Source organism: Vidua macroura, chromosome 15, assembly GCF_024509145.1.
Source record: "Vidua macroura isolate BioBank_ID:100142 chromosome 15, ASM2450914v1, whole genome shotgun sequence".
Classification (NCBI taxonomy): domain Eukaryota; kingdom Metazoa; phylum Chordata; class Aves; order Passeriformes; family Viduidae; genus Vidua; species Vidua macroura.
In genome coordinates this window covers 17,482,366-17,551,133 of record NC_071585.1, presented here as the reverse complement: position 1 = coordinate 17,551,133, position 68,768 = coordinate 17,482,366, and the positions used below count along the sequence as shown (strand labels likewise).

At 51.0% G+C, this 68,768-nt stretch overlaps 2 protein-coding genes and 1 long non-coding RNA gene across 8 annotated transcripts; 2 read left to right on the top strand and 1 right to left on the bottom strand.

Annotated features, from left to right (window-relative positions):
• Positions 1–8,236: 8,236 nt before the first annotated feature.
• Positions 8,237–9,098, top strand: LOC128815043 (uncharacterized). Of its 2 annotated transcripts, XR_008439540.1 has the most exons (5): positions 8,237–8,434; positions 8,504–8,551; positions 8,652–8,715; positions 8,887–8,942; positions 9,020–9,098. It is a non-coding gene; the product is annotated as an uncharacterized LOC128815043 (long non-coding RNA). The 2 variants fall into 2 exon arrangements; XR_008439539.1 differs by lacking the exon at positions 8,504–8,551 and having other exon boundaries at positions 8,605–8,715.
• Positions 8,511–19,070, bottom strand: ARHGEF37 (Rho guanine nucleotide exchange factor 37). Of its 2 annotated transcripts, none has more exons than XM_053991434.1 (13): positions 18,917–19,069; positions 16,722–16,925; positions 16,258–16,381; positions 15,764–15,911; positions 14,838–15,037; positions 14,209–14,339; positions 13,609–13,713; positions 12,867–12,977; positions 11,925–12,254; positions 11,153–11,281; positions 10,623–10,818; positions 10,044–10,216; positions 8,511–9,752 (listed from the first exon to the last, which is right to left on the bottom strand). In XM_053991434.1, the coding sequence occupies exons 2-13, from the start codon at positions 16,911–16,913 to the stop codon at positions 9,543–9,545; spliced, it is 2,049 nt and encodes a 682-aa protein (XP_053847409.1). In that variant the 5' UTR covers positions 16,914–16,925; positions 18,917–19,069; the 3' UTR covers positions 8,511–9,542. The 2 variants fall into 2 exon arrangements, with proteins under 2 accessions (XP_053847409.1, XP_053847410.1); XM_053991435.1 differs by having other exon boundaries at positions 9,667–9,752; positions 10,643–10,818; positions 18,917–19,070.
• Positions 19,071–33,554: 14,484 nt separating this feature from the next.
• On the top strand, positions 33,555–65,879 carry CSNK1A1 (casein kinase 1 alpha 1). Of its 4 annotated transcripts, none has more exons than XM_053990788.1 (11): positions 33,555–34,055; positions 34,842–34,948; positions 45,480–45,606; positions 47,409–47,507; positions 49,893–49,976; positions 52,689–52,828; positions 55,834–55,912; positions 56,898–56,972; positions 58,308–58,414; positions 59,277–59,425; positions 64,357–65,879. In XM_053990788.1, exons 1-11 carry the CDS (start codon positions 33,933–33,935, stop codon positions 64,362–64,364), a joined length of 1,098 nt encoding a protein of 365 aa, XP_053846763.1. In that variant the 5' UTR covers positions 33,555–33,932; the 3' UTR covers positions 64,365–65,879. The 4 variants fall into 4 exon arrangements, with proteins under 4 accessions (XP_053846763.1, XP_053846764.1, XP_053846765.1 ...); XM_053990790.1 differs by having other exon boundaries at positions 33,556–34,055; positions 59,277–59,389; XM_053990789.1 differs by lacking the exon at positions 64,357–65,879 and having other exon boundaries at positions 59,277–59,430.
• Positions 65,880–68,768: the final 2,889 nt, after the last annotated feature.

Here is a 68,768-nt window from a genome sequence, read left to right as displayed (position 1 = left end):
CGGCAGACGGGAGCAAAGCTTGACTGGGGGCCCTGGGAAGAGCCCACCCCAGCTCCTGCACATCCCTGCTGCTGAGGCTCTGCCTGCTGTGGCCAAGCTCGCAGGTTTCTCTGCAGAGCAGGGTCAGGGAGCTGCTCCAGGGCTGCTCCTCAAGCTCAGGTTTCTCCCTGGCTCTTCCCAAGGAGCTCCATTGCGCAGAGCCCCGTGAGCAGCAGGGCTTGAATGCTGTCTGGCCGAGGCAGAGCACGGCCGTGGCTGGGACAAAACAAAACCAGCATTCACGGGCGGTCATTGAAATTCCCAGCAGCTGTTCCCTCCCAGCACACTCAGGTCTGCCCTCCTTTGCTGTCCTCAGGCACTTCCAGGGACATTTTCCTGGGTTGCAGAGGAACGAGTTCACCCATGACCAGCATCCCTCCTCCTCCTGCTCCTGCCTGAGAAAAACAAGCCCTGGTGGGGTGGCACTGCCTGGTTCGGTGGGTCATCCAGGACCAGCTGGGTGCTGCTCGCTGGCAGGACACCCCTCGCTCACCGGCACCCCCAGCCCCTGCCCCGCGTGTCCCACAGCCCTGGCTCCAGCTCATCCCCATTTCCTCGAGGTGCTGCCTGAGCCGCTGAGGCCGAGCCAGGCTGTGGGGGCGGCTGCCCAGCCTGTCTCCAGCACCTCCCCACAGGGCTGCGGCCAGAGAACCCCCGGGACACCGGGAGAGCCCTCGGGGATGGGGCTGCGGGCCGGGCGCAGCCACGGCGGCCCCACGTGAGGAAGAAATTGCTCGGGCACATGTTTTGGTCAGGTTGGGTTTAACCCCAGCCCTGCCTGGCCCTGGGGCAGGCAGGGGCACGCCGGGCACGGCAGCAGGAGCCAGCACACTGCGGTGCCTGCCAGAGCCTGGCAGCCGCTCGGGGAGCCGGGGCTGAAACGCCGCCTGCAGCCCCGGCACGGCTGCGAGCACAAAGGAGTTTAGTGGCCTCAATTTAATTCCCATTTGGACACGGAGGGAAAAAGATATAAAAGAGGGAGAAGGAGAGCAGAATCCCGGATCGGCGATGGGATGGGATGGGATGGGATGGGATGGTGAGCTGCAGACACATGGGAGGCACGAGGTGCCAGGGGTGAGGGATGGCAGAGGGGGTGTCATCCCCCTCTGGATGTGCCCAGTTCCTGTAGCTGGAGCCACCAGAGTGAGGGTGCACCAAGCACGGAGCTTCCCCATGCCAGGAAATCCATGGGCTGCCAGGAGAGTGCCCCTCTCCCCCGCCTCTCCTCACCCAGGGTGTCCCTGGGGCTGGAGCACACCCAGCCAAAGGAAGGCTGGCAGAGGGAAGGTGCCACTACAAGCCCTCAGGAGCCAGGGCTCCGATTTCAAAAAATAAAGTGAGGTTTTCATCTGTATTTGCTTAGCAAGGTAATGACTTTATTGCTGATTTGATGCTCCTGTCCCTGATGACTCAGGCACGAAAGGGGAGAGCTGATAAGAGTGAAGAGGCCCGGCCAGAGGGAGCTGGTGGCTGCTCTGTGCCTGGCATTCCCTGCCTGGATCCCTTCCAGGAGATTCCAGAGATGCTGTCAGCTCTGGGAGCTGGACTGTGGGCACGGGGAGGGCAGCAGCTCGAGGAGGTGAAAGCAGCAGCAGCAGCCAGCCCTGATAAGAGCTGGGCTCTGCCCCGTTATGGCTGTGGGGAAGGCACCAAGAGGAGCACAAGGTATTCCATACTTGGTGTTACCTGCCCAGGGCATGCTGTACCTCTGGCCTCATCCTCTTTGGGAGGAACAAAGCTCTCTGGTGGGGAGGAGAGGAGATATCCCCCCTCCCTGGCACCCCTCTGTGCCTACCCCCTGCCCCTGGGTGACTGCTGAGGCCTGGCAGGCAGCAGGAATGCCCCTCCTTGGAGGATTTAATCACTCCCAGAGCAACCCAGCTCCATTTCTCCATGGCAAGGAACAAGCTGATGTGTTTTGCCTGAGGTAACTGCTTTAGACTGGGAGGGCAATCCCAGCCCCACTGCTCCTTTTTCCCCCCAGCCTGAACAAGAAGCTGGGCAAAAGACACATTTTCTTTGCTGAGGAGGAGGTTTCTCCTCTCCTCCACCACTTGTTCCAAGTTTGCCAGTCCCACAGAGACATGAGCAGAGCTCTGTGCAGCTGGAGGGTTAACATCTCAGCTCTTCCAAATAAATAGAAAATGACCCAGTTTCTTTATTTTCCTCTTTTCCCAAAGTCCAAACACCCAAAGAATGAGATGGTAAGTGGAAGCCACAAATAGATTTCATGTATCCTGGCAGAGCTGAGAGATGAAAGCAGGGAAAACAGCTCCTGCCTCCCCTGCTCAGACCTGGGAATGGTGCAGCACATCTTGCCAGGGGTTGGTTTCCCTGGATCAGCAAAGCAGGAGAGGTTTGGGGTCTGATCCCAGCTCAAATCCTCATCCCTGGGGGACCAGGCTCTTCCCGAGCTCTCCCCAGCGCTGCTCCCATCTGCCTTGTTCCAAGCATTAAGGTGAGTGGCAGAACGTGCCCAGCCTTCAACTATTCCTATCACGTCCCATCTGGAGACAGAAATCTGCCTGCTGGCTTCACAATTAAAATTGAAATGATTTGATTATGGGGCTTCATTAGTAAAAACAAACACCAGGCAGCCTCCCTCGCTCTCCCCCCACATCCCCGCCCAGCCGTTCCTCCCTGGGGCTGTTTTAGGTAAATCCCAGCCGGGATGCGGTCGGGCTCACAAAAGGCTTCGTGTCTGCAGCTTGTAGCTCCTGTCGGGAGCAGCCGAAAAGAGGCAGATTTTAGACCCACAAATCTCCTCCTTTGGGCGGAGATGAAGGAACAGCCCCGGTGGCTCCTGGGGCTGCGTGGAGTGCCCGGCACAGCGGGGAGGGGAGCAGGATGCTTCCCAGCCCCTCTGGGTGCTTGTAGACCTTTCCAAGGGGTTCCCAGAGCTCTTGGGGCTCCTGCCTGGCTCCATCCCCTTCACTCCGTGAGTCTTTGCAATGGGGGCGTTGGCACCTCCACACCAACCCGGCCTTGTTGCTCGCTCCCTTTTCCTTCCCTGCAGCTGGAGCATCCCACGGGAAGGGCTGAGCAGGCTTGGAGCAGGCTCGGAGCAGGCATGGAGTAGGCATGGAGTAGGCTCGGAGCAGGCATGGAGCAGGCATGGAGCAGGCATGGAGCAGACTTGGAGCAGGCTCAGAGCAGTCTCAGAGCAGGCTCAGAGCAGTTATGGAGTAGGCATGGAGTAGGCATGGAGCAGGCTTGGAGCAGGCACAGAGCAGTCTCAGAGCAGGCTCGGAGCAGTTATGGAGTAGGCATGGAGCAGGCTCAGAGCAGGTTTGGAGCAGACATGGAGCAGGCACGGAGTAGGCACAGAGCAGGCACAGAATAGGCAGAGAGCAGGCTTGGAGCAGGCTTGGAGCAGGCACAGAGTAGGCACGGAGCAGGCTCGGAGCAGGCTGCCCGTGGTGTGTGCAGATGCTCCAGTCCCTAAAGCATCGGCAGGTCTGGGGGAAGCAATTCAATTAACACTCGGGGCATTGGGAACAGGCTGTGCAGGCTGGGAGAGGAGGAATGCCAATGAAGGAGGGCTCGGGAATGCTGCTGGGTTAGGGTGCACTCCCAGGGACTGGTTTTCTCCAGTAGTGGCAGGACAAGGGGAATGGTTTCCAACTGACAGAGAATAGGCTTGGGTTAGATGTTAGGAAAAAACGGAAGTGTCACCAAGCCAGTGGCACTAACAGCATTACTGTCCTACCCTGGCTTGCCTTATGGGCTAAATCTTTAACCAGATCAAGGGTTTAACTTTATCAGTAGCTGGAAAAACGTGGCACCACTTCCCTGGGGCAAAGTATCTTGAGCCCTGCAGAAATGCCTTTTCCTGGGCCTCACTCCTTTGGCATGGGGACCCATGGGATCCTCTGGAGCAGGGAGCACCCAGTGCCCCATGCCAGACCTGGGCTCCCAGCTGCTTTTCCCTCCAAAATCACAATTTTCACAGCCCCGAGGAGCTGGCACTTCCCCAGTCATGGACTGCCCTCCTGGTGGGCAGTGCAGGAGGGAAGCCACCTCCGAGCAGAGGCTTCTGTGTCCCCTCAGGGGAGCCCCCTAAAATCCCCCTGCCAGCCCCACCAGCTCCCCAGCCTGGAAAACCTTGCACATCCCCTGCCCAGAGCAGGATGATTGATTATTGTTATTAGAGGTGGAGAACAGTTTCTGTGCACAGCCAGGTGGTTCAGGAACAATTCGTCACCCACCGGCGAGGGGGGCTGGGCTGTCCCTCTGTCCCTGCCAAGGTGGGAGCTCTCTGCAGCCTCGGCAGGGTCCGAGGTGGCTCCGGGCACGGCCGGATGGAGCCCAGTCTGATGGGCACGGGCAGTGGCACAGCCGCAGGGCAGGGCTCCCACCTGAGCTGATCCTGCACCCCGGGGCATCCCGCGGGGTAAGGAGGTGGGACGGCAGCCCCCAGCCCCACAGCACCCCCAGCCCCACGGCAGGGATCCAGCCCCATGGCAGGGATCCATCCCAGCCTCATGGCAGGGATCCGCCCCAGTCCCACGGCAGGGATCCAGCCCCAGCCTCATGGCAGGGATCCCTCCCCATGGCACGAATCCAGCCCCATGGCAGGGATCTATCCCCACGGCAGGGATCCACCCCAGCCCCATGGTAGGGATCCATCCCCATGGCACGAATCCAGCCCCATGGCAGGGATCTATACTCATGGCAGGGATCCATCCCCATGGCACGAATCCAGCCCCATGGCAGGGATCTATTCTCATGGCAGGGATCCATCCCAGCCCCACAGCAGAGATCCAGTCCCACAGCAGGGATCCATCCCATCCCCCCGGCAGTGACCCATCCCATCCCCATGGCAGAGATCCCGTCCCATGGCAGGGATCCATCCCATCCCCACGGCAGAGATCCATCCCATCCCCATGGCAGGGATTCATCCCATCCCCACGGCAGTGACCCATCCCATCCCCACAGCAGGGATCCATCCCAGCCCCATGGCAGAGATCCCATCCCCACGGCAGAGATCCCATCCCATCCCCACAGCAGTGACCCATCCCACCCCCACCGGAGAGATCCCATCCCACGGCAGGGATTCATCCCATCCCCATGGCAGGGATCCAGCCCCATGGCAGAGATCCCATCCCCACGGCAGGGATTCATCCCATCCCCATGGCAGGGATCCAGCCCCATGGCAGAGATCCCATCCCCACGGCAGAGATCCCATCCCATCCCCACAGCAGTGACCCATCCCACCCCCACGGCAGAGATCCCATCCCCACGGCAGTGACCCATCCCATCCCCACGGCCGGGGTGATCCCCACCCCCTGCCCCCGTGGCGGTGGTGCCCTGCCCAGCGGAGGGGCAGGGAGGGGATGCCGGGAGCACGGGCAGCCCCCGGCGCAGGGGGGCTGGGGGCAGTGCCAGGCACGGCTGTGCCAGCCCGGCCCGGGGCTCAGCCGGCAGCGCCGCCACAGCGGGACACGGCACAGCCGGCGCGGGCGGCGAGGGGGGGCCGTAATGACGGTCCAGCTCAGCAAAGGTAGCAGAGCATGAAAGCAATTTCACACTTTATTAGACAATTCAGGTGCCAGCTGCACCGGCCTGGAGCGAGCGCTGCTGTTCACGGCTCCCCTCCTGCTCCGCAGCCCAGGGCTCGCTCTCCGTGGGGCTCAGCCCTTCCTCGGGCCACGCTGGTCCCAGTGGGCACACGAGGGGCCAGCCAGGGTGGCCAGGGGCTCGGGCTGCTCCTCGTGGGCCACCATGGGCAGGTGGCAGGGAACATTGCGGCACAGGCTGGCTCTGCTGGGAGCCAGCTCAGCCTGGCAGCGTGGGCAACTCGAGCTCCGTGCCTAAAGCCACTCGGGCTGGCTGTGCCCTTCAGCCCACGTGGCCACCCTGCTCCTCCTGGCTCCCCTCTCCGAGCCTTTTTGCCCTCTTTCTGCACCCCGTGGTGAGGGGATGGCTCTGGGATTGGGGGCCTGGGCTTGGGGCTTGTGGCAGCTGCCTTTTCTCACATCTCCCTCCCCCGGGGTGCCCCAGCAGAGCCAACGGGCACATGGCCACCTGGGCACTCAGCCATCCTCCTGGCATCCCGGGCTCTCACCTGGGATGTGTTTTGTGGCCCCGCCGCGTCCCCAGGGAGCAGCAGGCACACAGAGCAGAGCCGGAGCTGCCCCGTCCTGCTCCCGGCACGTGGCCGGGCTGGCACCCGCGCCCTGGGGACACAGCCGTGCGCTGTCACACCCCGCAGGTGGACAATATCCAAATGCCTGCACGTCCAGGATATGAATCAGCCCGGACAGGAGTGCAGCAGCCGCTCAGGACAACCGGAGCTGCCCCGGAGGCTGCTCTGGCAGCCAGGCAGCGCCGCTGCCAAATTCCGTGCGGGCTGGCCCCGCTGCCACCTCCAGATCAGCCCTGGCCACGGCCAACCCCTGGCCTGGCATTCATTTCCCTGTTTGCACGGCTCTGTTTTCCCGGTGCCAAGCCATGGCACGGTGGCACCGGGCCAGGGCCGTGCCTAACCTTGACCTGGCCTCCTGGCGAGCAGCCGGCCCTGCCCAGCTGTCCCCCCGTGCCCCCAGCCACAGGCATGTTCCACCGGGCCAGCCAGAGCATTCCTCCCGGGAGAGCCTGTCCTTGACAGGCTATTTAAAGGCACACTTGTGCCCTTTATCCCCCCTCATGTTTGTGCTGGAAGAGCCCCGTGCCCTCCCGTGACTCCAAGAGGGCACTTCCAGGCCCAGGGCAGCAGCGGTGCTGGGTGAATTCACGGGAGAAGGGAGGGATGCAGGCACCCACGTCCTGCAGCCAAGGACCAGGCCCTGTCCTGGGGACAGACCCCGGGGTAAGGTCCCCTGGCCATCGAGGCTGGCAGCAGGACTGGGGGAACAGCAGAGCCCAGCTCACCCCTTGGCACCCACAGGCTGGAGGAGCCACATGAACTCATTTCCCTCTTCCTGCGGGATGTCCAGCCAAGCCCTGACCACCCCAGCCCTGACCACCCCAGCCCTCCTTCCATGGGAAGATCGGGGCCCAGGCAGCAGCGGGCTCAGCACTCCGTGTGCCACTGTCACCTTTCAGCCTCTGAGGGGTCTCCACACCCCGAGGGCTGTGGAGCAGGACCTGCCTGACTGCTGCCATGGCCTGGCACGGGGCTGATTGCTGGTGCACCCCGCCGAGCTGGCAGGAAGGTGACTCTGGAGGGAAACCTGACCTGATGGGATTTGATCAGGGATGGAAAAACCCAGAGGAGCCACCTGCAGGGAGCTGGAGGGGTGAGCCCTGTGGCTGCAGGGCTTGGGCTGGGTGGACAAGCACAGACACACGGCCCTTGCCCAATGACCCCCGTCCCCCAGCCTACTCATTTTCCCTTGCTGAGGAACCCATCAGCCTTTCCCCAGGCTGGGAGCATCGCCAGGACACGTCCCCAGCTCTGGCACTGCTGTCCCCTCCCAGGTTTTGTGTAGGTGAGCATTTCCTCGGGCCTTTCAATGGCACCTGGGCAGAGGTGGCTGCCCCCCAGCCACCCCACAGGTACAGGTAAAAGGAGGGTGAGCCCCACTCTGCCTCAAACCAACCCCAGCCCCACACAGGGGACACAGGGCAGTGCCTGCGGCTGTCCCCACCCGCCTGGCACCTGCTCAGGGTTGGGTGAGGACGTGCCAGCCCTGCCCTGCTGCCCAGCCCGCAGCCACGGCTGCACTGGGGAGCCCGCGGGGAGCCCGTGGGTGGCCGGGCGTGCTGCTGCCCCCGGGCAGGGCAGGGCAGGGCGCAGGGCCCGGCGTGCCAGCGCTCGCCAGCCGGCGCGGGCACCTTTGATGCGTGCAGCGCCAGGAGCCCAGGGCAGCCGGGGCGACGCCAGCCGGGTGCTCCACTGGCCTCGGTGAGGGATGGGCGGCGTGAAGTGCCAGTCCCGGGGCGCTCCTGAAGTCCCCTCTGGCACCATGGCAGGGCTGCCCACCTCAGCCCCATCAGCATCTCCTAGCAGAGCAGCCACGGGGAAACTGAGGCATGGATACCTCGGGAATGGCGGGAGGGGGGCTCTCTCCGCTCTCAAACCGAGCCTTAGGTCAGGACCAACACGGATCGATTCTCCCAAAAAAAACTCTTCCGTGGCACCTGTGTCACCCCGCCGGGGATCTGTGAGGGTGGCAGGGGGGACTCGGGAGTCCCGGGAGTGGCGGTCTGGGTCCCCCTGGGTCCCCCCGGGCGGAGCCCCCGCAGTCCCGCACCAGCGCTCCCGGGGCGAGCCAGCGGCGCTGGGCGCTGCTGCGGGGCTCCCTCTGGCGGCCGCAGCCCAGCGCTGCCACAGGCGCGCAGAGCCCAAGGCTCAGCGCTCGGGTGCCCCGGCAGCCAAATTCTCAGGTACCCAAATGCCCAGTTTCTCAGGTACTCAGATGCCCAGGAAGCCAAATTTTCAGGTACTCAGGTGCCCAATGCCCATCTGCCCAGTGCCCGAGAATCAGGCACTCAGGTGCCCCGGCAGCCAAATTCTCAGATGCCCAGTTTCTCAGGTACTCAGGTGCCCCGGCAGCCAAATTCTCAGGTGCCCAGTGCCCAAGGCTCAGCACTCAGGTGCCCCGGCAGCCAAATTCTCAGGTGCCCAGTTTCTCAGGTACTCAGGTGCCCAGTAGCCAAATTCTCAGGTGCCCAAATGCCCAGTTTCTCAGGTACTCAGATGCCCAGGAAGCCAAATTCTCAGGTACTCAGGTGCCCAATGCCCATCTGCCCAGTGCCCGAGAATCAGGCACTCAGGTGCCCCAGTAGCCAAATTCTCAGGTATTCAGGTGCCCAGTTTCTCAGGTATTCAGGTGCCCAGGTGCCCATCTGCCCAGTGCCCAAGACTCAGGCACTCAGGTGCCTAGGTAGCCAAATTCTCAGGTGCCCAGTTTCTCAGGTACTCAGGTGCCCCAGTAGCCAAATTCTCAGGTGCCCAGGTAGCCAAATTCTCATGCACTCAGGTGCCCAGTGCCCATCTGCCCAGTGCCCAAGGCTCAGGTACTCAGGTGCCCAGGTAGCCAAATCCTCAGGTGCCCAGTTTCTCAGGTACTCGGGTGCCCAGGTAGCCAAATTCTCATGCACTCAGGCGCCCAGTGCCCATGTGCCCAGTGCCCAAGTGCTCAGGTACTCAGGTGCCCAAGTGCCCCAGTGCCCAGGTGCTCAGTGCCCAGGTGTCCGAGTGCCCCCTGCCTGGCTGAGGACCCCTCTGCAGTGCTGCACCTTTGCTGCTCAATCCTGCTCTAACCAGGGACGACGCTGCCTCATCACCCCAGGACACATTTGTCACTTGCAGAGATTTCAGCAAATCCCTGGATAACTGCAGCCACCTGCCCTCACTCCCTGGTGCTGCTTTGCTTTGTGCCAACACACACACGGGACCTGGCACCCTCACACCTCCCGTCAAAAGGTGCCTCCCAAGTGCCATCCTCGTGCCCACGTCCCTGGGCCGTGTCCCCCACGTGCCTCCCACCACCTTCCCAACCGGGGGCTGCCTCCCTCCAGCATCTCCTGTGAGGTGTCCTGGGGTGCTCGGGTGCTCACACGGGCAAGCTCCAGCCCGCGGGGTCCTGCACGGGGACGGTCACCAGGTAGCTGGAGGGCACGTAGCCCCTCTGGCCGTTCACCTCCACCAGGCTCCACTCCGTGCTGCCCTTCTTGTCGTGGGGCTCCAGCAGCACCACGGGCTGCCCTGCCTGCAGGCTCACCTCCTGCGGGCTCCGGGCTGCGAAGGAGAAGCCGGCGACCACCTGTGGGAGGCAGGGAAGGAAGGAGGGAGGGAGGGAGGGAGGGAGGGAGGAAGCCCTTGCTGGAGCTGGGAGTCAAGGGGGGAAGGATGTGGCAGCTCCGAGAGGGCAGCACAGCAGTGCCACGCATGGAGGGGCTGGGCACCCACCAAGGACCGTTCTCCTGCCCTGTCCACCCTGGTCCCAGCAAGGGGGACAGCTGGAAAAGCAGGTTCACCTTCCCACCCACACCAGGGCTAGCAGGGAGCTGGTGGGGTTGCTAGAAATGGCCCCGGGGATGTCCCCCACTCTCACCTGGAATGTTGGGGTGAACGTGGCCACCTGTGGCCTGGGAGCTTCAGGGGATGCGTAGGAATGTCTCCTCCTCTCTGTGCCACTGTCCAGGGCCAGCAGCTGCATCACAGGCTGCTGCACTTGTACAGGGCTGTAGGGCCGGAGTTTTGCAGCAGGGACAAACCCTCGGGGACCTGCAGGACATGGACACACACAGGTCATGGGGCCCTGCTGCCTGGCACACGCAGGACTGGCTGGGGGAGACAGGAATGACAATTTGGCTGTTGCCTGGCATGGCACAGCAGCCCTGTCCATCACTAGGGGATATCCAGGAGAAATCCCTGCCAAAAAAGGAATTCCATATGTTTCTGTGTGCATGGATTCTCCTTCCCCAGCCATGACGCTTCCCCTGGGGAATCAGTCAGGGCTCCTGAACCTTAGAGCTGATGGCAAAGCTCAGGTGGCCTTGGGCTGAGCACAGCCTGGAAGGGAGCACCAGGAGACCACGGCCTGTTGCTTCATCCAGGATAAGGAAATGGTTCAGGTGAATCTGGCCCTGGTGCCAAGGTGAGGAGAGGCTGCCCACAGTGCCCACAGTACCTCCAGCATCCACCAGCCACCTGCTCGTGTTCCCCTTGGTGTCTGCATTCTGCAGCAGAGCCACGATCTGTCCCCTCAGCAAGGTCAGGTCCAAGTCTCTGCTGCCGCTGATGTTGCTGGTCACTTGGTAAAGCTTGTCTGGGCCGTGCTTGCTCACAAGGGAAAGGACCTTCCTCTCCTCAGCGGGGGTCAGAGCCTGGTGGGGAGCACAGGGAGACACAGGAGCATTCCATGAGACCCTCCAGGTACACCTGCTCTCCCTTCTGCAGGATCACATCCCAGGGACAGGTTAAGAGCAGAAACTCCTTCACACCCCCTGCTCCACCCCCAGTTTCAGAGGTGAGTGTCCAGAACCAGCAGAGCTCAGCTGTTTCATCCCTGGTTATCCCCAGCTCTCAGGGGCTGTGGCAACCCCCTGGGCCCCGTTCTGAGCCAGCCTCCCCACCAAGGGGATTTTCTGCACTGGGAAGCCACAGTCCAATCTCTCTCTTTATCCAGCTGGCCTAAGCCGTGCCCTGCCCAGCCCCTACCTGTGTGCCAGGGCTGGGTGTCACAGTCTCAAAGGCCTGGCAGAAGGCATGGAGCTGAGCACCCGACTGCTGCAGGCTGTCCTCCACCACCTTCCAGAAGCTGGGCAGGGGCATGTGGCCATGGGGCAGCTGTGGAGACAGACTGGGATCAGGGAGAGCCCTGAGAGAGGAAGAGCTCTGGGCAGGAAGAGCAGCAGAAGGGAAGCAGGAGGGAGAAAAGGGCTGAGAAAGCAAGAGAGCAGACCTGACCACTAAATTCACCTTGCACAGGGGATCAAAGGTGCTCCTCTCTGGCTTTGAGCTGCACCTTGTTCTCCTCCTGGTCCTGGCTCAGGGCTTCTGGCAGCCCTCACTCCCCGTGTTTACAAACATCAGGCTCAGAATCCTGAGCAGTGAGGAGTTCTGGGGCATCCCCTGGGGATGGGGCTGGGGGAGGCTTTCCCTAGCCCAGGAGCTGCCTTTCTCCTCCCTGCCTTCCTGGCACAGGGCTCTCAGGAGCTCACACTGATCTCTCAGACTGCAGCACATCAATAAATTACCAGTAGTGTCCACAAACAGAAAGCAGGACAGTTTCTGACAGTGCAGAAGAGAAAATTTGGCTTTTCCTGGGCAGGAGTGAAGGGAGATCCTTACAAATGCTCCACAGGGAGCTGTGTGTCTGCAAGGGCAGGTGGGCCACAGCAAACCTTCAGTGCCCTGATGTCTGAGAGATCTCCCAAACCTGGAGAAGGCAGTTCTAGCTCAGCTCATGTGCCTGAGGGATCCCACTCACCTGCTCCAGCTCCTTTTCTGCGTGGTGCAGCACCTGGGCAGCCAAGTCCAGCTGCAGGGCGCTGAAGGAGCGCAGGATCTGCCCCAGGAGCTGCACGGCCACCTGGTTGAACTGGGGGAGCTCGGCCACCAGCAGGTCATTGATGGCCAGGTAGGTGTTCATGGCTGCCTCCTCATCGTAGCTCACGCTGCCCATCTCGCTCTTCCTCTCCTGGATCTCCTCGTAGTCCAGCAGCTTGTCCAGGCGCTTCTTGACCAGCTGCTGGGGCCCCTCCAGCATGTCTGAGAGGCTGCAGAGGGGCTGCCACACCAGCCTGTCCACACGCCGCTTCTGGGAGGTGAGAGAACCCCAATTTCCACGTGAGCCCCCCAGACAGGAGCAGCTGCCAGCACAGGGGCAGGGGGAAAGAGGCTTGGGGCTCTGTGGAGGGGCTTGTGTGGAGTGAGGAGCACCTGGGACATCTTTCCCTGAGGGCACACAGGATGCCAACCAGCACAAACCCTTGGGAGGGAGCCCGACACAATTCCAAACGCGTGCTCCATGGAAACAGCTGGGCAGGACCCTTGAATGGCTCAGAGCAGCCTCAGCTGAGTCTCCCCTGCCCAGAGCCCATTTAAGAGCCCTCTGCCCCTGCCTTGGGGTGTTCTGGTGTCCTCCCCACCTCCCTGGAGGCACATCAGACACACACCCAGCCCTGGATGGGCCAGGGGCTGTGCTCTTGTTCTGTCCCTGCCCTCCCTTCTTCCCTGGAGCTTCTCCCTCTCTCCACGTGCCAAGGACTGCAGATGGATCCTGTTACTTGCTGCTGGCTCTGCCTGCTAAGCTGGGCTCTGGGGGACTGTGAGGACACTGGGATGCCCTCAGCTCCTGGCTGCCAGCCCCCACTGTGCCCTGGCAGAAGGTGGGAGAGCTGAAGGAGATGCGCAGGGCAGGAGCACTCACAAACTCGGGGAAAACGGTGCTCTGGAGGAGCTCGGAGAGGCGGCGATGCTGCTGGGCAGGTCCCTGCTCCATCTGCAGGTCACACTGGTGCGGGCTGGGCAGCAGGAACGCCTGCAAAGGAGGCAGCACCACACTCCTTTACCTCCTTCCCAACAATCCTGCGTGGGCAGCCCTTGTCAGTCTTTTCTGCAAGGTCTTTCCAGCCCAGGAATTGCTGCTGAACCCTCGGCCACTTCCCGAGGCTTTCCTGTAATGCTGTCTGGGGATTGCGTGTTTCGCCAGCACTCAGGCTTCCATTTTCCTCAGGTGCCCCAAGGGATTTCCATGAGAAAATCATAGCAGCTGCTGACCCAGGTGATTTCAGAAGGGCAATTTGTTGTCAGGACTGATCTGGGGACATTTCTGCCTGATACACATTATTAAAGAAGGAATTCCCAGGCTGAACAACACCCGGCCTTTTCAGTCATTTAAGGCCTTGAAATAATGATAAGTTTAAGGGTGGATTATTCTCAAATGACACCAGTTCAGACAGTGTTGTCAAAGCCGCAGCTTTGGTTTAAACTCCCCTGGACCTGAGCAATCCTTGGATGTTGTGCAACTCCCTGACACAACAGCTCAGCTGCAAATCCCTGAACATCCCCAACAGCTCCAGCTTTCCACAGGGCTTGAAAGTATTCCACAATCCCAAGGAACAGCTCCTGAGGGGATGGGGCCAACCCCTGGCCAGTGGTCAAGGTGTTACCTCTAAGTGGCCCAGGTAGGATGCCACGTTCTCCTTCAGCGTGGCCACACTGGATGCCACACACTGGAACTTCTCTTCCAGGTCGTCATATTCCTTGTCCTCGGTCTGTACGGAGAGAGGCAGCTTGTCACCAGCATGGGCAGGGCTGAGGCCCATCCCTGGGGGCTGAAACAGCAGCCAGGCACCTGCCTGGAGCTCACAGGGCAGGGCAGACCCTGAGGGGCTCCATGAATCTGGGAAAGGGCCAAAACATTGGTGCAGGCAGCAACAAGGCTCATGGTGTGGTCGTGGTGCTGGGGAACACTGGGCTGTCTTTCCTACTGCTGGGGGGCCCAAGGGTCCTGCAGGTCCCTGGGGAGCCAAAGTGCTGCCCTGCAATGCTCTGGGGTGGGGAATGAGGCGTGGCCCTGCATCCCTGCATCCCTGCTATCCCACTGCTCCTTGGCACGATGGAGGACCAGGAGGCAGCACCAGCACCCAACCCATGCCGACCCTGTGCTCCTCATCCTGCTATTGAGGCACTTCAGGAGCGGAAAAATGCCCCAGAAAAGACCCGAGGAGGGGCAGCAGGTGCCCGGGGTGCAGGTGAGGGCTGCCCACCTTGGCCACGATGCCAGCCTCGTGCATGAGGAGGCGGCTGAGGCGCGTGGTTTTCTTGGCGATGGAGTGGGTGTTGAGGCGCGCCAGGCGGTCCCGCAGCGTCAGGTGCTCGGCCTTGTTGTATTTGGTTGCTGCCTCAGGTGGGAGGACACAAAATAAGGGGGAAAAAAAGATCAGAAGAGGAGACTTCATGGCTGAGCAGGCAAGGAAGGTGAGCAGCACAGAGGCTGATCAGCAGGATAAGCACAAGCCACATCAAAGAAGGAAAGGACTAGGAAAACCAAAAAGAAAGGCGAGCTCCATCTCTGGAGAGCCTGATTTCTCCTATCCCCAGGGCAGGACTGTTATTCCCAGTTCCCCAGGCCCAGGAATGTGGACAGACTGGTTTTGTCATCAGCCCCTCCATGCCACCCTGCTCCTGCAGCCTTTGGGTCTTGCCCAGAGTGGCATTTACAGGACCAGAGCAGTTCCAGGAGCTGCCTGCACAGAGTCTGCAGCTCCACCAGGCAGGATTAAGTGGAGGGCAGGAGAGTTTTGAACTGATTTAAGTGGGAATTAGTGCCCAGGAGACCACTGGGGTTGGGCTGGGTGCTGTGCCCCCCTCCTGCACCAAGCCCCTGGCCACTCACCCACTTCCCTGCGCCGTTTGTACTCGTTGATGTTGGCATTGACCTGGGCCATGGCACGAGCCGCTGCCTGCAGGGCTGAGTGGGCACTGGCACTGCTCGGGGTGTTCTCCAGGATCTTCCCCAGCAGCAGAGGGTATTTGGTGACCCTCTGCACGGGCATCACCAGGAAGAAGCTGAGGTCTGATGCGCCCGTGTGAGGCCTGATGGAGAGGGGAATTGCTCAGGGCTGGTGTGCGGGGCTGCCTTCCTGCCCTGCTGCCCTCCACAGCTTCTCTGGGAGTGTTTCTGGGAGAGAGCAGCCCAGATGTTGTGGGGCATTCCTGGCTGTTACCCTCCAGCTGCAGGGGGACTGTCCCTGCCAGCCCTGAGGGCAGTGCCAGCCCTGGGTGGGTGTCCTGCCTCCCTGAGCAGCGCTGTGCTTGTCCAGCCCTGGACACAGATCCGTGGGCAGCAGGGAGGGAGGGTGTTGGCAGTGTCTCCCTTCCCACCCACAGGAAGGCATCCATCTCTCTTTTGGGAATCACATCACTTGTGCCCTAAGCAGCAAATCCCAGGAGCTCCTCCACTGCCACTCCTGCTTCTCCTGCCTCTGACAGTTTTTGTGACCCCTCTGTTAGTTCAGGTGTCCTGGGACCAGCCTGTGTCTCTCTGGTCAATGTGGGGAGGATGTGCCCTCCCTGGGGAAGGCAGCAGCTGTGGATGTCACCCATCCCTTCTTTTGGGATCCATCATAAAAGATTCTGAACCAAGGGTCCAGGACAGGCTGCCAGGGATTACACCAGGAAATGCCACAGAGGTGGTGGCCATGATATGACACCCAGCCTGGTGACACAGATCCACGCAGGCAGTTTGTCCTGAGAGGAGAAGGGCAAAGCCAGGATGTGAAACAGGGACAGGGAGGTGGTGGCTCGGCAGCAGGGACCTACACGGTGGCATTCAGGGTGTCCAGGATCTCCTCCTGCAGCCGGGGGTCCCTGCGGTAGCTCTCCACCAGCTGCAGGGCATGGTCATAGCTGGCACAGTAGACCTTGTAGACAGTCTCCATCTCCTCCTTGAACTCCTGGAACAGCGTGCCTGGGGAAGGAGAGTGGGGCTGGAGAGGAGGGTCCTTTCCCATGGGCTCAGAGAAGGCAGGGGTTTATCCCCAGCCTGCTGGAAGGACAAAGCCAGTGGTGCAATGCCAAGCGTGCCAGGGCAGGGCTCTGCCCCCCGGGCACCCTGCTAAGCTGGGCCTGGTGCTGTCCCCATCGCTGTCTGCAGGCTGGGCAGGTCAGCCTTGCCCCGTGGGTGGGCATGGTGTGGTGGCACCAGCGCTTCCCAGAGCCAAGGCAGGAGCAGGAGGTGTCAGGGCAGGGGGCTGGGCTGGCACATCCCCCCACATGGGTGGGCACGGGGCAGCCATTGGCACTGCACCACTTACTGATGCAGAGCAGCTGCTCCTGCCCCTGGCCAGCCGTGGCCTCCAGCCCCTTCAGAAACCGTCTGGAGACATGGAGGATGTCGTCGGTGTTAGAGAAGAGTCCTTCCAGGTCCAGCTCAGGCAGCTGAAGGGAACAAAGATGCCCCAGGCTAAGCCAAATATATCAGAGATGGAGCAGGTGTTTTAGAGGCACTGCTGGTGACCTTCTACCTGCCCCACGGGACACCCCAGTGAGTGATGCTGTGTTTCAGGAGGCTTTGGGAATGCTGAGACCTGACTGGGCTCCCAGGCAGGACAGGGTTAAGGTCATTGGGTGGCTGTACTGCAATGTCCATCCTACCCCAGAGCCTGACTGGTGAGGGGGAGCACAGGAAGGTGGGAGGAGCACCTGCAGTGATTTGGGCATCTCACAGCTCTGGACAGATTCACCCTGCAGCCCCTGGGCAGGGGGTGCCCCGTGTCACCTGCTTCTCCTGGAGGTGTGCCCGGATGTCGGACATGCACAGCTGCAGGTTGTGGACGTAGCTGGCCTCGGTGCTGATGAGCTCCTCCACGGCCAGCCGCTGGCTCAGCTCCATCCTGTCACAGGGCATCACCTCGTAGACGGCCTCTTCAGCCTCAGCTGCATCCCCAGAGCCGGGCTCTGCACTCGCCATCTCTGCAGGGCACTGCAAGGGTGGCAAAGGCAGCCCTGGGACTGGTGCTCTGGTGCCCAACCCAGCTCAGTGCCCGTGCTCCCTCCCCTGTGCCCCACAGCACATCCCCAGGGACACTCAACCCATCTGCACACTCCAGAAGCAGAAAACCATAAGGTGCTGCGAGGCAGGAGCAGGCAGGCTGCAGACACCCACGTGTGGCAGGCAGGGACTTGCCACACACATGTGCCCACGCTCCGGTGACCACGTGTGGGGCTGGGGTGCAGGCAAGGAGGCCCCCAGGTGCCAGCAGGGGCCTGGCAGCTGCCACCCAGCACTGGGACTGTGTAGGGACCCGTCCCCATGGGCAGGGCAGGGTTTGCCACCTCCGCTCCAGCTCCTTGCTGCCAGGGCCAGTTGTTCCCTCCCTGCCTTGGCTGCCGGTGCCTGGCACCCTGCCTGGCATTCAAGGGTCCTGTTCAAAGTACAAAGAGTGGTTCTGCAGTGCTGGAACAAGAGATGTTTCTGTGACAGCAAGAGCTGCTTTAAAAGCCACTGGGATGGGGGAGAAGTGGGCAGAGCTGCTGATGCCTCTGCCAGATGCACTGGCAGCCCCTGGTATGCAATGCCAGGGCCCTGCGTGGCACAGCACGCTCTCTTCTCCTCTCTAAAATCCGAGATGATTCCTGATGTTTTCTTCTCAGGAAACACGCTCTGCTCTAACTGATACCAGGGAGGATGAGCAGCTCCCAGAGCATCACAAACAGTGCTTGGCTCCTGGCAGGAAGGCCTTGAGAGAGAGAGGTGTGGCACAGGCACAGCTGGGCTGTGACCAGACCCCGGCCGGGCAGGAATGCGGCCAGGCTCCCGCCTGCCTGCGGAGGAGGAGAGGAGCAAAGGCAAGGCAGAGGTGGCAGATAAAAGCCAGATGGCACAAGCAGCAGCACAGACTTTGCCCTGCCCTGCCTGCCCGGCCAGTGCCAGCCTCCACAGCCAGACTGCACCATGCCAGGTGCCCACTTTGGAGGCTGCAGCCCCTCTCCCTGTCCCCGCCGGGTCCAGCTAACAAGTGGATGATGCAGCTGCGAGCCGTGGGCAGGGCCAATGTCCCCTCCTGGCACACGCCCACTGCTGGGCTTGGCACAGCAAGCGAAGTGAGATGGCATTGGACCTCCACTTGCCCGACAGGGGTGTGTCACCCTGCCAGCTGTCACCCCTGCCCTCTGGGACTTGGCTGCCTCCCCTGCCTGTGGCATGGCATTGGCTACGATGGGACATGGGGAGGAGGAGACTTTTCTGCACCCCTCTGGGGGCTTCCGAGGTGTCCGGGCAGGATTCCCATCAAGGACCAGTGTCCTCTGCCTGGGGCGGCAGCAAAACCCCGGTTCAGTGGAGGCAGGTGGAAAGGCCCGATCTGAGACACCCCCCCTGAGCCCTGGAGGGGTGCCCTGCAGCTCAGGGCATGCCAGCACTGGGGTGTCCCTGGTCGCTGCAGCAGCATCCCCAGAGCACTGAGCTGCTCTGGGGGGCTTCCCCAGGCTGCAGAAACCTCGTCGTCTCCCCTCACCCCCCTGGTCTGAGACCTCAGCGGGACAAGAGGACAGTGCAAAACAGAACCGCAGCATTTCTGGGCAGCATTGGAGCAGGCAGACAGCGCAGGAGCAGCTTTCGTTTCCCCAGCTCCCCCTCCCAGGCAGCTTCCCGCATTTGAGCTGTCACTGATGCCTCGGCGGCTGCCAGCATCCCTGTCCCTAAGGGAGACTGCCAGCATCCCTGTCCCTAAGGGGGCTCCGGGCATCCGTGTTCGTAACGCGGGGGGCTCCGGGCATCCCTGTCCATGACGGAGGGGCTCCGGGCATCCCTGCCCGTGACGCGGGGACCGGCCCGGCCCTCCCCGACACCCGCGCACAGAGGTCGCCAGCTCCGGGCCCTCAGCTCCCACCGCGCCCCAGGAGTGTCACCCCCGCTCCTCAGCCAGCCCAGCCTCGCCTCTGCCCCCCGAAACCCGCGGCCCCGGCTCTCACCTGCGGAGCGGGCGGGGTTGCGCAGGTCGCCGTGCCCGGCCGCGCTGCCGCCGCTGCGGGCGGTGACACCGCAGCCGCACCGGGCGGGCACGGGAGGGGGGGATCCCGAGCAGGGGATGACCCCGAGCAGAGCTGATCCCGCCCAGGGGGGCCCGGCCCCGCCGGTCCCGGCCGCGGCAGCCGCCGCCGGTCGGTCGCAGGCTGAGCGGGGCGGTCCCTGCGCACGCCCGGCGGGCGGGGGGGGCTGGCGGCCGGCCCGGCTGGCACCGGCTGGCCCCGAGCGCACCGCCCCCGCCGGCACCGGCACCCGGCACGGGCTCCCATCCGCGAGAACAGCCGATCCCCCGGTCTGTATCGGCCCCCGGTGCCGCCCTCGTCGTCCATCCAACCCCCGGTGCGCTGTGCCGGCAGCAGCTGCGCGTGGAGGGCAGGGGACACACCGGGAGAGCAGGGGACACACCGGGAGAGCAGGGGACACACCGCCTCACCCCTGACACCGATAACATCCCTGGCATTGTTGTGGCTCCGATGTACAGCCCCAGCGATGCCCCGCTGTTCCCACAGCCCGCCCCAAACGCACAGGGTTCCCGCGGTGTTATCCCAAGGTCAGGCGTGTTCCCGGCACTGCCCCTCTGCTCTGCCGTCCCTTACCAGCTGCTCAGCCTCGGGAACGGGGGCAGAGAAAACAGAAACGAAAATATAACCGAGGAAGCGGTTGCCAAGATTAGGGCATGGGGAACCAGTGCCTACTTGGCATGAAGTTGGTTTTTTTGCTCGGTGGGGTGTTTACATCCTTATAAACAAGCTATTGAGAAGAGAGAGGCTGATCCCTTGTCCTGACCACAGGGAGGGGATGGCAGCACCGGGGTTTTTCCAGGCTGACCCACAGTGTGCAGAAAGTGTCACTGTGAAAAGGACTCTGAGTTTTTCAGTGACTCATGCAGGACAAGGCAGCGTCTGTGAGCGGATCCAAAACTCCCCATGGGCCAGGACAAGCTCTCTGGCACTTCCAGTCCTTCCCTCTGGGTCCTTTTGTGAGACCCTTTCTGATATGGGCTGGACAGGGCAGCGCAGGGACCCACGTGCACCTGCTCCTCTGGCTCCCAGCCAGTGCTGGTGCCACAAAGGCCATCCTGTCCCACTGCTTGTCCTGCCTGTCTCTCATCCTGCCCACGGAGAGACAAAACTCATGGAACTGGCTGGGAGGGTGGCTGGGGTAAAGCACCCCAGGAAGGTCATTCCCAGGCTGGTCTGTGCCATATGGGCTTAGGGAGTGACACGGCCACGGGAGGGACCCACACACGGCTGGGCAGCGAGGGCATTACCTGGCCATGGCCTTGGGCACACAGATGTTCTTCCTCCCTTGCAGGTGGCAGCAGGACTTCAGTCCTTGCCCAGGTGCTTTCTGAAGCAGCAGGAGGCCCTTTGGGCTGGCATTGCTGTGATGCCAGGAGTTCTCAGCTCCATCCTTGGGCAGGAGCTCTTACTGCCATGTCCAGCAAAGCCATCGGGACACATCACAGCTGCTTTGCTCCCATCAGCACGTTGTGGATGATCCAGGACAGGAACCACGAGGGAATCCCAGCAGGGCAGAGCTCCCTCCTCCCCCAGCATCTTCATCCCACCGGGCAGGACCAACATCCCCAGCCCCAGCTCCTCCCCAGCCAGCTTACACCACGGGTGTTCCCTCAGGCATATTTCCCATTCCAGTCTGGTTTTTCAGAGGCAGGATAGCCTGGCTCCAGTGAGTTCCTTGCAGGATGGGCTTGTCCTCCTTCCTGAGAGCTCCTTCCCTCAGCACAAGCTGTTTCCTTCCTGCCCTGCTGCTGGCACCACACACCTCCCATCCAGCCCTGGGCTGGGTCTGCGGCTCCACTCGCCTCACCTGGGCGGCTCAGGGAGCACTGGGAGCGGTGTGACAGTGCTGTCACCGCTCCAGGGCACCCCAGGAGGTGTGACAGTAGGCTGGCTGCCCTGGCCCGGCTCTCCTTACACGAGGAAAATAAACAGGCGCCGGCTGGTCGAGCACAAGTGTTTGTGTCCCAGGGCTGTGCTCAGGTGAAGCCAAGCTGAAGTGTCCCAGCAGGGTGGGCTGTCCCCTTGCACCCAGCTGGGTGTGCTCTCACCCTGCCAATACAAGCCTGGCAAGCTGTGGCAGGGAGTGTGGTGGGACCGTGTGTGGGATCACGTGTGGGACCCTGCAGGGAGGCAGGACTGCCTTCTCCTGCAGCAGAGCCAGCTTTGTGTAACCCCATTGCAAAACTGCTTCTCACAGAGCAGGGTGAGCCACCTCCACAGCATTGCCCGGTGCTCTCCATGCCCACTGCCACAGCAGGAGCCCTCTGCCAGCCCTTCTCTGGCAGTATTTAAGAAAAAAAAGCCATCCTCATGAAGCTGGTGGGACTCGATCCCCTGTGACACTCCTTGTGTGATGAGCACAGCCTCAGCCTCAGCCCAGGGGCTGGAGAAGCACCTGATGATGGTTCTGTGTTCTGGCTCAAAACAGGACGTGGTGAAAGCCTCGGGAAGAGGGAGCTGGATGGGAGGCAGGAACATCCAGGCAGAAGGCATCACCTCACCCTGGAAAGGGGTTATTTCCACCCTACATCTCACCCTGAACTTGCTGGCTCCTGCAGAGCCTTTTGCTGTTTTGCCTTTTCCCAGCTACTCCAAACATTAACGCTCAGGATATTGGGATGAAAGCTAAAGCCATCAGGGGGCTCTCTGGGAACGCTCCAGACAAGCTGGGAGTTAAACAGGGCTTGTTCAGAAAATAAACACAGCTTCCAGCCATGCAAAGCACGATACTTCAGGCTCTGCCTAATAACAGCAGGTGGGGGGGTTCTTCTCCAAGCAGCACATTTATACAGGAAAGTTACATTTCCTCAATTTAATCTCTTCCATTCTTACTGTTCTTTCCTGTCTAGAAAGGACCTGGTGACCACAGGATGGAAAGGAAAACACAGGGAGAAAAACAGCAGCTCAAGAATATGCTCCCAGGTGCGTTCTAATCACAAAACTTCCTCCCACACAGGGAGGCAGGGCTTGGAAGTGGACTTTGTCTGTGTGTGCTGTGCTCCAGCTCCAGCTCCAGCACTGGAAAGGAGGAAAAAGCCTGTGAAATTAAAGATTTTTATTCTGCTGATCTTGCCACCAGCATGAGCAGGCTCCTGAAAAACCACAGGGATGTCACTGCTTCCTCTTCCTTCTTCCCTTCCCAGCTAATGTGCTTAGGAGGAAAGGAGGGCTGTGCCTGCCCGCTGGGGATAATCCCATCCAGGTACTCAGCCAGGGCTCCCAGGCAGGTGGAGATGGTGTCAGCTCCAGGGGTCTGGATGGAGCTGCAGGCTCCAGCCACATGCCTGCACCACGAGGCAGAGCACAGCCTAAAAATAAGCAGATAGGATTTGATCTAGGCAGAATAAATGAAGAGTCAGCTTTTTATTTCCAAGAGGGTTATTTATGGGCCTTGCAGAGGCCTCCTGCATGGAGGAGGCTACAGCCCCTCTTGGCCTCTCTGAGGCTACAGCATGGATGCTGCTGAATCCATGTTTTTGTGGTAAAAGCTTCAAGTCCACCAGCCTCTGTGGTCCTTCCCTCTCCCCTCTGCTGCTCTGCCTTGCTTTTCCTACCCCAAGATCTCCATTTCTCTCCCAGGGCTGGTGGCTCCGGGCCTTTCACCCACTTGTCACAAATCCCTGCAGCCAGCTGAGCCAGCTGGTGCTCACAACAGCTCAGAGGCTGGTGTGAGGGCACTGAGTTCTGAGATATTCATGTTTCTGCCCTGACAGAGGATCCTGCTCTCTCAGGACCAGCGTGGAGAATGCAGAGGTGTGCACAGTCCATGGGCACCTGAGCTGGAATGCAGGCAGAGATGGAGGTGTCTGCAGCATCCTGCAGCTCTGGCAGGAAGGACACATGTCCCCAGGCTGGTCCAACCCCACCCAGGGCCACCCTCAGCCCTCATGGAGCAGTGCCAGTGACAACACTCCTTGCCCAAAGCATCCCACAGGGCACCCCACTGAGGACCTCTGCCTGCAGCAAGACATGAGAAAAGTACGAAGAGCTCAGAAAATTCTGGTGGTTTCTGCTGATTACTCATTTCCACTGATCCAGTACTGATCTCCTCCCTGCCTGACTTTGTAGGATTTCTGCTCCTGCCGCGTCATCACAACCACCCACCCATGGAGCTGGAACTCCACGTGAGCTCCTCCTCCTCCTCCTCCCTGTGGGCACCCCACACACCCGGGTACCCCGGGCATCCCCTGCCCACAGTCACCCCCGGGTGCTGCCACTCTCCTGTGCAAGGCAAGGGCTTGAGAAGCCAAGGGAGGCACATCCCCTCAAGAGTCACCTTCTCCTTTGGGATCAGACACCTCTGGAGTCCCACCAGCTCCTCCAGGCAAATTCCTGCAGGAGTGGTTGTTCTGGAGTCACAGCAGTAGCTGCTGCCTGCGCAGGAGGAGCTGCAGGAGCTGACTTCTCTTGATTCAGAGAGAAATGAGGGGTGGCAGGGAGGCGAGAGCCCCTTCAAGCTGCCGAGCCAGTCCCTGGGAAATCTCCCCATCCCTTTTCCCACTGATGCACCCAGGAATGCCTGTGCCATGACAGGGCTCGTGTCTCTGCCACAGGCAAGTGTAACAGGTGCCCCTTCAGAGAGCCACTGGGTGCTTCTTTCACTACTGGAGGCAGAAACCCAGCCCAGGGGGCTCAGCTGGGGCTCACAGCATGCTGAAGACACCTAAAGCACAGATCTGACAGCTCCAGACTCTACTGGGAAGGAGGACAGGACTAGGCAGCCCTGAGCTTTGCACTACACCCTGGGGAAGTTCACGGCCAAGAGCTTTTTCATGGGAGCAGCCTAATGCCTGGGTCCCCCTTCATTTTGGGAGAAATGATCACCAGAGGCTTCAGAGAGCTAGGACTGGTGGGGCTGCCAGGTGCCAAGGCTGAGAAAACAGGGAGATGTGGCTGAACAAAGCCAGAAGGGATGAAAAATGGTGGAGGTGGAAGGAAAGCTCCAGAGGTCCCTGGAGCCTCAGCAGCAGCTGAGAGGCTGCAGGGCCAGCTCATGGTGTTGCCCACACATCCTCCTCTCCCCACCACATCACATCAGAGCAGGGAGGATGTTTTACTGGGGAGGAGTTTGTTGTGGAGCAGCAGCTCATGGCATAGAATACAAAATGACAGCCAGGAATCCCAGTTCTGGTGGCACTGAGGTCTGCCAGCTCAGCCTGGGTGCCAGGTACAGCTCAGAATCCCCCATACCTGTGGGGTAATCCCAGCTCTGGCCATGTGGAGCTTCCTGCCAAAGTGGCAGTGCCTGTCCAAGGTTACTGATCCTGTCCAAGGTTACTCTGCCTGTCCACTGCTGCTGCTGAAAGCAGAGCTCCCCTGTGTGTCAGCAGCCATTGCTTCACCTCCTCCCTCCAGCCACAGGGTGGCTGCAGCGTCAGAGGGACGTGTCCATTATTAATGAGTCTCCATTATTAATGAGATTCCAGCTCTTGCAGCCGCCCTGACTCACCAGCTCACGCCCCAGCTCCTCCCCAGTCCATGCTGGTGAGAGCCACCAGCCCTGACACCCTCTGCCAAGCCTGGCTCCTGCTCTGGGCCAAGGGGGATCACGGGGCCATCCTGCAAGGATTGGGAAGGAAACCTGGTTTGTGAGATGTCCGGCCAGGCCTCCCAGCAGAGCCCCTCAGGGACAGGGGAGGGACAGAGGAAAAACCTGCCAGGCAGAGCAGTTGTTTCAGGCAGGAAAGGAAGGGCTCAAATAAAGGGTTTGTTTTCACAGCTAAGGGATGTTACCTGTGGGGAACCATTGAGTTTGTCCACGAATTATCTGGAAAAGGGCAGGGCCAGTAAAATGACCGTGTTTGGCACCAGCACTGAGCTCTTTGGAGCTGCTGGCAGGGGACAGCCAAGGGAACTCAGGAAAAGACAGGGAAAACACATAAAAACCAGTCCTAACACTGGTAGCCAGTGATAGACTCTGACTGGTGCATCTCCTCCCAGGAAGGGAAGCTTGGGGGTCGTGCTAAATGATGCTTCCAAAACGCCTGGAGCAGAGAAAGCAGAAAATTGCCTGTTGGAAATGAGTAGGGAAGAAGCAGAGGATGAGAAAGGAAACACTGGCACAGTGTGAGCTGGGGATGTGCCCACACTGAGGATGCTGCCTGCAGCTCTCCCCGCTTCCTTATCTCCAGAGGGGTGTGGAAGAGGCTCAGAGAAGGGAAGCAGGGATGGCCCAAGCTCTGCAGCAGCCTCTGCATGAGGAATGGCACCGTGGGCAGGAGAAGGGGTGAGGGAGAGGGGTGTGATGCAGATCTGCCCTGCCCTGGGAGGCGTGTGAGGGCAGGGAGGGTGATTACTCACCAGCTCTGCCCCTGCAGGAGTACAGGCTCCAAACGAAACTACCTGGAGGGAAGTTTGGGACAAGGAAAAGGAAGTGGTTCTTGGTGCAATGTATAGTTAAATCATGGAGCTCCTCGCCACAGGATGTGACAGATGCAAAGCATTTAAACAGGAACTGGATGAATTCATGGAAGAAAAATCCTTTGGGTTATTAAAGACAAAGAACCAGCACCTCTTCCTTAAGGCTGGAGGTCTGGGGGAAGCTCAGGGGATATTCCTGGGACAAGAACACTGCAAACATCTGCTGTGGGCCACAGCTAGAGCCAGAGATTGGGTGAGCTGTCCCATGGCTCTCACGTGCTGTCCTGAGATGGAACCAGAGATCAGGAGCTTCCTGGGAACATAGCACACCACTTCCTCACCCAAGGAATGCTCTCACCTGCTGCACCCCAAGGCTTGTTCACCTTGTGTGAACACTCAGCACTCCTTCCTTCCCTTTCTGGACCAAGGCCTTTTTAGTCTCTCTGCAGAGGGGAGGCAAGTCCCACATGTCTGAATTTTCTTGAGAATTTTCAAAGTGAAAAATCTCCTCAAGGGAAGGCAGGTGGGATCCCAGTCCCAGGAGTGTGCTCCACCAGCCCAGGGAACACAGGCTTGCTGTGGGGAGACATTGTTCAGTCACCAGACATTCTGGGGACACAGGGCACTCTGTGTCCCTCTGGAGGTATGGTCACAGGACACCTTGGGACAGCATGGGGACTGCCTCACTTGGGATCCTGAGAGGTGACGAGTCCTGGGCCTGAGTCACACGAGATTTTGATCTGCTCCCCCGGTACTAGTGGGGTTTGCACTGGGCCAACAGCACCCTAATGGGTGTGAGGTGTCCTGGCTGGGTGACATTTCTGTCTCACAGACCCACAGGAGCTGCTCAGGAAGGAGTGGGGATATGAGAGCTCATGCAGTGACAAATCTGTCTGTATTTTCAGCCAGTCTCAGTGCCAAGGAGACCAGGCACAGGGCAGTGACCAGCAGAGCTGTGCTCCCATCATGAAGCCACTCTGCAGCCAAATCTGGTCCCTCCAGCTCTGCAGCAGGGACCAGTCCCTGCCAAGATGTGCTCCCCCTCGGCAGAGGATGATGCAGAGGGAGCCTGTGCTGCGTGTGCTGAGCTGCAGTCGGTGCAGAGCAGAAGGGAGCTTCATCCTTGGCCCCTGCTGCTCCCATGTTTGCATTCCTGAGCACCCTGCTCTCCAAGACAGCTTCCCAGGGCTGCCCCCTGAGCAGCAGGTCAGCCCACAAGCTGCCTTGTGTCACACAGCCCCAGCCCAGCTGTCCCCACAGGGTCTCAGAGCCACCCAGCTCTGGGGCTGAAGTTGGATGTCCCCATCTGGTGCCCATGAGACCCCACAGAGCCACTCCTGGGGTGCCTAAATATAGGCTGGAGTGTCCAACACGGGCAAGACTGCAAACCATGGCCCTGCTCTGTGCTGAGCTGCTGATCATTAGTGCTGAAATTCGCTGAGGGCCCAGCAGGGAAGGAGCCCTTGACAGAGCTCGTTCCCAATGCATCCAAACGTGTCAGCCCGTTCCCTCTCCATCTGCTTTTCTGCTCCTCAGGCCCTGAAGGACCCACCTGTCCTGGCTGCTGCTCCAGAGGGTCGTGGGGCAGGGCCTTGTGCATCAAGGGGCTGATGGATTGATTAGTGATGTTTCCAGTGCCGTGCTGACAATAACATGTGATGAGCCTTTCCCCTTATCTGGCACTTTCCACCCTGTGCTCTTCCCAAGCGCAAATGAACCGGAGCTCGTGATGATCTTTGGAGGAGGGGAGAGAAAAAAATTCAGGCATAATCAAACAGCATTTCTCAGCTCATTGTGGGGCTTTTTTTAATCTCAGCAAGCATCAGCTTCTGAATGACCTGAAAAGCTCACCCATTGAGTAGAGAAGATGTTCAGGCAGGAAGGAACTTGCTTTAAAAAACAAAGGGAAGGGATTGTAATGTCCTGACAGGGGAACTCTGCTCCAGCTCCACGTAATTTCTCCCTCAAAGTGCAAATAGATCCAGAGCACCCCAAAAAGAGGGTGATGGGGCCACTGGGACAGATTGTGCTCAGCTGGCTCCTGCTGGAGCAGCAGCAATGTCCACCAAGCACAGCCAGAGCCTGCACTGGGACCAGCTCAGGCACTGCACCAGCTGATTCTGTTCCTCTTATCCTCCCTGGCATCCTAAAGCACAGCACACGACATGTATAAAACCCATGTTCCCTAAAATGGTTCAAGAAATTGCACTTAGGAGGATGATTTACTCCCAGGTGTATCAGCTGTCATCCAGCAGCTGAATTATTTTGTGTTAGAGCAGACTCACCTCAGTGATTTGAACCTGACTGATTTAAGCAGCCACAGAGGAAATGTGCCTTGGCTGCCAAATACCAGAACTCTGCACACCAGCAGGGTAATTAATTCAAAAGCACCAGAGAAGTTGTTGCTGAAGACTTCTCCACAGCACTTGACATGCAGTGAATCAGCTGTGCTGCCATTTACATCTTTTTGGGCCCATGACTTCTTCAGACTCTCTTTCCTCACTTCCCCATGCATCCTCTCAAGCACTCAAAGCAATTTCAACCCTGACATCACTGGAAAGTTTGGGCCTCAGCTCCACACACTCTGCAGGAAAGTCTTCCAGGGAACAAGTTCATTGCTGGAGCTTCAGCTGTGCACTAAAGAATTCCTGTGAATCATCCAAATTACTTGAAAAATCTCCCTTTTCCTCCAGTACTTAAAAAAAAAAAAAATCCTCTCTCCAAACAGCTAAGAATATCCCAGGCTGCAGAATTCCCCTCTAACTTCTTACAGGCTTAGAAGTGGCACTGCTGGCCCCTGGATGCTTCGCCCTGGACACAAACACCTTTGGTTCACCCCAAGCACTGCAAGAATGAGATTTGTGCCACTGTCCCTGCCTGTTCCAGGCTCTGTCCCAAAGCCACGTCCCATCTCCAGGGCCTGCTGTGTCCTTTCCCTGCTGGAGGACGAGCAAGGCACCATGGCTGTGGGTGCTGGGATCTGCCTGGAGACACGATGAGGTGAAGTATAAAGGTTTGGCATTAGTGGGGGAGTCTTGTCCCTGCTGTCTGTCCTCTCCTGCAGCAGTGCTGGTGATGAAATCCCATCATTTCATGGCTGCTCACATCCCTGCTGAGGCAAAAAGGCATCTCCTGTGCTGGCTGTAACTACAGGGGCTGACAACTTTCTGAGGGTTGCATGCAAACACTTAAAGCAGATGCCCTTGCCAAAAATAATGGTGCCTCTTGCCTCGTGCCAGCACTGGCATTGAAGCTTTGCACTGAGATCCAGCCTGGCAAAGGCTGCCAGTGTCAGACTGTTCCGGAAAAACGGAGTTATTTTCAACCTGGAGCAGCTCCCTGGGCTGGCTCCCCACAGCCCTGTGCCAGTGCAGGGGAGGGAGCCACAGGAGGGCAGGGACAAGTGGCTCTGGCAGGGTGGCCAGCAGCACCTCTTTGGGTGCCCTTGGCGTGGGTAGGTGTCAGGCAGGACACTGCCCGTGGAATGTGGAGGGACAGGATCCCTCCTGCCACGCTGCAATGTCCTGGTGAGTCCCACGTCACCCTGCTTGGCAAGAGCCACCTGAGGGACAGGAGGGTTTGGCAAAGCCACCTGTCCTTGGGCAGGAGTGTCCGAAGGTGAGCGGCCTCACACAGGGGCCCAGAGCAAGCCTGCTTTGGTTCCTGCTGGCACAAGCTGCTCCTCTCCAGCCGTTTTCCCAAACACCATAAGCTTGCTAAAAATAGCTGCATGGAGGATGAGCTGAGGTCAGCTCCAGGATGAAGGCAGGGGCTCGGGAGGGAGGGCAGAGGTCTCTGTGTGAGGGACACGCTGCTGGTGGGAGATGTGGGCAGATGCCAGACCAGGACCTGCTGGCACTGCACACCCGGGACCAGATCTCCCTGACACACACCCCTCAGTGTGCCAGAAGCTCACCTGCTCCTCCTGGCAAAGAGCAAAGGGATTCTGAGGTGATTTTGGCTGCCCAGGACTCAGTGACACCCGTCTTGGTTTCGTCTGCATCTGAGTTTTGCTCACTTACAGGAAAAATGGGGTAAAATTGTCTTGGGTTCCCCATCTCTCTGAGACAATAAACACTTCAGAGAGCAGATCAGAGCTCGGGCTGAAGATGAGGGCTGCTCACACTGGAGGCTTGGTCATGTAGCAGGATTTCTGGCCTGCCTTTTGGAAAGGGAAGAGAAAGGATTTATTCCTTTCACTCTCCCAAGTGATGCAGATACAAAGATGTTTTCATTGTCTCAGTGACCCTGAAAGATGTGAAGAATAATAAAGGAAAGGAGGTTGGGAATTCACAGATTCTCCTGCTCTCTCCTGGTGTCTGCAGAGCTCCTTTCCAGGCAGTGGGAGATGTTCCTTCAGTTTTCCAGCTGACACCTCCTGTCTGTTGTTCTGCCATGTCACTGCCAACCTGGGACAACCCTTGCACTGTCCCCTGGAGCTCCACCAGGGTCACCAGCCTGGCAGAACATTAACCCAGAGAAAGCACCAGGAGAAACCATTTGGAAAAATTTCTGTAGGTTTGGAGAGCTGAGCTGACCATGGGGGCTCTGCTGACCTGCCAGAGCTGGGCAGTGAGAGGGTGAGTGAGAGGGAAAGAGGATGAAGAAGAGAGATCAGCCTGTGTATGAGCAGCAGTGAGACCTCGGGTCAGCTCAGCCTGAAATTCCCCTCCCAAGTGACATTTTCAGTGCTATTTAATTGGAATTTTGAATCCAACCTCTGGACACAGAGATATTCCCCTGGACACAGAGTTGTCCCCTGGACACGGAGCCATCACCCAGACACAGAGGTGTCCCCTAGACACAGAGCTGTTCCCAGGACACAGAGCTGTCCCCAGGACACAGAGGTGTCCTCTGGACACAGAGCTGTCCCCTGGACAAGGAGCCATCACCCAGACACAGAGCTGTCCCCTGGACACAGAGGTGTCCCCAGGACACAGAGCCATCACCCAGACACAGAGCTGTCCCCTGGACACAGAGGTGTCCCCAGGACACAGAGCTGTCCCCAGGACACAGAAGTGTCCCCTGGACACAGAGCCATCACCCAGACACAGAGGTGTCCCCAGGACACAGAGGTGTCCCCTGGACAAGGAGCCATCACCCAGACACAGAGCTGTCCCCAGGACACAGAGCTGTCCCCAGGACACAGAGCTGTCCCCAGGACACGGAGGTGTCCCCTGGACATAGAGCTGTCCCCCGGACACAGAGCTGTCCCCTGGACACAGAGGTGTCCTCTGGACACAGAGCTGTCCCCTGGACATAGAGCTGTCCCCCGGACACAGAGCTGTCCCCTGGACACAGAGGTGTCCCCTGGACACAGAGCTGTCCCCGGCAGGCAGGAGGTGGCAGCATTGCCTAGCCCAGCAGATCCTGCTCTCCTGCATACCCAGGCATGGGGCTCTTTCCTGGCCCAGGAGCTCCAGACCTGTTTTTCCAGCTCCTCCAAGGATACGTGACTCAAGCCAAACGCCTCCCAACTGCCCAGATCCCACTCAGAGCCACCATTAAACACAACCCCAAAGGGCCACAGAGGCACATCAGCGCTGAGCTGTCTGCAAATCACAGGGGGCACCTGAGGACACGGGGCTCTGCTTTCAGGAATGGCTGTGGTGTTCAGAGATACCTCATTTGCCCTTGAAGCTCCAGCCCCCTGAAGGAGTGTGTGATGCATCCCAGATCCCCCACACGAGATCCACAATCCCTGTGAGTGACAAGAGTGTGGATATTCTTGCCTGCACAAATGCTCCCTGACAGAGCCGAGGTGGGAACGAGTTGGAGGCCAGCTCGTTCTCGGAGCATCGTTTTCCTTCTGGTGCATCTGGCTGATTTTGAATCATTTGCATTTCAATTTTTTTCATCAGAGATGCAGAGAGAGCTGTAGTAAAACCTTGGATGTAAGCTCCCTGAAACACAAGGGGACCTTGGAGATGATATTTGCCATGCAGGGCATTGCTGAGTGCCAATCTTCCCTCTCCAATCCTCCCGGTCTCTCACTGTGGAGTCATCTGGAGCTCAGTGAGTCCACCACAGGAAGAAACTCAGGAAAATCACAGATTTCCCTTCCTGCCTCACAGCCAGATGGACACAATCCAGGGCTCTTTTGCACTTGTGCAGGCAGAAAGTGTTTTTACCAAGCTAGAAAGCAACATGGTGAGTTCAAGAAGAGCTTCTTCCACCATGTGGATGCTGTTCTTTGAGAGAACTCCTCCACCTTCATATCCTATTGATATGTCCTAACCTGGACCTCTCAATCTCACTTTTCTCCAAAGCAGTCAGCTATTAAAAAAAAATAATCCATGCATAGACAGGTCTTAAAATCCATATTTTTATTATTTCCATGGCTTTGGGTGCATCAGGCATGCTGAGAAGCAGTTTCTGCCTGCCTGCCTTCAAAGCAGACACCCTGAGTAGGCTTTCCTTCTACTTCCATGAGCTACATTACTGGAGGAGCTTTCTCTCTCCTGCAGACTGAATCATTTCCCAAATGTAGCCTTGCACGGCAGAAGACGCCGCTGTGACAGGGAGTGATGATGAGTCACCGGGAATCCACAGTTTGGTGTTCCTGCAGAGGGAAAACTCACAGCGCCGAGAGGGGGAGAGAGAGAGAGAGAGCGAGGGGGCAACGCAGGAGATGTCACTTGTGACAGACAGCAAGGAACAGCCCCTGGAGCACGAGCTGCTGGGTCACGGTGACCCCGGCCAGGAGAGAGCCGCGCGTAGGGGCCGCGTGAAGGTGGAGACTGCAGGGACAAGGGATGTGGCCCTGACGGGGGGTTCTGCTGGCAGTGCCCTTGTCAGGGTGTCACGGGCTGCTCCTGGCTCCTCACCTGCAGTGGTCACCCAGGAGATGCACTGCTGTGCACGGCATGGGCCCAGGGTGAGGGCTGAGGGGGAGCTGAGGGGAAGGGAAGGTGATGGGGCAGCGTGTGAGGGGCTGAGGGGGAGCTGAGGGGTGAGGAAGGTGATGGAGCAGCGTGTGAGGGGCTGAGGATGAGCTGAGGGGAAGGGAAGGTGATGGAGCAGTGTGTGAGGGGATGAGGATGAGCTGAGAAGTGAGGAAGGTGATGGAGCACGGTGTGAGGGGATGAGGATGAGCTGAGGAGTGAGGAAGGTGATGGAGCAGCATTTGAGGGCTGAGGGGGAGCTTAGGGGTGAGGAAGGTGATGGAGCACAGTGTGAGGGGCTGAGGATGAGCTGAGGAGAGAGGAAGGTGATGGAGCACACTGTGAGGGGCTGAGGATGAGCTGAGGCGTGAGGAAGATGATGGAGCAGTGTGTGAGGGGCTGAGGATGAGCTGAGGAGTGAGGAAGAAGATGGAGCAGCATTTGAGGGCTGAGGGGGAGCTGAGGAGTGAGGAAGGTGATGGAGCACGGTGTGTGTGCACAGGGACAGCTCAGCCCCAGGATCCCCATGTGGATATGGGCTGGGAAAAGGTGGATGTGGATTTCAGAGAATCACAGATTTGTTGGGGTTGGAAGGGACCTCTGGAGCTGGTCCAGGAACAGGGGGCATGGGGATGTGTCCAGGTGGGTTTGGGAGGTCTCCAGAGCGAGGGACTCCACAGCAGCCCTGGGCAGCTGTTCCAGGGCTTTGCCACAGCCATGGCAAGAATCACAACGTGCCAGGATCGTTGGGAATGGAATGGATCTCCCAGATCATCCAGTCCAGCCTGTGACCGATCCCCACCTTGCGACCCAGACCAAAGCACTGAGTGCCCCATCCACCCTTTCCTTAAACACCTCCATGGAACGAAGCTGTTGTGTATTTATTGATCCACAAACCAGACTGTTACTGTAAACACAGGCTGGGGCCTGGATGGTGAGAAGAACCTGGCAACAGCACCATCTGTGGGGTGGCATCGCAGTGGTGGCTGACGCAGCTCCATCCCCTGTCCCTGTGGCGAGCAGGGCCCAGGGCTGTGTGGGCAGCGCGGACACCGCAAAGAAACCCCCGACCACCCCCCGCTCGCTGCCGCCGCCTGCCCCTTTAAGAGCGACTGAGGGCACGTCCACTTTCCCCGCCCTCTTCCGCCCGGACTGGCGGAGTGGCGCTGTACGCATGCGCACACCCTCAGCTCACCCAATCACCACCCCCGGCTGGAGGGCGGGGCGCCGGTTGAGGTCGGTGATTGGCGCAGCTTGGCGAGGGGGCGTGGTTCTCGCGGCAGCGCCCCGCCCCGCTCCCAGCGCGCCCCGCGCGGTGAAGAAGCGGCGGCCGCGCGCCGGGGGCATTTTGTGTCGGCGGCGGCGGCTCAGGCACAAGATGGCGGCGGCGGCCGAGTGAGCGGCCGGCGGCCGCCGCGACCCCGCGAGTTCCCCCCCCCTTTCCCCTCCCTGCTCTCACAAGCACCTCGGGGGCCGCTTCTCCTGTTTCGGGAGCGCGCCGAGAGCCGGGGAGCGGCGCAGAGCCGCGCAGGGGGGGGCGCCCGCCCGAGGGCCCCGGCTGGAGCTGAGCGCGGGGTCCGTCCTTGGCTGCGCCGCTCTCCCCCCTCCAGCCCCTTTCCCCTCCTCGGGGGCGGCCGTAGAGGCCTCGTTGTCCCGCCGATCCGGCCGGGAGGGCCCGAGAGCCGCCCCTCGCCATGGCGAGCAGCAGCGGCTCCAAGGCCGAGTTCATTGTCGGAGGCAAATACAAGCTGGTGCGGAAGATCGGGTCGGGCTCCTTCGGGGACATCTATTTGGCGATCAACATCACCAACGGGGAGGTAAGGGCCGTTCGCAGTCGCCCCTCAGCTCCCCGGGGGGAGCCGGGCACCAGCCATCGCTTCTCCGAACCCCACCTGCCCCCGGCGGTGCCCTCCGTGTCCCCGGGGGTGGGATCTTCCTTCCCCCGAGGGTTTTTCTTTCCCCCCTACGAGGGGCTCTTTCCCCCGAGGGTCTTCATCCCCCCCCCTTCCCACCGAGGCTCTTCCTCGGTGCCCCTTCCACAGCAGAGCCCTGCAGTCGCGGGCTCCCCTACCCAGCACTTGGGAGAGGAGAAAAGAGGCGAAAATCATTGTGGGAAAACATATTTAAACGTATTTGTGTTCTGTGAGCGGCCAAAGTCGTCGTCCCTCGCCCGCCATTCATCTCCTCCTCTGCCTCAGCTGGGGAACACTTTGTATCTCGTTTCATCAACAGTAATAGAAACAAAGAAGATCCCCCTGTTTTTCCAGCTTTTCCTTTGGTTTTTTTTTTTCTTTTCTTCCTCCCCCTCACGACTCTGAGCTGTAAAGAAGAAACACCCACGTATGTTCTTCCTCACTTAAGTGGTTCTGAAGACTCCACATCTCTAGCTCAAATGCATGACCCGGGATGGATATTTATGTTCAAATCACCGCGATGTGGATTTTATCGGAAGACGCCACAAAATGCAGCACGTCGAGCTGCGAAATAAATAAATATATACCCGAAAGCGTTGGCATCGGGGGTGTGTGGGGGATGTGGAAGTGCTGTGCCCCTTAAAGCTCGGTGGACGCTCTGCCCTGACTCCTTGTTCCCTCTCCCTGCAGGAAGTTGCTGTGAAGTTGGAGTCTCAGAAGGCTCGGCACCCCCAGCTGCTCTATGAAAGCAAACTGTACAAGATCCTGCAGGGAGGAGTTGGCATCCCACATATACGGTAGGAATCAAATCAGCCCCGTGTGCCAGTGGCGTTTCTGCGTGATTGGCATGACTTTTTTTTTTTTTTTTTTTTTTTGTCACGTTTATTACTATATATTGCCAGTTGTTTTATACTTTTGAGTGTGAGGCAGGGCACCGCCGCAAAAAGAAATTTGTCCGTGCAGGATTGGGGGTGATAAAGGGGGAAATGCTCCATTCCAAGCTCTCCAACTCGCTGGGTTCCTCTGGCAGGCCTGCTGTCTGTACAGAGAGCAAGACACCCAGCGAGAAATTCTTGTGGCCATTATTACAAAGTGTGAGGAGGCTGTTTCTCCGAGAGGCAGAGAGTTGGGAGCCGGCCCTGGAAATGGCTGCTTTCTTTTGTTGCCTCTCTCTCTCTCTCTCTTTTTTTTTTTTTTTTTTTTTTTTTTTTTTTTTCAACATGTCTTCCTGCTCCGCTCAGAAAATGGCGGCTGGACGTGATTAACCCTCCCCCTTCTCCTGGTGGGACAAGGGACGTGCTCGGGCTTGTGCCTTTTTTTTTTTTCCTTTCATAGCTATGAGCCGCCAGCCTTGAGACTGCGGAGAACCTGGGGCAGGAATGAAATGGCAGCGGCTCCTTTCTGCTGCCCGCAACAGATGCGTCACCAGGCTTTCCGTACGGGATTAATCCCTCCCAGTTCCTCATTATGCGGCTCCTCGCTTCGTATTCCAACTGAAACTTTCGCCAGGGTTTCAGAATTTCCTGATCTGGAAGAAAATCGCTGGTGCAGGACTCGTGGAGGGGTTATTCCTCCTGGGATTATCGAGTTCTTACTGTGGGGTAGTGCCCAACTCCGAATCTGGGCCTCAAAGAGTTACATGAAACTTCAGTTTTCTCCAGTGAGACTTTTTACAAGTTGTTCCTTTTTTTGAAACTTTGTTAATAATTGTTTTTGAAGTTAGTATTTTTTTTTCTCTTGGCACAATGGCCTAAAGGACTTTTGTTCCTTGAGCTGCACAAACTATTTCAGATTAGGTTCTGTATCAAACTCTGGTTTCCATTTAATTTAACCCTTCCTGACTTTGTACAGGATGAATAGTGACATTTAGGGTCTGTTTTAAAGTTCTCACGGTGACATAGCCAAGATTCTGTATTAATTTGGACAAAGCCTAGTACAAATCTGCATTTCTTAGGTTAAGAGCTCCCTCCTCCTTCCCCCCCAACCACAACTGGCTCTGATCCTGAATGTGAGCTGGAGGAGACAGTGTTGTCCTGGCCATCTGTCCTCATTCACTCCAGCCTTTTGCAGGGACACAATCAACATACCTGAATTAAATACTTGCAGCTTCAACACAGTTGCTGGTGTGAAAACAGATGCAGTCGTTCTTTGAGAATACAGTTTCCTTTTTTTTTTTTTTTCTTTTTTTTTTTTTTTTTTCTTTTTCTTCTCTCAAACGTGGCTGCTTCTATTTCACAACTGAAAGAATAGGAATTGCATTTTGGAAAGCTTTCACAGTAATGTTGCATGCTAAAACAGGGATAACTGGGAAAACAGCCAGAGCAAGCAGATATCAGGTGTTTCATCACAGAACTGGAAAAGCAGGCATTCTTGAACTACTTTTTTGAAAAGTAAATGAGTGAGTGGTGCTATAATGAGGCCAAGTTGCAAATTTTTGGCTTTTCCACTGAGATACTGTTTCATTTCTTGTATCTGGTTAAAATGCCTTGGGAAATACTGGTGCCTTGCCTGCTGAGAAACTTGCCTCTGGCTTCAACTACAGCTTTCCTCTGTATTTGACATTCTTGTACCCTCTAAAAAATAATACAAGGTCCAAAAAATTGAGAATGGATAGATGAGGCAACACTCACCAAACTGATTCATAGACTCATTGTGCTAAAGGTGTGTGATTATTGAATAATGTCAGTCAGTTCTTTCAGTTTCTCACAATGTTAATCTTTGTAGTATTTTTCTAGAAAAGTGAGTTTTTGGAAATACTCTTTTTCTTTTCAGAAGCAGCATTAATTGTAAATTTATTTTATGTACCAGATACTCCTTGAGAGGTTTCCCTGGGCTGCTGGTATTGGTTTGGTGATGCTTGAGAAAAATCTAAATCAGCATTCATAGGTTTATTTTCTTTAAAGAGGAAGCTGAGTAGGGGACCAGCACAGTTCTTGTGACAAATATTAAAATATTCTGTGTTTAGTAGAGGTAGAATCCATGGTGCTTTGAATCCAAGTCAATACTTAGGTCACTTTGCATGTGTTGTTGATAATCCATGTGCCACCATTGTGTTATAATAATATGCTGTCACATTGGAATAAGCTGTTCTGGCTCAGTGTATTCACAAGGGTGAATCAAGTTGAAGGAAAGTCAATGCATTTGGTAAAATTTCTGTAATGTGACACCTTTAAACAACAGCAGCACAAGAATTTGATAGGAAATGAAGGAATCATGCCAAAATTTCCCCCATTGCCGTGCTTTATAAAACTCAGTCCACATCTTGGACACATCAACACGAAAAATTGTGCTCCTCATTTGAGCGTGATGAACTTTTCCTCTGTTTTTCACCTACTTAAGTGATGCACTGGCCAAGATCAACTTCCTGGCAGTTGCATGATGTGACTTTGCCTCACTCAAGTGGTCTCTGCTGTGGTTCTGTGACTCACAGAGCTGAGATAATAAATGAGGTCTGGATTGCTCATTCAGGGACTCCTGTTTCTAAAGCTGAGTTCTGCCTTTAGATGTGACTGCAACTTAGAATTACAAGAACATGTGTCTGGAATTATTTTTACAGCCTTTAAGGTTAATTTGAGGGATTTTTTGGCTCATTGCAAGAAACTAATGAGCAAAAATCTTAGTTTTGGGGTTAACAATGAGCCTTCACCTGTGGAAGTTGAACAAGGGGCCTTGGTGCTTAATTGTGCTGTAATAAAAAACATGTTTGTAGAGAAAATAGCAAAAAGAGATTGGTGTGAATGAATTGGAAATTTTATTCTGAATATTCTAAACCATTTTAAGTCTTTAAATTTGCTGCTTATTGTTTCCTAAAAGAGCAGCAAAGTTTCTGAAATTAACCCTGAAGTTTCACAAAACTTTCATTAATACTCCAAAAAAAACCCCAAAAAACTATGTTTTATTCTTGATGTTCAAATTTTGCTTAATTATTACTTTAATTTTTCCCAAAAGTCTCTTGAACCCAGCTTAACATTGTGACAATCTGCTGTGCCTTTAGGACAGCAGTGCATTCTGCTGGGCTTATTCTCATTGTTCTCCCTCATCAGCTGCCCTTTGCTTTTTTTCCCCTCTGTTTTTCAGTGACAAAGCATTTTGAGCTGTAATCTCATTAACTGGGCACTGATCCTATTAGCTGGGACTGTCCACCTTTATTCCCCAATTCCTGGTGCTGCCTCGGAGGAATGCAGCACAGTGTGTTTGATTTTTTTGGGTGCTTGTCCACAGTTTTAACTCTGGTAAAACTTTATCCACAAAAACAATTATTCAAATTACTTGGGACAGCCACTCTTGATGTTTTTTGCCATTTATGGTGTTCATCAGCTATTGGTTGTATCCTTGATGAAGATCAGCTATTTGTGAGTTAAGAACAAAAAGTTACTGACTTAGTGTTTTGTGAGGCTTTTTTTGCAAAGTTCTCTTGCTAACTGAATAAGTCAATCTTCACATTTCTGAGTTTTTCAATGCAGCACTTGCAAATATTTTGATGTTGAGAAATTCAGAGAGAAATTAAATTCTGAATTGAGTTTTCTGAAGAAAAATTATTTACAGTATTTGTGCTTCTGGTTGATTACTGCCGTGTTGCTGAATAATTATTAACAGAATGTGCCCTTATACATCTTCATTAAATACTACCTGTGATGGAAAAATGTGGTCAAGGTTGATAATCCAAGAGTTATCAAAACTAAATTTGCCTTAAGCGCCTGAAATGTTGATTTTTTTTTTTTAGTGGTGCTTAAAAAGGTGCAAACACACCTCTCAAACACCTGCATTTTTAACTGTTTTCTCAGTAATGTCCTGCAGCATAAAACCCCTAACCAACCACCAAAAAAACCCAAACCACCATGAGAAAACCAGAGAAGCACTCACTAAACCCACAAGAAACCCCACTCCCCCTCCAGAAAAAAAAAGTTCTATCAATAAGTCCTACTATGAAATAACTTTATTATTAGTTAATCTGCATATTGAAGGGTAGAACCATCTCATAGGTAACCAGAAGCCTCTTCTTGTGCCTCTAAATAAAATGGAAGATAATATTTTAAATGAATACCTATGGTTCCTTTATTAAGAAAATAAATATAAGTAAATAAATTTTATTTCCTGTTTTCCACCAATCTAAACTCTTGTCTTAGGTGGTCTTTGGGGATTTTTTCAAAGCATTCAAGAGACATCAAAGTTAGATTTTTTTTTTTTCTCCTTGCCTTAACTTTGGAGTTTGAGGTCAGTGTTACTCCTGGTTGAAACAAATGATGAGCAGACATAATACTAGAATATTCTTTTCCTCAGTGATGTTTGCTGTCCCCACTGTGGATTAATGGTTCACCTTCTCACTGAACTGCAGCTCCTGCCTTTTGCAGGGGAAACTCCACTCCTGACTTGGCCCAGGTGTTAATGGAGTTCACTGAACAGCTCAGCATCACACTGGGCACATGAAGCCACCTCCTTGCTCAGGGGATGAGTTGTGCTGGCATCCTTCATGGATTGCTCTCAGAACTGTACAAAAAGTGATCCAGAATTTTATTTATAGAGTGGAGCCAATTCCATAGCGTAGGGTGTTCATGGCTGTTTCTTTATTTAGTACTTGGGTGGCCTAATTCATGCTCTCCATGGCAACTAACGTTAGGTGACATCTGCTAAATATTGCACTTCAGGATTTCAGTCATGCCATATTATGTGAAGTTCATTTCTATTACTCCTAGCTGGTTAGCAGTTAAGTGCTTTTCCAGTTTCAGGGGAGATAAAGCAGAAATATAAAATATGTGTCAATTTAGAAATGAATCTCTGATGGATTACCTTTCTCTTATGTGTTGCTTCAGTGTCTGTAACACTCAGTGCATTTTTATAGGCATAATTCACTTTCCAGTTTGTCTGCACTGTCATTTTTGTCAGGAGATGTCTGTGCTGAGAACATGGGAGCAGAAGGGTCTGAATCAGGTGCAACATCACAGCTTTGTAGGACAGCAGGGCAGTGCTCATGACTGTGTTGTTGGACAGAGAGCCAGAGTGCCTGAAGATAGTGCTTGTACCCACAGGCACTCATCTGCCAGTTCTTTTTTCCCTGATTTTTTGTTAAAAAACATTTTCCTTTTCCCCATCCTCCTGTATCTATAAGGACTAATTGCATAACTCCATAACTGCCTTGCTGAGCTGTTTGAGTAAATGATTGCAGAGGTCCCAACCCTCCCATTTTTCCTCAAGTCTCTTTTCTGCCCTTCTTGGGATTTGGGTTTTCTTTCCTGAGCTGGTGTCAGGGCTTGCAGCAGTGATCCCAATTCACAGGTTCTGTGTGGAACAGCTGCACTTTTCCTCTTAGGATAATTTGGGATTTTTCAGGGATATCAGAGCTATGTAATTACAGGGAGGTCAGTGTTTTCTCTTTAGTCCCATCATCTGACTAATGCCCAGTGCAGAGACTTTTGTGTGAGTGACTTAGGGCTGGCAGGGTTGGAATGCAGTTCCAGAGTGTTCACCACATCAGTGCCATGTGGATTTCTGTGGGATGTCTGAATCCTTTGTGTCCATGAAGCTTTCCAGACCTGCATATTCCCCTTCATGGGCCTGCTGACTTGTCAAACTTACTAATTAGGTGATCTCAGGTAATTCTGTTAGCAAGTTCTTTTCAGCTTGCTTTTTCACCTTACATTTTTGTTCTAACAGCTTTTAAATCCACCTTAGTTCTTCTGACAATCTCCATTTCTGTCAAGAGAACTCTTTCACTTGTTGCTTGAAAATACAAGTGCTGAGAAACTTAATTACATAGGCTTACACAGAGTAATCATAGGGTCACACACCATAATTTATGAAAGTGGCAAAAGTTTATGTAATGTCAAAGAAGTCAAAATCACCCTTGTAATGGGGTATAGACGTTTTCGGAAGTGCAAAGGTTTGAGTTTAAATGCTCAGTGTTGGAAGAATTGTCCTTCCCTGCAGTGAGGCACCAGGAGATGTTTTTGTCTGACCAAAGCACGGCCTCCTGTAGCTCTGTTTGTAATTCCAGCTTGCCAGAGCCCCTGTGGGAATAGTCAGTGATGGAGCTGACAGAAGCCTTTAGTGGAGGATGGGCTACCTGGCAAAGCAGGTGTTGATTGAGGAGAGCTTTTATTAAGTTGGAACAAAATGATCTTGTCATGGTTTGTCTGGCGATGGGAACAGTTTTTTGTGACATTGAGCTCATATTCTGTTTTTTTTGTATAAGCTGTAGGCAAAGTGAGGTGCCTTTACTGCCTCCGTGTCTTCAGAATTCTGGGATTTGGGGTTTCTTTGCCAGTGGCTTACAGCTGTCATTTACTAATTCAGCAATTTCCTCAATCTTGATCTGAATTTGTTTGTTTTTTTAATGTGGATCTCCTGAATCCTTTTATTTCTTTCTCACACATTTTGGGTACTTGTGCTGGGTTTGTTACCTCGTTGTAATTATTATAATTGCCAGTGTGGTGAATGAAACTGTTGGTTATTGATTGGGATTGTGTGAGTGACACAGTAGTGTGAAACTGGGCTGGAATTTCTGTGTGATTCTGTTAGCCCTTCACCCCCTTTCTCTGCTAGTTTGCCTAGTTCTGTTTGACCCTTTCAAAGGAAGATGTGAAAAAATACTATTAATAACCAAATGAAATGTTTTCTTAGGTAAAACAAATAAAAAATGCAAACAAAACAAGCCAAGCTATTAAAAAACACTTCCTCAAACATTTCTTTTGTCCTTGACGTTATTTACAAAATACGCAGTTGCTGAAATAGAAATCATTGATTTTTTTGGAAGATGCAGCTCTGAAAAGGCAAAAGGATTTTAAGTTTGGGTAGAGCTGACTCCAGTGTTTGCCACCAAGTACTAGATATGCATCAAGAGTTCACTTCCTTGTCTCGAGGTTAGTCAAGAGAATTAAAAAACGCACCCCGTGTCAGTTCAAGTAAACATCCACTTGGCATGTGACCTGACATCATACCTGCTTTGCTGTGTATTATTTAGAAACTAAACACTCTCAAACTGCTGTGTGGTGTGACTTAGATGTTCCCACAGAGCTCAAATACTGAAATCCGAGATGGTAGAAAATTTCAGCTTTGTGTTCATGCTGGGGTTATAGACCAGGCTCTCAAACCACACGATTTGGAAACTTGGTGACGTGTCCACTCTTGGTCTTTCACACAGACAAGTCACTGAAGTCAAATTCAGGTCACTGTGCTCAGCCTTTAACCATGCTCTGATAGAAAGCTTCATAAAAGAGGTTCACTATATTCTGACTAATTGGAATAGTTTCTGTAGCTTGAAACAGATGAGGGAAGGGAGAGTGATGAAGCATTTTCCTGCTTGGGAGCTTGGGCACACCTTGAAGCTCAAATGGGTTTGTGACATCTGTATCAGATATTTATGTGACACTGCCTGTTCAAGGGTACACTCAACTATTCCTCATGATTCTGTCCTGTTAATGTTTTATGTAAGGATGTAAAGCACAGTAGGAATCAATTAGAGAAAGATCAGGAGAATTTTTTCTAGTAAAGTAGCTTCTCTTCTTGAAATAATACATTATATGTAATTAAATCGAGTAATTACCCACCCAAAATGGCTCTCAAATAGTTCAATCTCTTGCTCCCACTTTTCATTTCTCCAAAACTCTCCCTTACTTATGTTGCTTCCTCAACTTTATTATGAGGGAAAGGATTTCAAGTGTGCTGATGGAAGTCCCTGGATCTCTCAGACATGTGGGCACACTTGTATTCTGAGATGCCAGTGCCACCTAATAGTTGCCCAGGGCATTGTATGAATCATTCTCTCATATTAGTAGATAATTCCAAGTTTCCCTGCTGATGCAGTGTAAGAACTTGTGACGATCTCTTTTTGGGACACCAGCTTTTATATATCCTAATATTCAAATTTTAAGAAAAGTCAAGACTTCTAATGTTCTTTCATTCAGAGCTGCCAGTAGTAGCAGCTCCTACACCTTGAGTGGACATGATGTTGCTTTACTTCTTAATCCCATTTTCCCTGGAAGTGTTCCAAGGAAAACGAAAACTTATTTGGAGTGTTAGCAAAGTAAATAAAACACTCTGATACCTTGGAAGAAGTTCCAGGTGCCAGAAGTGAAATGAATAGGTGTCACAGTCTTCAGTGAGGAATTACAGGCAGGTAAATGTGAAAATAAAATATTAAGAGGCTCTGCCTTATTTCTTTTTCTTGGAGAGTTGAATGTGCTTTCCACCAGAGCAGAATGGTCAGGAGAAGAGAATTTTCTTGTTCATACATAGAAATAGGCCGAACAGAGGTTGTGCAATCATCCTGAATTACTGCACTTACTCAGCAGACAGATCCCTGTGGAGGAACAAAAAGGTTTTTAAAAGGTACCTTCCAGGGTGGCCTTCCTCTGCATCAGCTTCACCTTGTCTGTCAGGCTGGGACTCAATTTTCTTAGCTCCACTGAAGGCTGATCTTTGATCTCTTTCCCTTCACTGCATCTCTTGGGCACTGAACCGTTGCTGTGCTGAACAATTACACTCAGCATCTCAATTAGAATTCCATCCCTTGAAGAAAATAGTGCTTTATCTAGATCTTGATTTACTCCTTAAAATTCTTCATTTCAGCCCCAAAAAAATTTTTTTTGGGCTGAAATGAATTTTTTTTTCTCAATGAACCTAAATTTCATAGGACAGAATACCTAGGCAAGGGCATTTGCTCCAATTTTCATTACTTTAGGTGACCATAATGTTTCATTTTCACCTGTGACCCCTGGAGTTGTTTACAGAGCTGTTCCATTGACATTTCATTTGAATGATTGCTTTCAAAATACATATTTTCTGCATCCCATTTTGATGCAGGGAATGTATAAAGGTCTAGACTGATGTGTAAAGCAGGGAGTGTGAGCCACAGCTCATATATAACTTTAATCAGATTTATAACAATGCAGGAATGAAGGGCATGGTTTCTCCTAGGCTCCAGACAGTGGGAAGGTACAGGCCAGTAATTCCTGAAACAAATCCAAATATAGAGTCTTTTCTCTCTGGCTTTGTAAACATTTTATTTTACTATCCCAGCTAAGCTAAGCTTGGAATCCTGTGAGTACCTAGGAATTTGTTGACTTTCTCAGTGGTAACTATTTTCCAGACAGTCATGCACTGGTGTACTGGAGTCATTGCCTAAAGTGGAAATACAGTGTCTGTACAGATATTTAAGCCCCAACTGCTACTTTAAGCTGAATCTTGAGGGTTGTTTTTTTTTTTTTTCCATCTCCATGCTCTTCTTATGAGGCACATCCTTGGGGGTACCTGTCCATACCTCTGTTGTTGGGAAATTGAGGGAAATTCTCCCTGGACTGCTGGCTGAGTGTCCCTGATGTAAGGACCAGGAGCTTAGAAAAGGCAAAATTGCAGCCTTCGGATCAAACAGGTGTCATGTCAGCTTCAAAAGAGCTTTTCACACACAGCTGTCACTTAACTGTAGTTATCTGGGACGTGCAGAAGGAGTGGAGAGGAGAATATTCCAGCCCTGTTTTTCAAGGGTGGAGAGCACAGCTGAGATGTGCAGGAGTCCAGGGGGTGACTCCAGGTCTGCTCAGGAGCTTAGGTGGGGAGAGAACCACACCCAGCTGCAGATGCAATAAAGCAGGGCTGTGGTGGAAATGTTAAACATGGATTGGAAAGGAAACTATCCATAGAAGGACTTCTGCATGTCCTCACAGCATTGTTAGACTTTATTTTTGTCCAAAATGGATGTATTGGGCACTTAAAGGTTACTATCACAATATAGCTGCAATTAATATTTTGTTATGTTTCTACATTTGCTTTTCTGTCGCCTATGTGCTGCTTTCTGTATGATGTTAAAAGCCTGATAAAGAGCCTTTATCTTCAACTTAATTGGAAATAGAACTTGATTGGCATTTTTTAAATTGAGAAATAAATGAAAAAGTGCGTGAGGGAGCTGCTTTGGTCTGGTGCAGAGAAGTCAGACCTGAAAACAAAGCCTAAGGCATGTTGAGATGGTTTTGTGAAGTGATGCAGGAACAATGAGAGTAAGGTGTCCTGCAGAGGAATTTCAGTCCAGGTGTTGTACACTCCCCTCAGTATAAGGACCCTGCTGCTTTGGTTGCATTTTCATTCTGGTATTTGGTATTTTGGTTGTTGAAGTGGAGTAGTGTTGTCTCTTCAGGGAAAATTGCCAACTTGTGTGTTCTGGTTTGTGCTCAGACTTTTGTTTCCAGGAAAAACAAGATATTACCAACATTAATTTCTCATTAGCTTTTAAGATGGAACATTAGTCAGCAACATGCCCTTGTAGCTGAGAGCACTGAGGGTACCCTGGGCTGCATCAGGATTCCTGCTAATAATGCTGGATCATTTCCTTTCTTGCAGGTGGTATGGTCAAGAAAAGGACTACAACGTTCTAGTCATGGATCTTCTGGGGCCCAGCCTGGAAGACCTCTTCAACTTCTGTTCTCGCAGGTTTACGATGAAAACAGTACTTATGCTAGCAGACCAGGTATGTGCACACCTTGGTGGGAGCAGCTTCAGAGCCCTGAGGGATTCCTGCAGAGTGGCTTAAATAATTGATGCAGTGTTTTATACACTAAGTGAACACTTGACCTAAATGAGGACAAAGTAACGGTGGTTTCTGTGTGCTCTGCCCTACAAAATGCACCAAGTGGGAGGGCACTGCAGCTGCCAGCTCCTTTCTGCTGCTGCTTTAAGGGCAACTTCATTAAAATCTTCAGACTAATTTGGGTGGATTCACTGCCAGTATCACCCCAGGGGCTGAAACACTCTCCAGTTGTGGGTGATCTAAGTCAATGGGACCTGTGGTGACAACATGCAAGTCTGTCCCTGTGCTCTCACACCCTCCTGTAGCCCCTAGTGATGCCTCAGGTTTCAGCTTTATATTTTCACATTCTGTGCTGCTTTAGTTCTGAGCTTCATATGAGGGGCTGGCGAGCTCTCTTCACAGAGCAGGGAAACAAAACAATTCTTTCTCTAGCTAAGGGACCAAGGACAGATGATCCAAGGCATCACTAGGACCAGGCAGTGAGCTAATAATAAATAACTGCCTTGCTTGTTTGGTCCTCACAGACAGTTCTTAAAGCTGTTAGTGGAGATGCCACTCTACCTCCAACATAGCCTCTAAAACTCTCTTAAGTCTTTTTTTATAGCAGTTGATATTTTTCCAACTTGGTCATGAGAATACAGCATTTGAAATGAGCAGCCATATTTATTTCTTACTCCTTAATAAATGGCTTGATTGTGCTTCCTTCAGCTCCTTGAAAAGCACTGAGGGTTTTTCAAGTTGAATTTTTCAATGGTAGTTGAAATTTCATCTAATATTACGTAATAGATATCAGTACCAAGTTGTCACTTAGCCAGATGCTCGTAGAATCCCAGGCTCTTGGCCAAGGAAGCTGAAGGCATTTGTCTGGAGACAAGGTCAGCTGTCCCTGTTCTCAGCTGCCCTAAGAGGGTGATGTGCTTGCTTTAGAGAGCCATTTGCCTGCTCACTTAGCCAGAGCCTGGGTGTGACAGCATCTCCAGGGAATCCACCAGGGGTTTGTGCAGTATTCCTTAGGATGTTAAACATTAACTGGCTGTCAGCTGGGAAGCAGGCAGAAATGGGGGATAGCAGTGCTCAGAAGTGGCTGTTAGGGCACAGTCCAGCAAACAGCTGTCAGGGGGGTGATGTAACAACTCAAGGCTGCAAGAGGAGTGTTTGAGGAGCTGCAGAGCTGTGCCACATAACCACAGGCCGTGATCTCACCCACAGGAAATGGGTTGGCCCTGTGTGATGACACAGATGTGCCAGAGTTTCTCCATGTCGCCAGATATTCTGGGATCAGGGTAGCCTAGATATGGCAGGATGGGCCACCATCAAGTTGTGACTTGCTCCATGAAAACTGTTACCTGGAAAAGTGATGTTTGATGAATGAATAACCAGATGAATGAGTAACTGGGACAGGGGGAGGGAATGAGCTTTAAAATTGGCTTGTGGTAGCTCTAAAACCTTTGAAATAATGAAAAACAATTACTTTTTAATAGGATGCTATAGTTAGAAACATGAACTTCAATATCTGGGAATTACTCAGGTATTTAATCTGCCAGTTTCTGACCAAGACTGTGGAATTTTAACATGAAAAGAAAATACTCAGACAGCATTTTAAAAAATTGGTTTTCATTAAGCAAATGCATAAACTGAAGTTGCAGAGGAAGGTAACACTAAAAATTCATGCTTTCATTGAAGGTTTATTGAAATGTCTTGCTCTCTTTGAAATCTTACATGTTGCTGGTTTTTTTTTACAGATGATCAGTAGAATTGAATATGTGCACACAAAGAATTTTATACACAGAGACATAAAACCAGATAACTTCCTAATGGGTATTGGGCGTCACTGTAATAAGGTTAGTCCAAAGCTCTTTGTTTCCAAGCTGCAGAGGGAATGCCTGTGTGATTTGATTCCAGCTGCACAACTTTTGTAAAATCCATTGCTAAAACTGCTATTTTGGATGCTAAACCACAGTTCTTGGGTGTGAGAACTTGGTTTTCTTGCTGTCCACTTGTAAACGCTGTGGATCTCTCTCCCACCCTTGCTTGATTGCAAGATGATTTCTAGACTTGCAACAAGGTTATAAACTAACCCTAGAGAATACTCGACTACTTCTCTCAAGATGTCTGTTGTCATAGCATTTTATTCCTCTATGATAAAGTCAAATCTTATCTATGGCTTTGGGGCTGACCTCCTGGATGAAAACAATTTGTGCAACGTGGGAGCTCCTGACCTACCAGTCAGCAGGGCATTAAACCTTGCAGTGACAGACTGGTAAAGTCTCTTCAACCATCAGAATTGTGGATAAGACCAAGAGCCAACATGCAGATGCCTTTATAAATAAAATAAATGATGCAATTATGTTGATGGAAAACTGTTAAGCTGTAGAATACCTGCTGTACAACAAAATTTTTGTCTCAGTTTACTCTGTGTGGGGAAAAAAAAAAAAGCTGAGGGTGGGTGGGGGGTGGGCTGAGGTTGTTACTCTTTTTGGGATGGGTAAACATAGTCAGAAGTGCATGTTTCCTGCCTGGAAGGCAACTTTTTCTTTTTATTTTTAGTTTTCTTGAGTGAAATATGCTTAATCCTGCAATTTGTATGTCGAGCTCGGGCAGACAGGCAGCATTGGCAATGCATTAAGCATGCTACTGATTAGAAATTAACTTCAGGACAAACGTATGTGATCAAGCTGTTTATTGGAAGCAAGATTCCCACTTATCTTCTCTAGATGCCATCCCAGGATGTCTCATCTGGTTAGACACTACCAGTAATCAAAATGTTTACCTTTGTTTGCCTGTATGAATGCCAACGTCAGGGCCATGAGCATTAGAAGGGGAAAGCTTGGATAATGTGAGATAACAGCTCTTGTCTGAAGAGGTGCAATGCACTGAGTGTTTAGAGACAAACTTTGTTGGAAAAACTTGTAATTCCAGCTGAAAGGCAGTCTTTATGTAATCCTGTTGCTGTTAAACTTTGTTTGTTCCCAAGTTTCATACTTTCACTCTGTACAGCTCTATTTTTCTCTGCTGTGTTGAGCAGTTTAGGCTCCTTAATTCTCTGGCATGACTCAAAGTAGAACTTGAAAACTTTTATTTTTGTTTTTTCCTAGTTTTAGTTTCTGATTTCCAATTGTTCTTTTTGGGCCATTTTTCTATACTTTTGCACAGTCATGCTAGGTTGGCATTGCTGCACTCCAGTTCATCTTGGTGTGGATTAATGGCCTAGAAATTGCTGCTCTGCTTACGTTAGAGGAGGAACACTTTAGATTTGCATCAGCTGAAATCAAAGACAAAATTGCCTACAAACCATTTGATTTTTTCCCCTTTAGAGAGCCATGCAATGATATGGTGGTAAAGCACTGTGGGCATGGGCTTCACTTAACATTTCAAGGGGTTAGGGAGGTAGTTCCTGACCCAAGTGCAAATTAATAGTTTTACATGAGCAAAATACAGAATGGGTTCCTTCAGTTTGGAATCAAGTGCTTTGTCTAGGAAACATTTGCCACCATACACTATTTAATGTTTCTTTTTGTAACCAAGTGTAGTTTTGGGGTTTTTAGAGATGACTTTACACAGTTCAAAGAAAATCAGCCACAAAGACTAGAACAGCATGGTAATCTTGTTCCAGTAGCTTCCTGTCAGTTATATTTAAAAAAAAATTGATTTTTTTTTTTCCCAAATTTTAATTTGGTGACTGGGAGAAATTTTGCTCCCACCTTAAAAGATGAATTTCCAGCTCTGCTAGAAATAAGCCCTGCATGCTTATGAAAGTAAACTTTAAGGTGACTAAATGCCTTCTACCTCTTCCTTACTGAAGATTTACTTTTTCTAAATATCTTATGGGGGAAGGGCAGTTTGTGGAACCAAAGGCTGCTTTTGTAAGCAAAAACCTGAATTTCCTTTTTTAATAGAGCCAAATGTCACCATTGCTATCCCTGGTTAAGGCAGTGCCATTTTGGAGCGGCTCACAGTTGAAATTTACCTTGTCCCATCTGTCAAATTTTCTCCTTGAAAAAAAAATAAAAAATACTACTATAAATAATCAAAATATGACTCAAAAAAAAAAAAAAAAAGATGGAAAGATACAATTTTTTTGAAAAGTACAGTGCTTGGTGGAAGAAGGATGGCATTTGGCTACCCTGTTCTTTCTCGAACGCCTCGGTGTTGCCTGTCTGCGCCGGCCAATGTTGCAATGTAAGCAAGACTGTTTGATGCACTGCCACCCTCTATTGTTTGTTCAGTGTTTAGAATCTCCAGTGGGGAAGAGGAAAAGAAGCATGACTGTTAGTACTTCTCAGGACCCATCTTTCTCAGGATTAAACCAGGTCTGAACTGTCTCCTATTCCAACCTCAACCCCAAATTCATGTGCTTTATTTTTGTTTTGGTTTTTTTTTTTTTTTTTTTTTGTTTGGTTTATTTTTTGTTTTTTTAATTTCGTTTTTCTGGAGAATGTAGACCTTGCAAAAGCACCTCTTATGTTGGCATTATTCAGACATACTTGGCAAACATGTAACATTACTAAGATGTTTCCCTGTGGCGCTTGTTTAAATTGTGGAATTATTTCTAAACTTTGATAGGGCTAAATGTACGTGCTTGATTTCAGGTGCAGGCTTTATTTGTGGTCTTTCCAACTCAAAAGGCAATCTCCTAAAAATGTGGTGAAGGATAGACATGAAATAGCAGGGCTCCTGCTTGCCTTGCTGAAGGTTTCCTGCAGTTCCTATGGATGCACATGGAGAAGTTCTGCTATCAATTCAGCCAGACTCCTCCCCGTGCAGTTCTCGTTCAAAATCACCCCAAATGTGTAATGAAGACTTAATATTTTCATCCGTTGTGCTTAAAACCTGAAATTACTCCAACAAGCCGTGTCTTGGAGAAGCAGGAGCTTATCTTGTAGTGTCTAATGTCATATTTCTGACTCTTGAAGAGAAGATGAATTGCAGAGAGAGGAGCACATTTGCCACTTGGTAGCAGGACAGCTGGAAATTGCTGAATATGAATCACTGCTCGGGAGCTTGGCCATTGGTCCATTGCTTTCCACAGTAGTCTCCATGGATTAAATCCCCGGCGGATTCCTGCTGTATGCAAGCTGACAGGCTTCTGTTGTCTGCTTCTGAAACTTTCTTATCAGAGGCACAGACTTTGATCTATTTCTCTAGCTGCTCTTGGCAAAAATCATGCCCTACTTCTCCAGTTTCCTGCTGATAGTGCAAGAAACAGAATGAAGGTGCTGTGAGGTTATCTGGGAACCGGCACTGGGACGTTCTGTGCTCATCCAAATTGGGCTGTGTCTCCCAGCTTAATTCTTTCCAGGAGGGACTCACTCCTTTGCCTTCAACCCATCCACAGGGAAATACAGACTGATCCTGAGCTAGGGAAGAGAGCAAACTTCCCCAGGGAAGCTGCTGCTCGAATAATAGCCAGTTGCAGGTCTGTGTTGTGGACCAAGTCAGAAAATGAGGGATTGCAGTCGAGCTCAGGCTTTGCTTCTAGGAAAGTCACAGCAGAGCAATCACGTAAAGCTTTATACTGTCTGCTTTGGGATTCAATATCAAATATTTCCTGGCATATCAGATGATTTCCTCGTAGCTAGGGAACATATCCGTGCTCACTGCCTATACTGGGTGCAGCACAGCCAAGACCCACACCTTGCTGAGCTGTCTGAGCAGTGGAGTTGATTTAAGAACTTGGGTTTATGTCCCTTGCTCCAAGCATTCTGGGCTTTCAGGAGGACTTTCACCTGAACAGCAAATGTAGCACTGCAGTGCCTTGTGTTTGCATGTAAATCATGTCAAGACTTCAACCCCAGGTTTTCTGCTCTGACACCAGTAGTTTAAGAGGATTTTAGCTTTGCTTTTTCCTGTCTAGGCTACTGTAGTTGGTAAATCTTGAATCAGAATTCTGAACCGTAGCTACTCCACAATTCAGAAACTTTCAGTATCTTGGATACTTCATGCAGAGTTGAACTTCCTTGCAGTGTGCCAGTCACATCCCCCCCCACATTTCAGCCTTGGATGTATTTTAGTCTCCAGTTTGATTTTAAAGATGTATCTTCAGTTCTGGAATCAGCTTTAAGGTGATACTGAGTTGGTTTTTACTGAGACTTTATCAAACTTTAAATGTCTTCTTTCCATCATGTTCTGCCCCCACCCAAGTTAGTTTTGCAGCGCTGATCAGTCTGTAGGGATTGGAGTCCTTGATCCTGTAGCATTAATCCAGTGTTGGAATCAGGATTTGTAGCTTGAAGTCTGAGTGCTAGAATTTGAAAGGTTCCTTATGTACTTCTTTCTGCCTCAGCTTTTTTTGCCTAGTCCTGAAATCTTGCCCAAGAAAGTACAGCCTGGATGACCCTTTGTAGGTGGGCTGGCTGGCAGCACACTGATTACCACACACTAATTACCACACACTCAGGTTGCTAAATACCAAATAATTGGGCAAGCTTGGTTATTAGAAACCCAAATTGGATCCATTCCTTGGCTCCAGCTTCCTGGCTGTGTTAAAACCAGCACGTTTGTCCTGCTGCTGTGGCAGTGTTCTGGGAGCATTAAAGTGAGCCAAGAACAAGCTGTCTTGTTTGCTGGGGAAGGTTTTGGCCTTGTGCTCTGCAGAATGGCCACTGTTCTTTGGGACAGGAGGTTGCAGGATGTGCCTGTGCCCTTAACTCTGTGTGTGTGCCCTGCTCTGGTGCCAGTGGGGTCTGGGATGTGCTTTCACACATCTTCCTCCCTCAGCTGTGCACTGCAGTCATCAGACTGCTGTAGTGATAGAAAACAGTGGTAGAACTAAGCTCCAGAGGCTGAGTAGCACCATCTAATAATCCATTGCAGGGGATTGAGAAAAGGCTTGAACTAATTCACTGTTGAGTTTTTAACTGACTAGTTAAAGCTGGTTGCGCCTCTGCACTGTTACTTTGCTTCTTTTAACTGTAGGCTGTTACATTGTCTGGGTGTCTTAAAACATAGCTAATGCCTAGTGAAAGAAGTTGGGAATTTGGGGAATTGGCTAGGAATCTAACCTATTTTCATTTCTCTTGAAGTTATTCCTTATTGACTTTGGTTTGGCCAAAAAGTACCGGGACAACAGGACAAGGCAACACATACCATACAGAGAAGACAAAAATCTCACTGGCACAGCTCGATATGCCAGCATCAATGCACACCTTGGCATTGAGCAGAGGTGAGTGCAACGTTCTGGAGGGTGCAGAGTGGTCTTTGGAAACTTCTGGAGAGTCTGAACTCATTTTATATGAAAAGTGTATTCATGTCTTTGCAAGTGTTCTTCCTTATGGCTGCCTGTGCAGGGATAGGGGGGAAAATCCAAGCACCTAATTTGCTTCTTGAAGAGACTGTGTGTCTTGCAGACATCAGGTGGATGTTCTGCATATTATTTTGGCTTTTTAAAGGCTAAGCCATACTTTGATGTGGGTCTGTCAGAGGCCATTCACACATAAAATGGTGCTGACTAGCTTGAGAGGCCTTTCTGTAAGCAGAAAGGGTATTCTAAAGCTGGTGTCAGGCCTGTTTTCTCACTCTCTTCAACTTAGTAAACCATTATTTCTCCTTTTGCCTGCAAGCAAGACTTAAATACCTTCAGTCACACTGTATTTCAGTTTCATGTCTGTAGGTACGTACACATGTGTGTGGATATATTTATTAGAGCTTTGCTTAATCAACAAACACGTTTTTATCTTCTGGATCAAAGGCATTTTGTTCCTACAGAATCCTAGTATTTTCTAGTGGAGAGAGCACTTCAGGTTGTTTGGAAGTGTGGGATGCCTCTCTTCCTTACATCTGTGCCTAAAAATTGTATTGGATGACTGAAGAGTGTGGCTTTACCTCTCTTGGGTAGTTAAAGCTTCCAGGAATGTCTGTGCCTCTGACCTTTGTGTTAACCAAGATGAGAATGACAGAATTTCTCGTGGTCAACTTCAACAGAACATGTAACCCACAAACGGTGCTTTAAAATGCTCCGTGTTTCCTTTTTTACTTTAATTTCTTTAAGGTTCCTTCTGGGTATTTTATTGTCTGTCAGTGCCATTATTTAAACCAGCTTGGCATGTGGCTCAGGGAGATAATGACAGGTGTCACTTCTGAAATAAATGCATTTCACAGATCCCAAGCAGCTCTGGTAAGGGAATGTCTGTGCTTGCACCTGAGAGTGAAGGAGGGATCTGCAAAGGATGTTGCTTTAGAATTTAGTTGGGCACCAAAAATTGAATTTAGTTGGATTTTACACCATATCTGCTGGTAATGGGAATTCTGTTATAATTAGAAATGTAGGTTGGTGCTTGCTAAAAGCTGCTGAACTGTCTAGGTCAAGCCAGCAGTGAGGCAAAGAAGTAATGCATTCCTGTAATCAAGAGAAACCAGTTCTGGAGCTTATGGCAGAATATTTCAACCTCTAGTCCTGTACTTTTAACTGTTACAGAACATGTTTTCCTACAAGTAATGACAGCTATGCTCAAGGAGCTGTTTGCAGTGGTATTTAATAATGGAGGGGATTGTCCTATTTTCCAAATCCTGAAAACTACTTTTATCAATATATTGTAATAATGGACCCATTACAGATTTACAGAACTAAATGTTTCCTACTACAAGATCATGGCATTAAACATTAAAACATTGAACTGGGTGGGGGATGGATACTCTTAATCCCTTTATTGCCTCTGAATTTACCACTGCCTTCTCAGAAAACATAATTTTATGTCATGGCCCTGTACAGGTTCACTGAATGCTGTTGGTGATTAGAATCTGCAGTTCTAATGGAATTAGCAAGTTTTGCAGACTGGAATTTGTGGGCTCAGTATCATTTTTCAGCCTTTTGTCTGTGGTTTCATGTTGCAGCTGAGATGATCTGAGGGGAGGGAACCAATCCCCTCTTCCCTGGGCACGGCAGAGCTGTTCTGGCCTTGTGCTAAAAGCTTTAGGGAGCCAAGCTGATTTTCCCCAGGGACAGCTTTGCCTTTGTTCCCCAAAGGGTCACAGAGCTGGCCCATGAGTGAGGGGTGCCAGGCTGTTCTGGTTCTATTGGCTGGGCTAGTACACAAAAACATCACCAACTTCTTTCTTCTCCTACCAAGATCTGCAGATAGATCGGGTTAGAGCCTGTTCCCACTTCTGGGGAGCTGTTTTCCCCTCACCTTTGTGTGTAATCCTGTTGGCAGTTCCACTGTCAGCCTTTTGATCCTTGTTGGGGTAGGAGGTGTAGAGTCTGTCCTGCCATCCTGTAAATCCTTTTCTGGGTGAGAGAGCAGCAAAACCCACCAGCTTGGCCCCATAAGGGAGTAGGGAGGAGAAAAAGGAGTTATTTTCTGCCTCATATTAAATAGATGTCAGCTGCAGAGGGGCAGTCAGAGGAAAAATCTGATTTTACCACAGCTGGGAAAAGGCAACTTTGCCAAGAGGAAAAAAAAAAAAAAATCCTGGAGTGTGTTTTCCACTCCAGTGAACTGTGCTGCTCTTGGTGCTCAGGAAAGCTGTGAGCAAAGTACAGTGGTGTTCATGTGGCCAGAGTGGGGAGGTGGAACATGTGCAGGGCAGAAAGCATTTGAAGACTTTTGCATGAGAGTTTGTGCCAGTTGTCAGTGAAGTCTGTGCTGGATCACTTTGCAGTTCTCCAGCTGCCTTGGAACAGACTTTCATGGGAAGAAGGCAGAGGCACCTCTCAGATTGATTCATAAATAATGCTGTCTTTTAAAATCAGAGGCAGCTCAGGGGGTTTTGACAGAAGGCAAGGAAGAAAGGAGTGATGCCCCTTAGGGACCAGGTGGTCAGGATTGATCTCAGACTGAGCCGAGGTTCAGGGAAAAATGTGACTGACAAGATGTTACAGCCTTATTGACCTCATTAACCTCATTCTCTCTTACAATGCATCCCATGGTTCCTACAGGAAAATCTTCAGTTTCTACCCAAGCTACTTCAGGAAAGACATTTCTTTTTTTTTTTTTTCATTTTCCAAAGTTTTTGTTTCCCAAATCAGTGTAATTGCAGATGGAAGCTTAGAACACACAATACCTACAGAATATTCCTTGCTTAAAAATGAATAGGATCTCTTCCTGTCTTATGGTACTATTAAGGTTTATTCCTGAATCATTTGTTTAATTTAAATTTTTGAATGCTAGCACTGTGGAATAAAGTAAGAAATGCCAGAATTTGTAATTCCTTGTGTTTTTCCTCCTGCAGTCGTCGGGATGACATGGAGTCTCTAGGCTATGTATTGATGTACTTTAACAGAACCAGTCTGCCTTGGCAAGGATTAAAGGTAGGTTATGATGCCTTTTTTCCCTCCCCCACCCTTTTAATATTTTTTTTTCATGTTTGGGTAGCATGCTTCTGCCTGTCAGGTGGGTTTGTATAATGTTTAGCCTCTGTTGTACAAAGCAGCTTTTCCCAAAGCTTGATATTTATAGACTGTGGATTCTGCCTCTTACGCAGCAGGCAAAATGTGCATTGTTGGATTGTCTTAAAATTTATGCCAAACAATAGCTGACATCATCTGTGCCAGTTATTGTCCTGTTGCAGGCTGAGGCCCCTTTGGGAAATAAAAAATAACATTGTTAGTGGCTTTTTGAATTGCTGGAGAGAGCATGGAAATAATCTCTTGCCTGGCAAGTTCAGCCTCAGTGGTATCTTCAGTCCAGATTATGGCACAACTGAATAATTATTAACTGCAGCAGGCTTGTTCAGGATTTCCATGTATGGGAGCCAGCTACAAATGTGGCAGACCTTTCTTGTTTCACTTATTTAGACTCCAGTGATTGGTTTTCATGTTTGAATTGTTTTTCTTTCTTCGTGTGAGAGTTGTGTAATTCCACTGGTGTTGCAGCTGCACAGTTTCTAAAAAGGCAGCAGCTTGTGGGCCACTGGAACTCCTCAGCTGCAAATGAATGTAAAAGGTGCTGAAGCACCAGGCAGCCCTGAATGGGGGGAATGAGTGGGAATTAACACAACTTTGGCAAATGTAGCTGCAAGTCTGCTGTGGTTAATGGACAAAAGCAGCAGCTAGAACTACACGAGCTGTGCCATGTGATGGAAGCATTAGACTGCGACAAATGGTATTAAACTGTGGCCAAATCTTAATACCAGATTGACCTTCATTCTCTTTGCAATAAGTGTGTGGGACTTGGAGATTTCACATAAAATACTTACGGTTGACCAAAGGATTTTTGTCATTTTTTTTTTGCTGCTGTCCTTGTTAATCCAGTGTTGCACAATATCTCTTATATTGTGACCTACATGTTCCACAGGCTGCAACAAAGAAGCAAAAGTATGAAAAGATTAGTGAAAAGAAAATGTCCACTCCTGTTGAGGTTTTGTGTAAGGTAAGAGTTTCCAAATGATGTCATACTGTGAAATGGAAATTCTTTTCTTGTTTGTTGTTTTTTTCCCTAAACTTGAGCCATTATATTAAATAGCCTCACATGGCATTTGCTGCTGAATAATACTGCTTTGGCAGGCACTGGGTGCCTTGTGTTTGGCCACCCAGCAAGACTGGGAATGTGTGTACAGGGCAGCATTTGCTGCTGCTCCTTGGCAAAGTTCATGCCACCATCATTCAGGTCTTGCTGACTGTTGGGTGTGAGAGCTCCCAGCTCTCTTACACGAGGCTTGTTCAGTTCTTCAACGTTTACAGAGCAAGTTTGACATCAGAAGTAAATAAGTAACCAAGGTGGAGCTGTCTGGCTTGCCCACATCCACTTTCTGCCTCTCCAGGAGGGTTCATATTGTCTGCCCTTACTCAAATAGTGGCTGTAGTGGAATTGGATGCAAGTGATCTTTGTTTTTCCAAGGTTTTCCTTTGAGTCTTAAGATTCCTCTTGCACTGTGGCATCCAGGTGCTTCTTAACAAAGATCCTTGAGAACACAGCAGGGCTTGTGCCCCTCAGACAGCAGCGCCAAGGATTGCACTTTCTAGTCCTGCACATCTCTATCCCCAGAGCCTGACAGCATCTGCCAAGCTGTTGAACTGTTCATGGAATGGTTTGGGTTGGAAGGGACCTTAAAAATCATCCAGTTCCACCCCCCTGCTGGGAACAGGACATCCTCCACTTGTCCAGGTTGCTCAGAGCTCTATCCAGTGTGGCCTTGAACTTCCAGGGATGTTACACCCTGTGGTTTTTTACAGCACTGTTCTGTGTGCTGTTACCTCTTAGGAGCAGGCTTTCATACAGCATTAAACATTTAAAAATGTAAAGCAGAAAATCTTTGAAGTTTCATAAAGAGTTTTCATAATTTAAGTTTTCACACTTAATGCTTATTAACTGACCTTGTCTCTACAATGTTCAAGCAGATTATCAAGGAAACAAGAATGAATCTCTTACCAGATAATTATCATTATTTTAGAGAGTTAATAAGAACAAGATTTAATTAGGATGAATAGTGTGCTTTACAAATAAGTTAAATGTTGAAAGTTCTGGTAGCAGAGAGCTTATGTTTGCAAACCACCCACGAGGTAACAGTTCTGGGGAAGGAATGTGTACCTGAGCAAATCCACATGCTGAACTACTGAGCACATTAACAACTAGGGGCACAGTGGAATTAATTCATGCATCCTCATCCAGTTTTCCTCTGCTGTTAGAGACAGATGTACATCTTTTTGCCTTGGTTAGAAGGTTTTTCCAGTGAGCTACAGCTTGATTAACACTGTTGATTTACAGGGGTTCCCTGCAGAATTTGCCATGTATCTGAACTACTGTCGTGGCCTGCGCTTTGAAGAGGCACCAGATTACATGTACCTGAGGCAATTATTCCGTATTCTTTTCAGGTCAGTCTCCAAGTGGAAAAGTACAGAAACTTCTCAGGGTTCCAGTTGGGAACTGCTCTGTGGGACTGGCACTGCAGAGAGCAGCTCCTGTGTGTGTGCTGTAGGGAGTTCTTCTGGGACTCCCTTTCATTTCAGAGCTTCAAAAGCTGTTTAAAGGAACCTGAAAATTATTGTTCAATGTTAAACATAAAGGGAAAAGATTCTCTTGTTTTTGCATTGTGTGATGTGACCACAGGGTTGAGTCCATGCTTCAGGTTCTGTTGCAAGTACCATAAGTACCATAAGAAGTTGACCCCTTGGTAGAAGTCTTTGTAGCTTTTTATGTTTGGAAATTGGTGCTGGGCCCAGCAGTGGTTCCTAGGAGAGAAATTTCAGTGGAGGAGAATAGTGCTGCTTCATTGAGCTCGTTAGAGCAACTGGAACATAAATTCCACCTTGTGCAGTGAACAGCATCTGTCAAAAGAAGGGCTGGTACTGATCTCTGGAGTCTCCCCCCCAGGTTTCTGGAATCCAAAGAATTCCTATTCAATCATGTACAATACTGCAGTCTTTCCTTGAAATGATATCTATATATAAAAAAATAAAAAGCTCAGAAGCTCAGTGCAGACAGTGGGTGAGCTGGGCTGGGAGGAAGTGCTGCTTCCACAAGTGCAGACCTTTGTGTAAGCAATGAGTAAACGCTGCTGGCTGGCATTTGGGCTTGCTGCAAGAATCCCTTTAAGTTAGTAATACTTAGCATTTCTATACCATTCATAATCTCTAAAGCAGCTTAGAGAAGGAGCTATCCCCTAGTTGTGGGATTTCAGGCAGGGCTTGGTGTTAGCTCGGATGTGTTACAGCAGAACATCTCCCTCTCTTGCAGGACCTTGAACCACCAGTATGACTACACATTCGACTGGACAATGTTAAAGCAGAAAGCAGCACAGCAGGCAGCCTCTTCCAGTGGGCAGGGGCAGCAGGCCCAAACCCCCACAGGCAAGCAAACTGACAAATCCAAGAGTAACATGAAAGGTTAGTAGCCAAGAACCAAGTGACGTTACAGGAAAAACAAAAATTCCACGAATTTGGACAACGGCGGCAATTCCAAGTGTTAGATCAAGGAGGTGGTTTAAAAACTACATTTGGCTCTTAAATTCAAAAGCAAAACCAAAAGACGTCCTTGGAGAATTTGACTACTAACTTTATACCAAAATGTCCTTGTTATTCATATCATTTCTTCTGGGGATGTTGGGTCATTTTTAACCACTGCATCTTTTGCTCCCGCATTAACCACTTTCCAAAAACAAGAAACTGACTTGGTGTTGGGAATGTGACATTTTTATTTATTTTGATTTATATATATACATATATATATGTCCTTATATATGTATAAATATATAATGCAATCCAAAATCCTAGACCTAACACTTTTTAAGGGATAATTCTCATTGACTGGGCAAGGATCTAGAGACTTTGGGTTCTGCTCTGTGGCAGCTGGTACAGTGCTGTGGGTTTGCTTCTGTTCTGTATGCCTCAAACACTGGGAACAGAAAATTGTGACTGCTCTGGCTTCCTCCAGTGGGTTTACATTGAGACATTTGGTCCAGAGTTCAAGGAAGGGGCCAGTGAGCTCAAAATGCCTTGTCTAAATCAAGCAGTAACCCCAAACTGCTGTGGATTGCCAACTCACAATTTTCTGAGGTATCTGGGTGCTCTGGGGTGGGGCTTCAGGTTTCCTGATGATTTTTTGATGTTTCTAGGTTATGGTTTCAAAGGGAAATGTTGTGACATGTTCAAATGTAATTGTGTAATAACTGAAAACTGAGTTTGAAGAGACACATCAGTTTTTTTTCCCACATGGTCTAGAAGCTTTTAAAATACTTTTTTTTTTTTTTTTTTGTGTTGCAAATGTGCTGGTGTGAGTCTGGTAAGTCCCTAGGATGAAACTGCCACATCTGTGCATTTTTCAGCCAGTCCTGCCATGAAACCAATTCCTGCAGCTGAGCTGTGGGTAAAATTGAAACTAATGAGATTGTGTGACTGAGAATAGAGAAGCAAGGTTTAAATTCTGTACTGAGGCATTGCTGCTCTTCAGTACCTCTTGTCTGTCACTTTTATATGGATAAAATTACATAGTTGCTAACACAACAATCCTGGAAATCAAAGAAATGCAGAAGTGTTTGCAATAAACTTAAACATTGTTCTTCACGTATTGTGGCAACATTCAAACCTTACCAGGTGTCTTTAGTCAAAATAGCTATCAAAAAAACACATTTTGTTCAGAATAAATGAGGTATTAAAACACCTGCTGCTTTTCCCAAGATTGATGTGGTTCTTGAAAAAAAAAACCCAAAAACTCAGAGATGCCATTAAGTGTCAGATTTTTGGCATAGAGGGGCTGGATCTGATAGGCTGGAAACCAGTTCCTGCAGCTGCACCACCAGTAGCAGACTGGGTGATTAAGCACCTGGGCATGGATTGCTTCCTGAAATAGAGAAACTCTGACTGAAGTTCAGAACCCAGCCCAATCTGGGGTGTGGAGGGTTTGGCTGTTCAAGCAGGAGAAGATGATTTGAGCAAAAATGCACATTCCTCACAACAGCTCATGCTCAAAGTGAAGGCTTTGCAGGAGGTGACATTCTGTAAGTGGAACCTGCCCTGAAAATCAAGTTGTGAGCTGGTGAAACACAGTTTTGCTGAAGTGTTCTGAGGTTTAATGTGCTGCTCTCCTGGCTCAGACAGTCTCTGCCCAGGTGCTGTGTGTGAGGAAAGAAAAGGTCATTAAAGTGATTATCTGCCTGCACCTTGAAGTGATGCTTCAGCGCCAGAGAGCAGAGCTGAGCTCACGGCAAGGGATGAGCAGGGAAGCTTTGCCATGGAGCCTTAAACCATTTCTATTCACTGATTTACATTCCTTATCACACTGTCCTTTGGGAGAGACCCCTTGCTACAGCTAAGATGAAATTCCTGGGGTTTCAGCACAATTTCATTGGGGTTTTTTGGGGAATGACTCTCCTCTTCCCTCCCCATCACCAAGAAAGGCTTGTGACCTCTGGATTGATCAAGCTGTAATGTCAGCAGAGCATTAAAGAAGTGCTTGACAAACATCTGAAGACTTCAGAGGCTTCACCTCTTCATCAAAGTAAAGATTTCCAGAGTCCTAAAATCCTACATGTCTTTTTGTGGGGAATTCTGCCTGTTAATGAAGATTTTTTTGAACCCAGCTAAGCTGAAGGAGGAGGCTGTGTGGCTTGGATGCTCCATCACACTGGAGAGGATGAAATACCTGATTATTTTTTCTGGAGTTCAGTTAAATTCTTTAGTAGTTGCTGTAGCAAAGCCTGTGTGGAAGTGGCTCAAAAGGCTTCCTGGTATCAATGTTACCCTCTGGTAACCCTATCCATTGAACAGGAGTCCTGCAAATAGCGATGTTCAGGTGCAGATATTTGTAAAGTGCTGTTGAAGATGTGCATCTGGGCAGGGTGGGCCAGAGAAGGACAGACTCAGGTTGTTTGTCCAGTGTGCTCATTTACAGATATTCCTGACTTCCTTAGCTCAGATCCATGCTAAATCATCAATGAATCCTAGAATTTATCCAGGCTAAATAATCTGCTTAGTTCCAGAATAACCTGTTCTGTCCATGGCCTTTTTTCTCTTCAGTTTTTTTCCCCCTGCCCCTCTCTGGAACTGTGTGCAGTGTCTTTTGTAACAGCCAGATCAGCTGGTTTGGAACTTGGAGAGGTGAACTGTTCCAGCAGACAGAGCTCTGCTGACTCGGGGAGGTTGCGCTGCCTCTCTTTTGCCAGTGCAGCAGTTGTTCAGGTGTGATTTGTAACTGTGCTTACACTCAGCTTCCCTCAGTCATAAAAGTGACTCAAGCAGTCAAACTGCAGGATAAAGACTACCAGGTCCATTTGGGAGAGGTGTTTTTAACTCCTGGCAGTGGAGATTCTGCGAGGCTGTCAGCAGGTCCATTAATATTTGCTGGATGCCTGTGGTGGTGGCAGGATTGCTCAGAACAGACTGAGACTTCTCTGCTTGAGAATTAGAATTATTATTGACACCTGAATCCTTCTCACTTGCTTGTCTGGAGAAATGGAGAATACACAAACTTTGAGCATTTCAAACGGAGGAGGTTTTTAGGGAATTACCCTGCACTTGCTGCTCCCCTGTCAATGAGATCTTCAGCCATGGTGGTAATAAAGCAATTTGAGGATCCCTCATGTAGCACAGAGATTTTCAGAGGTTTGGGTAACACCTCAGAGGGACAAGGAGTGATGATTTGGCCCCGTGTGAAGTGAAGATCTGTGGAAGAGATGCCACCATGAGCTCTCCAGCATGTTCCTCATGCCAGCAGTGCTCTGTGTGCTCTGAGTATCTCCATCTCATCTGACAGCTGTGGTTGGGCTGTGTCTTTACAGGACTTTGAAGAGACATTTTGAGTAGAATCCAGTTCTCTGTTGCTCTCTGTAGCTGGACATTCTCCTGCCCAAATTACCTTGGGTTTGAGGAGTTTTAATAGCAGCAGATCATTTGGTAGGATGTCCTTTGCCCTCAGGTTCAGGTTTCCATTTCTTGTGAAATATTCAGACTTTTGAAGCAATGAGTTGATCTATTTCTTTCCACACTCTCCTTTGTTGACTTTGTTTTGGCTGCTTTGATGGAGAAAGTGGTTCAAAAGATGAATCAGTGTTCTCTGCTGAACACACTAAATGGAAAAACAGCATAATTTTTGGTTGTGTGCATGAAGTAAGGATTAGGGAACTCGGGAGTCGCTGGGCTTTCTGTGGGAATTTGCACTTAAGTGGGAATGGCTGTCTTGATTCTGGTGCAGGATTTTTTATTTTTTTTTTTAATATGACCAGTGCTGGATAAAGAGAATTGTCCCTCAATGCATTACACTGGGTTTGAAATGACCTGTAGCCAGTTCTGGAAGAGTTAAAGCCATTTTCTGGGTGCTCTCCGGATACATTTTGGACAGAACGTGAGACCAGTAAGACTTGTTTGCACTTGCTTCTCTCTGGATGACAGCACAAGCTATAGCTGAGGTCAGCTCTGTCTGTATTGCACTGAGAAGAGATTTCTGTTGCAAAAACTCAGAGCTGTGAATGTTGCTGTGATGAACTCGCCCATGGCCAGAACCAGCCTGCCTGGAGAGCGTCCAGAACGGAAACTCGCTTGGCAAGGCCATCTTTGGTTGAGGCTGCTGTTCCTCTGTAAAGCACAGCCCTGCCACCTGAGTCACCAGAAAGGAGCACAGAGGGAGGACAGGCTTAGCCTGCAGCACCTGGTTCTTGGAGATCTGTGTGTATTCCTGTCCTCTCCCTGTCCCCCAATGTCATCTGGAATTCTGAACATTCAAGGAACTGCTGTGTGTGCGCCACCTCCCCTGTCATGTGAGTCAGCACTTGTCCTTCCAAAGGCTGAGGTGTGCTGCTTCCCCAGGCAGTGTCCCAGGTCCTGCCTTGTTGTGGCTGCCCAGGGCGTGCTGCTGTGGCTTTGTGGTGGCACTGGCTACTGTAAGGTGAGTGATCCCCTGCCTGGCCGTGTGACACTGCCGTACTGCGTCTCTGGAGAGCACCCTGCAGTCAGATGACAGCTTGACATTCAGGGATATAAACACGAGCCACTGCAGACAAGTAGAAAACAATCCTATGAAATTACATCCTGTTTCCTAGTGGCAATAACACAGCTTGTTTTCAAACTGCTGGGCTGAATTCCTGCTGGTGCATTAAGCCTGTTTCCCAGTGCAGCAGTAGGTGTGAGTGAGAGGTGTGTGAGCTCCAGAGTTGTGGCCAGTGCTGGTTACCTTTGGAAGTGGACACCAGGAACTCTGCAATTCCCAGATGGAGCAGCATTTTCCCCTTTGAATGACCATAACTGCTGTTTAATTTCCCTCCTGTGAATGCTGTTGCTCGTTTCCATCCCGTATCAGTAAGTTTGCCCTTGTGTTTATCTTGCAGGTTTCTGAGCATGACGAGGATGGGACAAAGCAGAGCAGATCGGAGCAGGACTTGTCACTCCCCAAATCCTAGAAATTTTAGTTGATACACTTGCCAGTGGCTGTGGGCAACCATTTCCTTGGTGTAAAGAACTTAATATCAGTATAAACTGGCTCTGGGCAGTGTCAGTGATGCTGCACCTTGAGTTGTAGCAGCTGTAATTGTGAATATTACTGAGATAGTGAAACATGGTGTCCAGTTTTCTATTGCATTTTTTTCAAGTGGAAAAGTTAACTAATGGTTGACACACAAGTGGAGAAAATTGTGCATATGCCAATTTTTGTTACCTTTTTACTTTGAACTACACTGCTTATGAGATCTCATTGTTTTGGAAGAATGGCATGAACAGTCTTCGGCAACAGTTGTGATAATTGTAAATGCTCACAATTGTGCACTCTTTTCTGGTTATTCCTCCCTGGGTTTTGAAAGTTGTACACTTAAAACATTCTTAAAGTTGTTGGCTTCTATGTGCAACATACCAAGCCAGCTGACATGGTAGTAACCAAAGATTCCAGTTTTTAAGCATATGAAAAGACTCTGCCTGCTTACCTGTGCTAGAAATAACAGCATCTAAAGTGAAGACTTAAGAGAAACTTAGCGACTACTAGATAATCTTTAGGACTCTGCATTAACTCTATAATGTTCTTGGTATAAAAGGAAAAACAGCATATTTGTCACGAAATTTAGTTAACATCTTACAACTGAACCTGTATGTAAGTTGCTTAGATAAATGTAATCACTGTAAACATCTATATGATCTGGGATTTTGTTTTTATTTTGAAGCGGGAGCTTTTTTGTTTACAAGTTCATTAAAAACTAAAAACTGTTTCTGTAAGGAAATGAGATTTTTTTAATTTGCCTTGTTAATTCAGTTTAAGAAATTTACATTACCCTGTTTTTAAACCAACTTTAAGGCCATTTGTTAAGCAAAAGAAGTCATATTTCTTTCTAAATCATTTTAGATTTAGTGTTGTAACTCTTCCTCATTTTGTTTTTAAATAAATTTTGTATTTTTTCCTTGAGGGGGAAGGGGCAGTCTTGCATTTTTATAACCTGTTGTTTGAGACCAGCCCTCTATAATAAGATTGGAATTTTTAAAAAGGAAATGGCATCTTTTGCAGACCCAGGATTGGCAGCCTCCAAGCACTGCCATGCCCTGCCTCGGCTGGACTGACTTGTGATTGCTGCTTTGGAGAAAAAATTGGAATGGTTTGGAAAAATTTGGATGGTTTGAAACCAAGGCATTTTCTTTCAAGTTCTTGTGAAGTGGATATGACCAGATTTCCTCTTGTTCTTGGGGGCAGCCTCGCACCATGCAGAGTTCACATTGGTTACTGCCCCAGGCTGTCTTCCTTCTCACTCCTATTCTAGCCCAGCTGAAAGAAAGAAATACTTTTATTGCTGGTAATTCTTTAACAGTGTAATTTATTCCTTTATAGCATGTCAGAATAAATTAAAAAAAAATGTCTGAAAATGCTGCCAGATGCCTATTGTGTAAATGTTGTCTGTATGTTTGTTTTTTAGACAGTTTTCATGCATGGAGCAGAGTTCCTGCTCACAGCTCATCTTTTTTACTATTGGAAAAGATCTTTCTTTCCTTTTGAAAACCATTTCTTCGGGATCATAAGACACTGTGCGCTCCTGGAATGGTGATGATGTGGATCAAGGCTCCCCTGTACTCTGTCCAAGAAGGATCTGCCCTGAGATGTTAAACTTTAGGTGGAGAACATTGTGTGCTAATAAATAATAAATGCTGGGGTAGATAATCAGGGAGGCTGCTGGGCTTCAGAGATAGCAGAGCACACTGGGCAACTCGTGAGGCACAGCAGGCTCTGCTGCCTGCCAGGTGCAAGAAGAAATGGAGCTCATTCTCCTGGCCAGGATGCTTTTCCAAACTCCTGAGTATTGCCCCATCCAAATAAGGATGGTTTTCAAGCAATGCCTCCTGTGAAAACCAGGCTGTTTGTCAGAACTGGTATCTAGAGCACTGTGAGATGTCCTTATCCACGATTTCTGCTGTCTAGGCAACGTGTCTGACAACACACGTTGGCAGGAGGGGAAGAAGCATCAATGAAATGCTTTCTTGGCAGCTGTTCTTGGAGAGGCTGCTCGGAATTGTTGTGGCATCGCTTTTCATGCTCTGACATGAGATACTTGCTGAAAAGTTGGAGAAAATAATTTGGTTTCAGGAGAATAAATTATTTTCTCTCTCTGTTAAATTTGCTCGTGACTTTGAGGGGGGTTTGGAAACTGAGCTGCTCTTGATGAGCTCTGCAAGGGAGAGTAGATAAATTTAGGGTGTCAAAATGCATTGGTTTGTAGTTTGGGGAGCTGAGAGTGCTGTGGAGGAGCCTGGAGCTCAGTCAGCCTTGCAGATGTGTGGGAACAGAATTTATTTCTGCACGGGAGCGTGGGCCAAGTGTTTTGCATCACCAGCCTGTGCCAGATGTGCTGGCCAGGGCATGAGATGCCCACCTTCCTAAAACAGGCACCAAACACCCCTTTGCTGTTTCTTCTCCTCGGTTTGTAACAAAGACTTCAGCCTGAAGGATTAAAACTCTGGATCCTGACTTCTCCTTGCACCTCTGCAAACGTTTTGTGTGGAGAGAGATTCACCTGCCAAGTCAAAACTTCTGCAAGCAGTCCCAGGCCCTTGACAAGGAATCATCATTTGGACAAGAGGCTGTAAAGCTCAAGATCTGCAGCCTCGTGCTCCCTGGAAAGTGCCAGAATTCGGGTAATGACATTAGGCTGTGACAACAGCTCCTTAGTCATCTCACTAAGCTGCGTCCAGGGTTTCAAAGCAATTTATTAACCTCCTTAGAACGACTCTGAGAGGCTTCCTAAGGCCACCTTTTAAAGGATTGCTTAATTGGGAGCACGGAGTGCTCATGTGCAGAGTACTGCTTCATTATTTTTAACCTATTTAAGCCATTCCTTGTTAGAAGCAGTTGAGAGCCTTTTTCTCTTCTCCTCTAAAGGCTCTGAAGAGAGACAGCTCTGGCTCCCAGTTATTGCCAGCGTCACTCCCTGGCTGCTCCCTGCGTGGTGTTGGTAACAAGTGACAAACACAACCCCTGGCTGTGTTAAAAACACTTGATGTGTCTGGTAGGTCTGGAGCCTGTCCAGCATGTGCCACACTTTATTTTTTTCCCCCTCCCTGATTTCTATGCAGTTGTGTCTCTCTGGGGGTTGTTTTTCAAGCTCAAGCGTTGCCTCACTGTTGCAGTGTTGTGCCTGTTCTCTCTTGGCTTTTTCAGGTGGGTTGTTTTTTTTTTTTTGTTTTTTTTTTGTTTTTTTGTTTTTTTGGGTTTTTTTTGTGTTTTTTTTTGTTGGTTTTTTTTTGTTTGTTTGTTTTTTGTTTTTTGTTTTTTTTTTGGGGGGGGAGGGTTGTTTGTTTGGTGTTGGGGTTTTTTTGTTTGTTTGTTTGTTTGTTTTGGGGGTTTTTTTGTTTTTTTGGGAACCTGTCCCTGCTTTGTGCTGGGGTTTTCCTGCACTGAGGTACCTCAGTCCAGCCCCACTGCTCTGGCCAGGAGCTTGGGCTGGCTGCCTCCCTGCAGTCCCTCCCATGCGGAATCTTTCTGCCATCCCAAGTTGACTTTTTGCACGAGGCTTTAATTCCTCTTGACAGCGTTCTCCAATTTAGAAGATTTGTTGCTTAGCCAGCTCCATCAGCCCCATCTGCTCCTGCCTTAATTGCAGTGAAATCATCATGATTTCATATCAGCTTGATGTCACAGCACACGCCGGTGAGCACGGCAGGCTGCAGACAGGAAGGAGAGCGGGCTGGGAGCAGGAGCTGCCTGCCCCAGCACTGATGCCTCTGGAAGGATGACACAGAGCAAGTGCCCTCCCTCCTAATAGGGCCTGAGTGGAAGGACTGCGTCCCTGGCTGTTCTCACGCGGAAATGGCTCTTTAATGTGATCCTCGTTAGCCAGGATCAGCAGGAACGGGGGAGGGTGGGAGGAATCGAGATTGCCTCGTGCTGGGGCACGGCTGCATTCATGGACCCTTCCCAGCACACCCAGGTCTCTGTCCCTCTCTTTAAACGTGCCACAGTGAGCTCAGCTGCTCACTGAGCTTTGCAAAGTACTAAAGGTGTAAAATCCGTCCCTCTGAGATGCTAATGTGACTTTTTACGCTGAGAGACGTTCTTCGGTGTGACTGTGGGTAGTGCTGGATTTTGGTAGCTGGAAATCGGGAGGAGCCAGGGAATGTTCTCACAGCAGACTCGGGTTGTTTGGGGGGTTTTTCAGGTATTTGTGTCCATAAATTACTGAAGGTTGATGTAGCTCCCTTCTCAGGGAAGAACTTGGTGTTTTGGTATCAGGAACTGCTCCTGGAAGTACCTGAGCACGCTCAGCCCTCCCCG

Excerpts from the sequence above, each read along its gene's own strand:
- ARHGEF37 (XM_053991434.1), bottom strand. The coding sequence starts at position 16,913 with ATGGCGAGTGCAGAGCCCGGCTCTGGGGATGCAGCTGAGGCTGAAGAG. Across the intron at positions 13,714-14,208 it reads AGGCTGGCATCGTGGCCAAG|ACCGAGGACAAGGAATATGA; the intron begins GTGGGCAGCCCT and ends CTCTCCGTACAG. Across the intron at positions 10,217-10,622 it reads GTGGCTGGTGGATGCTGGAG|GTCCCCGAGGGTTTGTCCCT; the intron begins GTACTGTGGGCA and ends CATGTCCTGCAG.
- CSNK1A1 (XM_053990788.1), top strand. The coding sequence starts at position 33,933 with ATGGCGAGCAGCAGCGGCTCCAAGGCCGAGTTCATTGTCGGAGGCAAA. Across the intron at positions 34,056-34,841 it reads TCAACATCACCAACGGGGAG|GAAGTTGCTGTGAAGTTGGA; the intron begins GTAAGGGCCGTT and ends CTCTCCCTGCAG. Across the intron at positions 52,829-55,833 it reads CACCTTGGCATTGAGCAGAG|TCGTCGGGATGACATGGAGT; the intron begins GTGAGTGCAACG and ends TTCCTCCTGCAG.